Source organism: Stylophora pistillata, chromosome 4 (assembly GCF_964205215.1).
Source record: "Stylophora pistillata chromosome 4, jaStyPist1.2, whole genome shotgun sequence".
Classification (NCBI taxonomy): Eukaryota; Metazoa; Cnidaria; class Anthozoa; order Scleractinia; family Pocilloporidae; genus Stylophora; species Stylophora pistillata.
Window position 1 is genome coordinate 12,327,204 of NC_142522.1, and position 70,539 is coordinate 12,397,742.

At 39.4% G+C, this 70,539-nt stretch overlaps 5 protein-coding genes and 1 long non-coding RNA gene across 12 annotated transcripts in view; 3 read left to right on the forward strand and 3 right to left on the reverse strand.

The window, feature by feature from the left end:
* Window positions 1–4,571: 4,571 nt before the first annotated feature.
* LOC111334079 (uncharacterized) lies at window positions 4,572–13,230 on the reverse strand. 2 transcript variants are annotated; one of them, XR_016000112.1, is made up of 3 exons: window positions 12,892–13,230; window positions 7,902–7,972; window positions 4,572–7,383 (listed from the first exon to the last, which is right to left on the reverse strand). It is a non-coding gene; the product is annotated as an uncharacterized LOC111334079 (long non-coding RNA). The 2 variants fall into 2 exon arrangements; XR_002695203.2 differs by having other exon boundaries at window positions 7,902–8,238; window positions 12,892–13,226.
* Window positions 13,231–13,682: 452 nt separating this feature from the next.
* Window positions 13,683–19,637, forward strand: LOC111334077 (uncharacterized). Of its 4 annotated transcripts, none has more exons than XM_022939770.2 (2): window positions 13,683–13,819; window positions 18,986–19,637. In XM_022939770.2, the coding sequence occupies exon 2, from the start codon at window positions 18,986–18,988 to the stop codon at window positions 19,358–19,360; it is 375 nt and encodes a 124-aa protein (XP_022795505.2). In that variant the 5' UTR covers window positions 13,683–13,819; the 3' UTR covers window positions 19,361–19,637. The 4 variants fall into 4 exon arrangements, with proteins under 4 accessions (XP_022795505.2, XP_088613407.1, XP_088613405.1 ...); XM_088757281.1 differs by lacking the exon at window positions 13,683–13,819 and adding an exon at window positions 15,060–15,084; XM_088757279.1 differs by lacking the exon at window positions 13,683–13,819 and adding an exon at window positions 17,266–17,424.
* A 13,341-nt stretch (window positions 19,638–32,978) lies between these two features.
* LOC148732507 (uncharacterized) lies at window positions 32,979–35,263 on the reverse strand. The gene is made up of 2 exons (XM_088759088.1): window positions 35,005–35,263; window positions 32,979–34,865 (listed from the first exon to the last, which is right to left on the reverse strand). The coding sequence occupies exons 1-2, from the start codon at window positions 35,176–35,178 to the stop codon at window positions 33,789–33,791; spliced, it is 1,251 nt and encodes a 416-aa protein (XP_088615214.1). The 5' UTR covers window positions 35,179–35,263; the 3' UTR covers window positions 32,979–33,788.
* A 10,076-nt stretch (window positions 35,264–45,339) lies between these two features.
* LOC111334073 (uncharacterized) lies at window positions 45,340–47,961 on the forward strand. The gene is made up of 2 exons (XM_088758631.1): window positions 45,340–45,537; window positions 46,784–47,961. The coding sequence occupies exon 2, from the start codon at window positions 46,795–46,797 to the stop codon at window positions 47,176–47,178; it is 384 nt and encodes a 127-aa protein (XP_088614757.1). The 5' UTR covers window positions 45,340–45,537; window positions 46,784–46,794; the 3' UTR covers window positions 47,179–47,961.
* A 3,182-nt stretch (window positions 47,962–51,143) lies between these two features.
* Window positions 51,144–58,013, forward strand: LOC111334069 (uncharacterized). Of its 2 annotated transcripts, none has more exons than XM_022939762.2 (6): window positions 51,144–51,476; window positions 53,871–54,315; window positions 54,758–55,013; window positions 55,649–55,761; window positions 56,066–56,235; window positions 56,940–58,013. In XM_022939762.2, the coding sequence occupies exons 2-6, from the start codon at window positions 53,896–53,898 to the stop codon at window positions 57,601–57,603; spliced, it is 1,623 nt and encodes a 540-aa protein (XP_022795497.2). In that variant the 5' UTR covers window positions 51,144–51,476; window positions 53,871–53,895; the 3' UTR covers window positions 57,604–58,013. The 2 variants fall into 2 exon arrangements, with proteins under 2 accessions (XP_022795497.2, XP_022795496.2); XM_022939761.2 differs by lacking the exon at window positions 51,144–51,476 and adding an exon at window positions 51,847–52,019.
* A 591-nt stretch (window positions 58,014–58,604) lies between these two features.
* The window catches only part of LOC111334089 (ubiquitin-like modifier-activating enzyme 6), a 27,789-nt gene continuing 15,854 nt past the window's right edge, over window positions 58,605–70,539 (reverse strand). For both annotated transcript variants that reach the window (XM_088758632.1, XM_088758633.1), the window contains exons 19-37: window positions 70,303–70,351; window positions 69,732–69,761; window positions 68,842–68,947; window positions 68,582–68,648; window positions 67,517–67,555; window positions 67,313–67,402; window positions 66,259–66,339; window positions 65,281–65,409; window positions 64,883–64,934; window positions 64,739–64,802; window positions 64,044–64,113; window positions 62,966–63,037; window positions 62,712–62,835; window positions 62,054–62,133; window positions 61,194–61,307; window positions 60,977–61,104; window positions 60,338–60,425; window positions 59,678–59,772; window positions 58,605–59,072 (exon numbers count right to left, since the gene is read on the reverse strand). In XM_088758632.1, coding sequence (XP_088614758.1) covers window positions 58,955–59,072; window positions 59,678–59,772; window positions 60,338–60,425; window positions 60,977–61,104; window positions 61,194–61,307; window positions 62,054–62,133; window positions 62,712–62,835; window positions 62,966–63,037; window positions 64,044–64,113; window positions 64,739–64,802; window positions 64,883–64,934; window positions 65,281–65,409; window positions 66,259–66,339; window positions 67,313–67,402; window positions 67,517–67,555; window positions 68,582–68,648; window positions 68,842–68,947; window positions 69,732–69,761; window positions 70,303–70,351 — 1,596 coding nt within the window. In that variant the 3' untranslated portion in view covers window positions 58,605–58,954. The remainder of the gene's footprint in view (window positions 59,073–59,677; window positions 59,773–60,337; window positions 60,426–60,976; window positions 61,105–61,193; window positions 61,308–62,053; window positions 62,134–62,711; window positions 62,836–62,965; window positions 63,038–64,043; window positions 64,114–64,738; window positions 64,803–64,882; window positions 64,935–65,280; window positions 65,410–66,258; window positions 66,340–67,312; window positions 67,403–67,516; window positions 67,556–68,581; window positions 68,649–68,841; window positions 68,948–69,731; window positions 69,762–70,302; window positions 70,352–70,539) is intronic.

Sequence of the window (70,539 nt, forward strand, 5' to 3'; positions counted from 1 at the left end):
CAAGCTATCCATTTCTTTCATAGATTCGTTCACGATGAGCATCTTTGAACTGATCAAATTAAAAATGGATTTGTTCGGTGTTCTACCACTGTTAACCCTCCAACTCCCACAAGTGATTAACATGTAACTTCTCTCTTCAACATCCATACATAATCCAGCAAACAGGCAAGGAGAATACTCAAACGTATCAGGTGGGAGTTTTTGTCCTCATCTAACATCAAACTCCTGTAGCTAATTGACAAGGAAACGTGTAGCAGATAGAGGGGAGAATCAAAAACCACATCTTGGAAGTTAAAGTGTTTAGAAAAGCCATTTGATGCAGGGGTACAGAGATTTAGATTAAGATGGCAGTAAATACTTCACAGTTCTTGTCTTCATTAAATAAGTACATCCAACACATCAAGTCGGATCTCAAAATTTGTTTTGAGCTTCCAAACTTTTCCATTCAAATATTTGCTAACGATGCCTTTTATACTTAAATCTCTTTAATGATGCTATAAGCACCTCCAATGATATGGCATTGGTTAAAGGACGAGTTTTTCTTTGTGTCAACTTTAACAGCAGTTTTCTCAAAACTGCCTTTTCGTTGTAGTTGCTATCTGCCCCCCACCTTTTTTTTTACCTCAATTTATGACGAATTGTTGTGAAAATTGGTATGGGCTATCATTTTAATGTATGCTGTGATCCTATGGAGCAAAATTTGATTTAGTTAAACAATTGAGGAGGTATTAGATCAACATCCTTATAAGGAAGTGTTTGGTTGCCATGGTAGCACCAAAGACCCAATCCTTAGTCCGCTCCATAGGATCATGGCTTAATCCATGGTAGTTATGCCTGAGAAGTTATAACCATTTTCCATATTTTCTGTAGGAAAAAAGTATGGCGGTGGGGGGGGGGGGGGGGGCAGACAGCAACCCCCATTTTACCATTTTATGATGTGAAATTCAGAAGTTAATAATTAACTAAGGTTTGAGTATTTCATCTCGATTTCAAATTCCAGAAGAGGCCTTTCCAAAGGGATGTCCTGATCAAAATTTCATACTGTTCTTTAAGATTGTTAAAGAGTTAAGTTTCTTTAGCCCAATGGATAGTGCGCTGGACTGTTGTGCGGAAGGTCGAGGGTTCGAGCCCGGGCCGGGCCAACACTCAAGGTCTTAAAATAATTGAGAAGAATTTGCTACCTTTCAATAACATCAAGAAATGGTTAGATATTCTAGTCTTCTCAGATAGGGACGAATAAATGGAGGTCCCGTCTCCTGCAGGGTTGGGGTAGGAGATGTTAATTTCCCACACACGAGATTACTGTGTGATGGATGTCCTCCCCTGGGGTGGGATGGGTGGGAAGGTGAGATCGATATGGACTGAAGCGGCTGCCAAAGGCGCCTGAGAAAATGCCGACGTCTGTTCTCAACCTTAACAACATCTCATTGTAACAAACCTGTAATTCAGTTCTCTGCAAAAAGGTTTGGATAAACATCATATTAGTATCATATTAATTTAAAGATGTTTACTACATTTGTCTGAAATCTGAAGTGAACTAACATGAAAACAAAATTCTCCTTAAAATTTGTTCACAAGAATAGAATCTTTAATTTTTGTGATCAAATGGTACTTTTCTTTTTCTTAACCAAAAGAGCTGGCTAAACTCCTAACGTATCCGACTAAAGAACTAAAAAACGCTTCGAAAGTCAAGAATGAATTCCGCCAACAAATCGAGATGTACTAGTATCGCTCTGATTTTCGCTACTGCTTAAATAGCGCTATCTACTGCGAGGATCGTGCATCATATATATCTAATACCGCAGTTCAAAAGATATGAACTTCATGTATTTTCATTGTATCTGATTTATCACTTTCACGGGTTTATTACGAATCAACTTAACAGCCTGCTCCCAGTTGGCTTGTTAGCTCAATTGGTAGAGCGCTGCAGTAGTATCGCAGAGGTCAGTGGTTCGAATCCCGTACAGGCCTGGTTTTTTTCAGGTCTGATTTTCGCTATTGCTTAAATAGCGCTATCTACTGCGAGGATCGTGCATCATATGTATCTAATACCGTAGTTCAAAATATATGAACTTCATATATTTTCATTGTACCAAATCGAGATGTATCAAATTTGGGGCATGTTATTTCAATTTGCTTTCAGCCTCGAGAGCTCAGACATTTGATAATCAGGCTCTACGATGTTTATAGAATCTCATCAAAAACCGGTCATTTCTCAGTTAATGATAAAAGCACTTCGAGATACAAACATCACCATTTAGAGCATGTTCAATTTGGTTTTCGTCTCAAGAGCTCAGATATTATTCATGACAAGGTTCCAAGATTTTTATTGAATCACGATAATAAAAACATTTTACTCGAGTTGAGGATGAACTTAAACAAAATTAGTGGAATTTATTGAATCTTGTTGATAAAGAATTACTGTGAAGGTGTAGTCTGATCGTCCGGGTGAGTGTAGTCCTGAGAAGGACTGTTGTCGGTGGTAGTGACTGACGTTTCGACAACCTGTGCGGAAGTCATCATCAGAGTCAAGTGAATAATTGTTGTCAGTAGATTGTTCTTATTCCAGTTCGTGTGAAATGATCGGTTGGTTTTGCCGTGATGTTATTGGCTGTAAGACTCAAGTGACGTAAGTCGGTCGTGATTGGTCTGACACCGCAAACCCTACGACTAAAGCAACCATACCGTACATAAAAGGCATGTCTGAAAACATCTCGCGCATCTTATTACCCTTCAATATCCGCGTCGCCCACAAACCCATCACCACACTACGTCAGTTACTAACCAACGTTAAAGACAAAGACGAACCGAGGAACAGACAGGGAACGATTTATAAGATCAATTGTTCCGACTGCCAAGCCTTCTACATCGGTGAGACTGGCAGAAACCTCGCAACAAGATTGACTGAACACAGACGGGCGACGAGGAAAGGTGATGTCAGCAATCACATTGCTGAACACCATCGACTTACCAACCACAACATTGACTGGGACTCTGCGCAAAACCTAACCTACAGCACTGACTATTTTCAACGACTGACTCTGGAAAGCTGGTTTGCTAACTTAGAACAGACTCCCCTAAACAGATGTCAACAACTACCCGCTCCATACAAACGACTCATTCACGACATAAACATCACAAACGACCGAAAAAGAACGACCTAACTTCACCGACAGATCGAAACAGACCAATCACGACCGACTTACGTCACTTGAGTCTTACAGCCAATAACATCACGGCAAAACCAACCGATCATTTCACACGAACTGGAATAAGAACATTCTACTGACAACAATCATTCACTTGACTCTGATGATGACTTCCGCACAGGTTGTCGAAACGTCAGTCACTACCACCGACAACAGTCCTTCTCAGGACTACACTCACCCGGACGATCAGACTACACCTTCACATGTTATCCCCGGGTTCAAACCATTTACTGCTTACTGCAAAGAATTACTGTATTTTGCAGTTGATGAAAAACTTTAGAAGTAATTTGAGTGACGAAAACCAACTTTTGAACATGCTGTTCAATTTTGTTGCGGGCTTAAGAGCCTCGAACATCTCTAATGAAGAAAAACCGAGGGCACAGTTATTGAATTAACCTTCATGATTGCCGGGCTGACGGGGCCATGTTATGAGCTATTAATCTTGCTCCGAGCTCATAGGCTAGCTCCAAAATATATGGTTAATGAATTCGCCGGCGAAGTGAATATTCCTGTGAGCGAGCCGTGGATCATTGACTGAAAAACATGGGTTTGCTTCAGAGCTTACAACTAACGAATTAACAAAACTGATAAATATTCCAACTCCATAGCCATTGAAAATGCCACTAAATTCGGTTTTTTATTCTACAAATGTGTAACATGGTTTGTTTACATGTTGTGATAAAATTCTCGACAAGCGAAAGTTAATTGCTTTCCGGTCGTCTTCAAACCAACTAAAACCTTGTTGGTAGCAAGAGCTATTTTTTTGCGAGCGTTTTTATGAAAACAATTATTCTATTTAGGTTTGCCGAATTATAATAACCGACTCGGTGCCGGATGTTACTAAAATTAGTAACGGGGAACGGGGAACGTGGAACGGGGAACGGTGAACGGCGAACGGGTGTACAGCGGTAACCCACCAGAGAATTCAAAATGGCTGAGTAAACGATGTTTACAAACAATGATTTTATCGCTAGGTCGCCGCTTGCAGCGAAATTAGGCGACTCGCTTTTATTTAACTATTGCCCAGGCGAAGCCACGAAGCCTAGTATTCCGAGGCGAGAATTTGAAGTCAACGTTTCTGCAATGGCTGCCACCATTTTTTCTGACGTCTCTCTTTGTTTTTCCTTCCTGAAATCTGCATCTTTTGGCAGAGTTTGGGTACGTTGGTTGTTTGCATTGCCCAACAGCATTTTTTGCAGATAAGTAGCAAGGAGGTAATATCTTAGATTAACAGAAATGAGCTGGGAAACGTAATAACCAGCCTAGTTATTAAAATTACTACATGCAGATATCTGCATAATAACATCAGGAACATATCTTTGTATCGACCCATAAACTTCCATGTAAACAATAGAGAAATCAAACATTGACAGAACTTTTAATAACATTTAATTTAACAGGAAAACATCAGTTATGTCTTCAAGAATGTAGGTGTATGAATTCACATTCATGCTAATGCTTACAATAATATTTACACTGCATTTATCATATTCAAGAGAAAGCGATTCCCATAATGGGCGTGAAAGTCATTCGGCTGTTTGCTTTACAACATTATTGATATTGCTAGGTTGTAACGGTGAAGATATTAGAGGTAAACTTCATTACCTTGAAGTACAATTACTCTATGAATATAAGAATAAATGCCGCGAGCTTGTAGTTCTGAGTTTATTGTTCAAATGTTGTGCATGAATTGAAAAATACTCACCTCTCCGAGGATTTGATTTCTATGCAACCTGCAAAGTGTGCCAGACAAAAACTAAATTCATGAGGCACTCAACATTTCAAAGTAAATCCGTCAATAAAACCTACACTTAGCGTCCATGCTTTTTGCTCCGACGATTGCGTTCGAAGAGCACGTGCTCAAAACTAGTTGCCAGACCCTTTTAGTTCCCTTTACTCCACCATTTTGAATTCTCAGGCGGGTTACCGCTGTACACCCGCTCCCTGTTTCCCGTACCTCGTTTTAGTAACATCCCTCGGTGCCACACACCTCACTGATTATTTATTGTCAAAATGAAATAATATATCAATTGACGATAAACATTAATTGCAGTTTAAGTGACAAACAGCATTTCATGGAACATACTTTTCCAATCTGTTGTTGGTACTAAGAGCTCACTCACGCATTTTTTTAAATAAATCTTTAAAATTTTTATTGAGGTCACAAAAAATCTTTAAAATTTTTATTAAGGTCAAGTCAACAAAAAAAAGATATGTCAGTTGATGATAAATTCAAGCAGCAATTCTAGAAACAAAATTCAATTTTGGAGCATATTGTCAGGTTTTAGTCTCTTGAACTTAAACAATGTTAGTACTTGGGCTCGAAGATCCAAACTGAATCACTTGTCTAATTTGATGTTAACGGCAAGAAGAACTTGCGGAGTATACTCTTTTAATTTGGATCACGATTCATAACAATTAGGCTCAGGCTAAGGGATTAGCCATTTAAATTGAAAAGAAGAGATTCGTATATGTTAAGACATAAGAGAATTAAACTTGTCAGAGATCTCGAAACATTCTGGAAAAAAAATCAACAAATGATAATTGTGGAAGCATACTTAAAATTGTTTTTGTTTATCTCAAGGGATGAGACATTAAGCAATTGAGCTCCAAAAACTTTAGCGAAGGAGGTAATAATGAAAGAAATTATCAGACTCAACTTATCAGAGATCTAAAACAAAATTCTGTAACTTACTTTGAGTAACTTAAATTGTTTTTAGCCTGAACATCCGAGACATTCAGGCTCCAGGTTGATCGAAACTCGTTATCAAATGAATGCCTTCTTGAACATCTCATGGTCATCATCCTGGCATGTTATACAACAGCAAAATGATGCCTTAAAAGAAAATCTCCTCGCCTAGTATCTGCTGTAAGTGCCCATCAGTTTACCCTTGAATAAAGATTGCCTTGCTGAAGTAAAACATCCCGAAAAAATTACAAATTATCTTCTAATATCTTGGCCAAGGGTAGTATTACATCCACTTGAAGGTTACAAAAGTACTAATCGTCGTGCGAAACCAGCCTAGATTCAGACAATCATTTTGATGCGAGCAGGAATTTAAAAGCAATTTCCGGGAAATTCATGCTAAGACATGCTAGGCCGCAGACTTGTACCTTGTAAAATGTCTGCACTTTAGCAGTAAGAAATCTTTTTACAAAGATCTAGGAAAAATTGGATGCTCAGTATCATTCTTATCATTATTCTCTACTCTTATAACTTAAAGATAATTTGATAAGCTAAACCGTTCCTATGGTTGCTTGAAAGGTCAGATGGATTGTCATAACATGCATTCGGACTACAGGGTAATTCTTTGACACTTGTGAGACAGATAAAAAGATTCATTGTAAAATTAATTAATCAAACGAAAAGTGCAGAAACAAGTGAAAGCCACCTCAATCAGAAAGAGATCAAAGAAATCTGACTGTGAAAAAGATCGATTCTTTTCTTAATTTGCAGTTTTTCTCCATTATTGACCGAGCTAGTTTCGAATTGAAAACATTTGGTAAATCCAGGTTAAATTGTTCAACACAAACGATTAGGCCTACGATCAGCGTCAAGATTAGTCGACACATTTTGTCGGAAGAGTTCTATTTATGCGAAGAATGACATTCTTGTTTCTACCACACTATAAATCATTAACAGCCCTCCCCCCCCCCCCCCCCCTTCTCCATTCAATATAATCTGAATACGTTCATACTTATGTGCTTTTCATTCTTAGTAATAAAGTTCATCGTCTGGATCGAAAAACTTACGTAGAGCCGACATTTTCTGCTGACAAATTCAATGTCCTTTGGTCTTATTGAACAAAGGCATTAGGAAATTTCATTGTAATAATTAACGAAGCATTCGAAAACGAATTGTGTATTTAATTGGGAATAACCTAGCTAAATTTGACCATTGGCCTTTTAGCTTAGGACTACACGGGTATTTGACAAGCTTACTGTTGTTATGCTAATTTAAAAGCAATGTTTGCCACTAAGAGATATGGAGCGATAGAATTGCTTCATTTCAAAACTAAAGTTTGTTTTTATTTCAACAAACTTTTAGGCATAGATGGGTAAATGCATTAAAATCTATAAACCAGCCTAGTATTGGGTGTTATCCTTTTTTTTTCCTCTCCAGTTCACTTCGTGATTTCCAAGCTGTTTCATCTTGTGCTTGGCGTTGTCCTAACTGAAAAAAGGAGAGACGGTGTGAGTATATGCGTACCCTTTGACTTTTACATTGTTATTTGACAAGCTAAACAACGCCAACAATTATAAAGTGCTTCTTTGAAATTCGTATTATAACACCAGCATAAACAGACCAGTAATCCTCTTCTCCTTTGGCCGGCGATGTCGGAGGGTAACGGGAAGCGTTTAAAACACATACACTTTAGGTCAACGCACTATGATCACATAAACTAGTTGAAAAAAATGTATAGGAATGAAAAGAGAAATATATATATATATATTGGCGATAAGTACACAAACAATAAAGTGTGAACTTCTCGTGTTGCCACTAAAGTTACGTTCAAGAAGAACTGTCATGGCGGCGGCTGCCGCTGAGGATTTGTTCTCATTGTGCTATCTGCATTACGCTCTTCCTTCTTACATTTGACTCTGTGAATTGATTTTACAAGACTCACAACGAGAAAGATTAACACTGCATTACTATCCATGCATGCATATATCTTTCTATAGGTTATTTACCTGAAGAAATGTAAAAGCATGAATTCTCGACATGGTATCTGAAGCACTTGATCCAGTACCGGAAACACTCGCTGAAATGGACAGAACAGACAATATCCAGATGGTAGTGAAGAAATAACGTGTTTTCCGACTCTGCAGAAGCTAAAAGAGACTTTCAAATTTCTTCTTGTTCTTGAGCTCTCTCCACGTGCAAGAGTAGGCGCAAATATGAATATTACTTGTGAAATTTAGTTGTAATTCAAATGAGTTGTCCGACTTCAAGAGGCGGGTTCAAAATAATCGACAACAAGTTCTTCAGTCTAATCCAGACTTGATCCATTCAATTACTGTACAGTTACTGTATAAAACAAAGTAGGATGCCTCGCTTTAGACATATTTTCAACTTAAGTAAATGAGTTCAATAGAGAGTTACAAATAATGTTGTAATTTTAGAAACATAAACTCGAACGTAACTTCATTTGAACTTAAACATCTTGCATTTTTGAGTTTTTAAACCATAAAACCTGGGCTGTATGCTTCTGGTCATTGACTATTGGTTAACCAGAACTCCGCGGTATATCGATCTGTTTTTCTTTTCCATGGGCATCTCGAGTCGATAAGGTGCTGCTTTTTTTGCAATCTGAACAAGATCAGCTTCGAAGAAATACGTTGCAGTCGAAGGAAGGTGGCATAGGGTTCATAGGTGACGCGTGATTTAGGCCAAAATTGATATGTGATGCGTGAATTTGGTAGAGAGGCGAGCGTGACTCGCGAATTTTTCTTTCATTTCGCGAAAAACTTAAGATTTCCCTGAAACTTAGTGCATAAGAAGAGAGATTTGAAGTTTTCCCTTTTACATACGTGACGCGTGAATTTTTCTAAAATTTGTGCGGGGAAACTGGATCAGGGCCCCCCTTTGCTACCCTCACAAAGGAGGGTATATTTCCAAGGTCTATTCGTGTTCACTAGCCTAGTGAGGGAGAGAGGGGGGGGAGCCAAACTTTAACATGGTTAAATCTTAGATATTGACAAAGACTCGAAAGAGATTCTATACCTTCACCGCACTTTAACTTAGCCAGATACAAACAGAATTTAAAAGAAGAAACTGAGTCATTGAGTTGAAGAAATGATGGTCAGTTTATAGGTCTTTACTCTTTCCGTGTGGATTCACAGCTGTACGGGGTGAAGTGAAATGACCATCAAAAAAGCAAATAAACAAACAGCAGAAGCGACAAGGAAATTCTCTTGAATACAACTAGTCGTCGATATTTCATGAGGTTCGTGAGTTTCTAGGTGTTCACCATATATTTTGTCAATCATAGTTTCGTTAAAGGACTAGTTTGCCCGCTTTGAAATTTTCGCAGGTCGATTTGTGTTGTTGGATCGGAAATATTTCACTTTCGTAAGTTTTATCGTTTCAAATTCATTTGTTGTGGAGTGGTATGATCGATATTTAGTCAAACACGCATACAAATGATTAAGTTAAGCAATATCTTAGTGCTTTGGTGAAAGGCAAGAAATGATCATTACCATTGCTGTCTACCTCCGAACCGTTTTGACAGCAATTTCAAAACATTTGCTTCTACCATGAATATAAGACATATTTTTTGTGAGTACTCCATATCAGACGTGTTATATTTCTACACCAGAGATGTATGTATGAGCCTTGTGTTGGGCAGTTTCAGCCACAACCCTTAGATTATATGACTGATAGTTTTCCACTTAGATTTGGTGAGATTGAGAAGGATAATTTCCAAGATAAATGCGATTTTATGTCTGCCTCTTTCTCATTGCTTAAGCTTGTCTGCTGACATTCCATTGTCTTAGGACTGAGATAATTCAGTTCTGATGAAACCTATTTGATCTGTAATCATGAGTGTCCTTGTGGATTCTCTTTCCCCGATAGCCTCAGTTATCCATCCAGCTATACCTCACTACCTCAATAAGATTTACTTCTTCCATTAGCAATAAAAACCATCCCACTACTTAAGATATTGAGATCCGAAACCCTCTGGCCTAAATTTTGATTAATTCACTACACACGACTTCCATTCGGATCAAGATATTATAAATAGTCTGAAGAGAAATTCGTTCTCCTTTTTAAACTGCAATATCTCGAGCTTGCGAGCCAACTTTTCTCATCTGCTTGATATGTCTGCTGAATTATATTTCCGGCCCAATATCTAACATAAGACCAGATAAGGGTAATTGAGACGGAGCTAAAGAATGGCCAAGAACCCCGGCTTCCTTAATATATATATTTCAGGTTGCAGTTTTTTGTCCAAACCAGTTGGCTTCCGATATTAAGAATTGTCTTGGATATTCTCATCATACAGATCTCTCCACACAGGTAAAAATGACAATGAATCTTTATGGATTGTAATGCAAAGTGATTCAGTCCACAATACAATCTATGGCGGAGTATTTTTTTACAGACACCTTCACGGCAATTAAAATACCTTTCTATAAAATCGTATTCATCGTGAAAGCAAATAATGTTTTCTATTGAAAGATTGAACCACCTCAAGTTTGAATCACATCCTAATACAGACAGTTTCCTAAATAAGGTAGTTTTGATTTTATCAATTGAGTTTCGAGGATTAGCCTTCGTCGGAACGAATGGCGAAGGGCTAATGATCGAACGTCAGCTTTGAAACTATTTACGGTGGCTAATTTACATTATCAACTCAGTTGATAAAACCAAAATTACCTTATTATACTCTCCAACGACGTAGCACCAGAATTTCTTTAGAAAGTTACCCCACTTTATTCAATTTCCTACATAATAATACATAAAACATAATCAAATTTTGCAGCCAAACAAAAAAACAGATCACCCAAAAACTCTCAAGACAACATTTTAATCTATTTAATTTCCTTGAGCACTTTCCTTTCATCAGTGGAATTTATATGTGACAATCTATCTGACCATCTACCAAATTTTCTCATGGTCAGTAGTTTATCCTCTGCACCAACCAACCTCAACGTATTCAAACGTGACTATTCAAATTTAGATAAAAAAGCCTTGATTACTAACATACAATCAGTGCAATCAAAAAAATTTACTGCTATGGAACCAGAACAGCCAGTAATTATCGAACACGTTTGGATTGTACAAATCTCAATGAGAAATTTACAATCCTCTATCAAGGTTCTAAGATTTGAAACTCTCTTCCTGTATCAGTCACTCGTTCGTCAAGTTTTCTTAGTTTTAAGACGAAAATGTAAGAGTTTTTACTTAAATAATCATTGAATTGGTCAAGCCGCTCTTTCGCAGCATTTTAAAATGTTGTATGTGATGTGGTTTTTCTCATAAGCCAGGAAGTTTCCTGAGGTCTCCTCGCCCCATAGTTATAATGCTGTTAAGTTATGTTATTTTTTTTTTGTTTTGTTTTTTTTTTGCTAAAAACGGCAAATAAACGGGGTTATGGCTGGTTCTGACCCACGCAGTATGTTTGATAATTTCCGCGGTAAGATATCTGAGGTTATTGATCTACTTGTACCTATCACGCGATTTCTAACCAAGAATCAAAACGTTGCAATTAACCATGGAAGTTAACATATGGAATCAAGACCTCTATTAGAACAGAGAGTGGTTTATTTAAGAAGTTCTTAGAGAAGAAATCTACCTACTACCACGCAAGAAAAACATTTCGCTCGTTCGCTGCGCTTACTCGTAAGATGTTGTCCGTGCCACTCGAACATAGAATTCATATCGATTCGTATCTTCTCGCCACCGTGCAATGTCTGATTAAAATATGTTACACATATCATACATGTGTTTTTCATACATATAACATATGTATAATATGTAATGAACTTCTCCGGTCCCTATAAATGAGTTATTTTGAACTATAGAACAGGTTGTTTCGAATTGGTCTGAACATCGAGGCTACTGCTGTGTCAGTGTAGAGAACAATGGAAAACCGTTTTGCTTCAATTTGGCGATATTTTCGAGCTGGCGATCCAGGGTTTGAATTAACAGAGACTGTATTTAACTTACACAACCGGAGAACAGCATGTACCGAGCAGATTTACGTACAAGATTCCGGGCAGAATAATTGAACAAAAATAAAACGAGATCATTACAAAGTCGAGAAAGAGAGGCGGGCAGAAAATGCTCAGTTATCAGCAAAGCAAATCACCAAGACTTACGCTACTCCACGCTTAAAAATAATTCAAAAATTAGATGTAGACTTTGTTCCGGGTGAATAAGCCATTTGAAATTTGAACAAGTCAATTGAAGTGGAAAGTAGAGAAGGCATTCAAAATATATCATCCCGCGCATTGTTTTTAAATCAGGAAAGGTAATGAAGTATCTTTTTGATTGAATTCGTTCTTCGGTTTTTTAAAGCTGAACTGTGTATTTTTTCTTGTTATCCAGGCCCTAAGAGTTTGTTTCGTAAGTCTCTCAGTGCAGTTCTCTACTTAAGCACTAACTCAATAGCCCATAATCGGCGAAACGTTGATTTAGGAAGGTAAAATTAAATTTTGACACCGGGCACTGGCATGAATGGGCCGAGCCCAGTAGATCTTGTCGCCGTGACAGTCGAGAATTTGGAAAGCTTGAAAAATCCGCAAAACTTTCTTGTTTTTGAATCGGTTTGAAAGCTTTACATTTCTCGGAATCCGAAATTTTCCCTCTGACTAGAAAGGATAAGTTTTGTATCTGTGACCGTTGTCGTTTGCTTGAGTGTTAAACGTCATTGGTTCCATCCATTGTACGTGAACTCGGGAAAGCTTGCGCCGATTCTAAATAAGTTGAAGATTTAGTTTCCAAGATTGACGATTTTTTGTTTTGAAGGCTTACGAACCGATTCTAAATAAGTTTAAGATTTAGTGTCCAAGATTGAAGATTTCAGTACTGGGTAGTTTTGTTCCATAGGGCATCAAGATCAATTTCACGATTATGCAAAAATATTCGAGAGTACATTCGGCACTAAAAGATAATTCTTGACCGGCAAGCTTGAATTTGAATCACAGCTCGTGTAATACAACTAGATAGTCGCACCTTTAACTTTCCAAATATCATGACACAGCCCCTCAAAACCTGCTTGCATTCATCCACGTCTGTACTTTGGGGGTTCACCAAACCATGATTGCTCTTCGCCCCGACCAGAGTTAACTCAAGTTTGCCCTGAGTAAACTTTTGAAAATTGAGACGCTAAATGTTTTATGCAGACTTAAAACAAAAAAACTACTTTATGATGTTTTCTTTTTTTGTTTTTTACTTTTTTTTCGGTTTTACGTTCAAATCGGCTGCTTGAGGCAAACAATTTTGCAAGGTGAACCGATGAAATTAGTTATTGTTCCCCTGTTAGTTGAACGCTGCGGGCGTTGGTTGAGTGGAGATAACGCAAAAAAGCGTGGGTAGGGATGACAAAAGGAGCAAAGTGTTATTCCATGCGAGCAAACTTCGCTAGAGGTCTCTGACTGACAACCGCGCCAGACGAGAAACAAAGTTTAAGTCTTATCCTTTTCCGGTATCATTAGAAGAATTCATTTTTTTAAAAAAAAAAATAATGACCTGTTCTTCGCAAAGTGGGCCTTTCCCTTCGTGGACGTATGGTATCGAACTCGAGATAAGCCTGATCTTACTAGTGTATCTAGAGCTGCGGATCTTTTATGTTCAAATTTCTGAGGCTTGTTCAGTGTAATGCCAAAAGGGGAACCCTCAATTGGGCCACCAAGAAGCAAAATACCTTGTTATTACATAACTTGTAAAAGATACCATTAACCCCAGGTTCAAAGATTACCCATCAAAATGTCAAATGACTCATTCGCTCTCTCTTTCCTACTTTCCCTGTTTCCTGAACTGTTTCAGTTCAGGAAACGGGAGCAACACGCGAAGAAACACTTTTTGTGAGAGCGAACCCACTGCAAAGTCGCAAGAAAAACTTGCATGTTCTTTTTGAACACGTTTTGGACAGAACCCAAAGGTATGAACTTGTATCAGCTGGAAAAGTTTCGACCGATACCACGTGTTGTTTGTACTGTGCAATGTTTCAGAAGTCCAAAAGTCGCCATGGCTTAGGGAGGTTTTTAGAGATTTGACGCCAATCAAACAGATAATTGCGGGCAAAATAATCTAGTAGTGGGCGTTATAATTATATAAAGCGATTTTGGTCCTGACTTAAAGGATGCTCTGTTGGTTTATTATATAAGATGATTTAAAGAAAACAGAAGGAAATATAAATATGACTTAGGATCTTACATCGCCGCTGAAAAATTCCAAAGAACTTTGTACCCTGAAGTAGTCTAAACACTTCTTTTTCCGCTATCCGCATTACTAAAAAGTATATGTTTGAGGCCACTTGAATGCCGGATTGTTTTGGTTTAATTTATCAGGAATGTCATCAACAAAAGTGGAACCAAGATATTATTTTTTTTTTATATTTCGGTCAGTTATTTCTCAAGCGCAGAACATTTGGAAAGAAGCAGGTTTTATTTCGCTGATGCCAACCATGCTAGCTTAAGATCTTGCCGAGTCAAATGAAAGATAGAAGTTTCCCAAGTTTTTGCGGTCCCTCTTCTATTTTTCAGGGGATTCCAGACTTCACATGCAGTAAAAACATTTCAGAACTATCGGTTATTGACGTGTTATAGTTATAAACTTCTACCTCCGATTTGGCAGTTAATTTATAAGAAAAATACAGGGACATTGAAGCTTTTTTTCCCTGAGAATTAATATCGTTATCTGCTGACCGCAGGTCCAAGCGACTGCGTTTTTATGAGCGATAGCGATGGAAAGAGAAAATCTTAAATGGGATGATTGATGATTGAGCTGAAAGGTATTAGAATTAATTAATGAGTTATTGCCCTGACAATGGGATGTGCATTTATCAAGGAATAAAACGGAGGTTTAAGCTGTAGTTAGCTTAACGTTGATAAAGCCTCTGTGTCCAATTTGCAACAAAACAGTTTAAAAAACTAACCATCGATTGGAATAAAAGTGACGTTGAAACGGTAAGCGCCTAAGCTAATTTCCTGTTGTTTACACGTGCTAGAATGAGCTGGCACGATTTTTTATTTTGCATAAGAACATTGTATGTTAAAGTACGTGACTGAGGGATAGAAGGAGAGAAAGAGAGAAATAATCAGCCTATAAATAGAAGAAATTAAGGTGAATAATGAGAAAATCGTGAAGGAGACTCAGGAAGCCTTGTCAACAGAGAACTAAAAGGTCAAGAAGTTGGTTTAAGAGGTGAACGTTTTTAAATGGTTTATTTTGAAGCGATAATGGTGCTAAAGACGCTATCCTGTATTTAACAATAAATGATCATGCAATATTTCTCCTGCAACATGCATGCCAAAGTCAAGATAAGACTAAAAAATTGCGCAGCCTAACTTCTAAAATACCTATTTAATACCGGGAATTTTGTTTACTGGCATGCTGCCATGTTTGTCTCTTGGTCTCTTGCACTCAATCAAAAAAAATGAAGTCCAGATTCATTTGTGACTGAATGCGTTAAAAAGCGAAGTAACTCTAGCGAATCATTTTTTATTGCCAGTATCTAAGGCAAGGGAGTTGATGTGTGAACTTTAGGACGAACTTCATTTTTTCCGTTCAGGTGTAATGTAATAAGACTCTAGAAATGCGTTTAAGAGTCATACTGGCGTCCTTAATTTTATCATTATCTTTTAAGTTTTCCGGTTAGTTTTGAGGGGGAAGTTTTAAGATATATGAGAACGTACCGGGGTAAATTTTGGACATTTTTTTTTCTAAGAATTTAATTTTATTACCGCATAAAATATGGAATTTCTCAGAGGCGCTTAAATATGCCCGAAGAAACGAATCAGCAATTAGCGCCGGCAACAAAATGTGATACTATCTTTTGTTTTGCCTATGGTTCAAGGATGCGCAACATTTGGAAATAAATTAAGTTAGTCTATTTACAGTTTTTCGTTGATAAAAATGAAAGCTTTGGTAGATGTTGACGTAAGCGAGGGATAGTATCGCGTCAACGCCGGCTCTAAGACACCTCCAACTCAATGTCATTATTACCAGGAAATTTTATATCCTTTCAAAAACAAAGTTAAATTTGCATTTTTTTAGTTCAGAGAACAACAATCAGGTGGGTTTCTTTGCACAAACATTCGCATAAGATTTTTCCTTAAGAGGGAAAATGTTTTGATATCCAGAGCTGTTGATCTATTCGACAAGATTTGGTCGTCTTTACAGTCCAAGAGCCAATTATATGGACGACAGGTGTCTAGACGAGAAGATAGGCAGATGTCTTGAAAAATAACCCGAAACAAAAAAATGCAGTATCTGTGGAAGTGAAATGCCCACTATTTCGAGCTCCGAATCGCTCCCATCAATGTCGAACACGATTATGATCTAGAGAGGTTTTTGAGGAAGGTTTCGTCAACAGAAATGCACGACACCAAGTTCTACCTCTAAAAGTATCACGTTCTAGAGATTTCTCAGTTGACCAACCGCATGTGGTTAAAAGATAGATTTCAAAAGCTTCCGTATACAAAGTGCTAACATGGTGGAAAAAATACGATAGTGAGAGTTCTGCAAACATCGATAAAATGAACTGAGTCAGAGTTTGGAGGCTAGTTGAAGAGAAGGTCTTGTGTTTTCACTCTAATCCTTTAAAAGACAAGTTAAAAACAATTCTCTTCTGCACTTCTGTGGCAGGCATAAAATCAAGGAACTTAAAAACTTTATACGATGGTGTCGAAATTTTCTCCTTTCCCGTTCGTCAATGTCAAACAAAACAATTAACATTTGTGTTGATTAAATTACGTAAAATCGATTTTATTCAACACTTACTCCGTAAGTGACGATTTGATTGGGTTTCATCAATTATCAAAGGGCCCTTTGATATTTGTTGCATGACATTTATAAAGCAGTAGAAAATCCGCTTCCTTCAACACCAGTGGTCACGAATATTTATGGTAAATTCCATTTTCGTGCAAGAGTACACCCAGCTTATTTTTTATATCCATAAGAAGCTGTTTATCTGACTGACTTTAAATACCACAATTTCTTACTCTGCAGCAGACAAACAAGGAATTTGTGATGTTTGTGTTAGCTTCCAGACATTAGTTGTTGTTGTTTTGAAACCAGTCGCCCAATAAAGTTCTGTGTTTCGGATAATACAAAATGAGAGAAAATAGTATCCATCTTCCGAAAATTATCATCTCTTCAGCAAAATTGTGTGTTTAAGCAAATCGATTTTCTAAATCGTTTTCCTGAAAAGTTCCGGCAATTTAATGCCTTGAGAAAAGCAAGTTAATAGTGATAAGCAAATACTCCAAAGGCTGTTTACATATGACACAAATTTTTCCTGCATCCCTTTAAAGCAGGATGCTAAAGTGCAGAAACAATAACACTTAACTTTATCTGCGTGTATCTATTCCGGAAATCGTTTTGTTTTGCAATCTTTGTCCCATGACTATTTAGGGGAGGTACGTTCGACATCTAAAGTTATTAACCAGGAATAACTAAACGTGCAGGCAAGTTTGAGCATTTGACCTCGAGAAAACGCCGGTAAATCTGTTCGTCTGCCCTCAAAGACCAAAACAATTCAAGGTAAGAGATAGAAAACTGTAAGTGTTTCAACTCGATTCCAATTAACACGATTTGATTCATGTCAAACTAAAAAAAATATTGTCATTGTCTGACGGAGAAATTTAAAATTAACTGCGGAAAAGTGTCTATCACTTAAGTATGTCTTTTGTGTTAGCCTTGTACTTGATGTAATTTTTTAGTGAGTTTTTCATTTCAATTTTAGAGCTTAAGTATTTGTACAGAGGAACTTGAAATTATTTAACATTTCGTGTGTGAAATTCGTCTTCAATTTGAAGTGGCAGTTTAAGTCGACAATTGTTTGTACACTTGAAATATACGCGGACAAGCTCAGAGCTCAGCAGGATCAAATGCATTTGGTTTAGGTTGTTATTAAATGTTTCGTTACTGTAATAGCTTGGACTTCCCTTTAGTAGAACTGAAAGCAAAAGCAACAGTAATTTTCCTTAATTGACCAAGCTCGCTCAATTTTTATCTGAGCAAGATTTTTTTTTATGAGGGCGCTGCGCTCTTGGGAAATCCCAAAATTTGAATTTCAAAATACATTAAGAAACTTAAGCTTCAAGGCTTTTAGGATAATTTACGTAAGATATAGAACATACAGCTGCAGAATATCAGCTTACGAATTCTGCGACGTGGAACTAAAATTTCAACCAATTGGGTTTCGCTTATGCCATATCTTCCCATTTTGAGAACAATGCTACCCGAGAAACGTCAGCTTTTGTAATCGTTAAGGTGGCCAATTTACCATTTCAACTTTGTTGATATATCCAAATTATTACCTGAGAAACTAATTGGCAAATGACAGAGATGCCGCATATATTTGATTAGTTTGTCCTCTTGCTGATGAAAAGAACTTAAAGTAGGTATCTACGTGATCTAATAACCCACTAGTGCTGACAGTGCAGGTAGAAATTATCGAGAGACTAATGCTTTTGCTCCGAATTTCAAATAATCAAAGCACGTGCCTTTTAACTGGATTCGACTGATTGGAACGTGCTGTTTTCAAGACGAATGTTATCTACATGCTTTCAAATTTTGACAAACAACTAAAGTTATAGTCCTGTTGAGGCACTTGATAGCTGATCATCAGACCAAGGAAAACTTATAAATAGCAAATGACGTCATGTTCTTTCTCAGAGGAGATCACCCCGGGAGTAGAGGGGTTTTTTAGAAGGTACACATTTTCCCGACACGCAGAAAGAGTAAATCTGGAATCAGAGGACATGGCTGTCAATTTTGCTGCAAGAACTACAAGCTTTACCTATCTACTAGGAAGAGTTTGCCCCATAGGTTGTGAGTTTCATTCGAAAGGCATATTTTAGGAATAATCTACTTTAAGGACCTCAGCTACGGCTAGAAGAAAATTTGCAAAACAACGAAAAAAGACACGCGAAAGCAGAACAAAACATTTGAAGCGGACCTGACTAAAGAGCACTGCTTGTTTGTGTGATATCATAGTTTATCAACAACGGCTTCAATTTACAAAAAATATTGTCGTCAGAAGAATGAAAACAACAGTTTGAGTTTTTTGCTTATATCGACTTTCTCTATTTTCTTGCAGATGAACACCATTCAAATGGCAGGAGTTGTTTTCTACATTATGCTCAGCATTACTTTAAGCAGTAGCAGTCCATTGGAGAGAATAAAACGTTCCCTACAAGCCGCAGCTGGTTACTGTCCCCCCGGCGTATGGACATGCCTCACAGAAGAGCGCGACCATAAGAGGATTGAAGAACCTAACCAAGAGGACTCTTCTGTTGGAGCTGACAGAGTCGCTAGGTTCGCTCGCGCCTGCCCTCCTGGAGTGTGGACCTGCATTCATGCAGGAAGGCTTCGTGCAGAGAAAAGAAATATAAAGTTGGAAAAAATGTCGAAGCAGCGAAGGAGAGTCCAGAGATCGGTTAAGAATTGTCCCCCCGGAATCTGGATGTGTTAAGCCAACCGTCTACAATCCGCCTGAAAGTCTTCAAGATTATTTTGACGAAACGTAGAATGCGACGAAAAGGACCTTGTTGTAGTTTTGCTCATTAACTTAACAATATTAGCTTTCCAATTTAAAATTATTATCATATATTTAAACCTATTTTAAAGCACACCTCTGCTAAAGGGTTAAAGAACTGAGTTTTATTTAAAGCGTGTATTCAGTGTTATTACTTGTCTAGTTTGTTAAGCCCATAGGGCGAATTACCGGATTAAAAACATGGCATAATAAGTTTGGTGGTCTTTGTCTTTAATCGGAAAATAACATTATGGTGGGAATTCCATTGTGTGACATTGCATTAGCCTTCCGGTCACGCAACACTAAATTCGAGACAACCCTACATTAGGCTTCCTCGCTTGTGTACTTCTAAAAGGTGATTGGAAAACGTGGGCATTCTTTTATATTTTCATGAAAAGTGAAAGCTTTACAGAAAGCTGAAAACAACCGTGAACCTTAAATAGCTTTCCTCAAATGTCTGCCATACATGTCTAAAAAACCATGAAGATTGTTTCGAAAATCCCCACTCTTAAAAAATTCTCCATTTTCACCACCAGTCATTCCTTGGTGAGCGTTTGGAAATACTAATTTTTGGCGTAGATTTGTCTCCCTCCCTCTCAAGGCAAATTGATCTTACATTTGAAAATTCATGCCATCCAACGTATGGAAAAAGCTACCCACGGCTAGTGTAGCGGATTTCTGTAACGTTAGGCTTTAGAACACACGAATCAGTGAACAGTTAGGCCCGGTTCAGACGCGGAACTCTTCATGAACCGAGCTCAATTCAAATTTGAATCGACCCAATTTAACAAAAGTACGCCTGTTTATTAAGAGGCCGTTCTTTTCGGCCGTTCCAAATATATTTCCAGTAAAACCAGTCAGACTGCTTGCAAAATACATTATCATAGTTTATGCATTAGGATCGGCACATGAAAAGTACGGCGTCTGAATCAAAGCCGTTCCAAAGGCATTCCAAAGGAGAAGTTCTCGGCCAAGCCAGGCGGGGAGAACGGGTAAGCCGTTCCAGATTGAAATAACACGGTTCCAAATTGATTCAGGCGCCGATCTTTTCATGTATTTAACTCAAGGAGGGGGGCATTGGGGCCTCTGGGAAACCGCGAAACCGGAGAAAAAAACCTCCGAAACCGAAAAACCGACGAAAAAAGGCAGCAAAACCGAAAACCGCATGCAAACCTGACAAAGCCGCTACATTTTCACCTTTAAAGGGGTCGAAAAGGAAAAACCGGAAACCGCATCAGAGTTTTCGTGAAAACCGAATGCAAAAACACGTAAAATCCGCTAGCCGCTCTGAACATCAAAACCGAAAAACCGAACCTTTTTGGCCCAATAACCGAAAAACCGATCCAAAAAACACTCAAAACCGCAAACCCGAAAATCCCAAAGCCCCCCTCCTCAAGGAATTAGGTTCGGCTCATGAAAAGATCAGCGTCTGAACCTAGACTGCTTTGCAGCTATTTCCGGTGTCGTCACGCTACCAGAAATGGCTGCAAAGCAGTCTACATACTGAACCGGGCCTAATTCAGTAACAATCTAGTCATATATAATCCCATTTTCCTTAACTTTTGAACTGTGAACTGTGAAGTTGGGCTTAAAAATGCATTTTACGATCGAAAACCCATCTATCCAGCGAATAAATCGCTAACTTGTACAGTTAAATCTATGAAATCTTCTCCACTGTCCACGTTCTCAGTATCAGAGGGTCTTACTCGTCACACTATGTCCCATTGCTATTTTGAAAACTCGATAAATATTCACTTTTCTTTGGAAAAAGAGGGCCAGGATGACACAGAAATTCTGTGAGGCCTTTTCTCCTTCCCTCGCTCACTTCATCACCTAGCTAGATACGACCCCGTTTACTTTCCTCACGCACTGTCTAACGTCTGCATTTCTCGTTGTGATCACGCACACGGCCGCGGGGAAGGCAGGGGGAGATACTCTTTTCAAAAAGTCACCAAGGGTTTAACCTGGAACCCCCTGGATCTCGGCTATATCCTCGTTTACTTTACTTCCAATATATCATTTTTCATTTTATCAAAATGTATACAACGAAAGCACAGTTGAATAGCATCATTACTCCGATAAATATTATCGATCAAACATTTTCTCGTATCGACTCCAGCCCTGTCCCCCTGGCCCCACTGACTCAACCTTGACCTTCAAAGGATCCACTTCAGTCGCGACTTATACCCTTTGATGACCCCTCACACACGACCCCTACCTCTTACAAGGCATAAGCTTGTTTTTAATTTTTTACAACTATTATTGTTGTTAGCTTTCTTGGATATGCTTAACTCCTAATGTTCACTTATTCCAGGGAGATGACCCATTCCATGTCAATTTATTTAAATGGTCTCTAATCTTTTTCTAGCTTTGCAATTGTTTCTGAAATCGACGATTCCAAAAATTCGCGAACAGCACAACATCTGCTAAGTTGCAATGATGTAACAGGTATAAGTAGATAGACGAAAATAATACAATTTTGTCACTTAGTCACCATTCCTCGCCCAGTCGCTACTCAAGAGAGGATAATAAGTGTAGTTTTTGCTAGGATGGAAATGACCACATGCTCGCACGTGTTCGGTAACGAACTTTTCACCTATCTTGGACCTACTGAACTCCTGTCAAAAGATGCGCAACAGGAGCATAAAAACTGCTTTTATTTCCATTATTCTATTTTTGACTTGTAACTAAATTGAGGGAAGAGTGTAATTTCCGCTTGAAGGGGTTTATGAAGAGGTCATGCATAAAGTTATAGCAATTTGCAAACGCTTTCGTACTCGATACGTGATGTTGCCATTCTTCTAAATGTCACTTATTATTTCCGCTTTTTTGGTCGAAGTTCTTTTAAGGTCGGCACACACGAGGGGACTAGTCCCTGCGACTAGTCCCAGCGACCAGTTTCATGCGACTAGTCCCTTCGCGTGAACTACACATTTCTGTGGTCGCAGGGACCAAAATTTGGTCCCTGCGACTGGTCGCACGAATTCAAACTTGTTTGAATTCGTGCGACCAGTCGCAGGGACTTGTCGCATGAAACAAATGTTTGTCCCCTCGTGTGAACTGTTTGTGCGACCAGTCCCTGCGACTAAACGGTAAATAAGCCAATCACAGGTCAGTATGATGCGTGACTTCCGGTATTTGTAAACATTGCAGTCTCTATGAATTTTCCCTGAATTCTAGATTTCTACAACTGAAGAATAAAACACTATTTCTAGTTTTGTAAACATATACAGATGTCTTGGAGCCGTTTTGATGGAATTTTTACCCTATTTGACTCTGTGTCTGTTAAAAATAAATAAAAAAAACGAAACGTAAAAACATGAATAATTCGACTGAATAAGTGTAGTTCGTTTGCGTTGATGTTTAATAGTGCTACAATGAAAAGTTGCCAAATTTTCATTGTTTTCGTGTAACGCCCCAGACTAAGAAACATCTTTTGCCTCTTAATTTTCCTATGTTCTTGTGCAATTGAGTGCCCTCGTGTGGACACCTTAAGGGACTAGTCCCTGCTACCGGTCCCCTCGTGTAGACCCTTCAAAGACTTGTCGCCGGGACTAGTCGCACGGACTAGTCGCAGGGACTAGTCCCCTCGTGTGTGCCGACCTTTAGTATTTGAAGTTACCATCGTTTGTTGGGCAAGTATCACGTCAGGTTACCGCTGGGACCTTGGGTTACATATGTTTTTCCCCACAAAGAAACATTAAATTGATTCTTGCTCTGACATGAAAGCGTGAAAGCGTGAAAGCCTGAAAGCGTGAAAACGTGAAAGCGTGAAAGCGTGAAAGCATAAAAGCATGAAATTTTACTAATAAAGCGCTCGTGTGTAAATCCTTCCACAAAGATATGAAACAAACTTAAATAAAAAATACTTCTTAGTTTCATAGTCATTTGAAAATTAAATGCAAGTTGGTAAGTCTACCCCACTGCCTTGTTATAGCCGTAGATTTTTATTGTTACTGTAATTACTAATACTATTATTATTATTATTGCTACTATCTTAAGTTTTCTAGTTAGTAAGTTAGTCTTTTCATAATGGGTTGACTAGCACGCATGGTTCGTCAGTTCCTTTCTAGTTTACCCCCCTGCTTTGTTATGGACCTAAGATAAATACCTCGTATAAATTGGTGATGTGTATGACGTCACCACCATAACCCTCAAGTAAGATAAAAAGACGTCATTTTCAAGTAATGTAAGTTATGAAAGTTTGAAACAACAGATTGCGGAAGAATATACTAAAAAACCATTCATAAAAATTCCAGATGACACGTCATTGAATTTTGTCAGATTGAAGCATAGGGCAAACCGTATGAAGAGTTATACAACAGATGTTGTAGAGCGGAAAGTGAGACAAATTACCATTAAGCATCTTTGTGGGGCTATTTGAAAGGCGCAACTGTGGAACAGCGGGGATTGTTGGTTTCCGTTAGAAAAAAGCAGTTCACAGAAGGGATACCAAACCTTGTGTGCAGTGAATTACCAATCACTGACACATTGGATCAGATCAAACACCCACGAGGAAGAGCTTGAAGCAAATACGAGGAAAAAAGGGTCTACGCCTTCTTTACATGGTAAGACTCAAGAGAAGATTTAAAATAGGAGTTAATACTTGTTTTTTTTTTTTTTCTCTGAAGGATTTCGATATTTAAGTAATATGAGAATATTCAAAGGCGTAATTTTTTTTCATCTTAGATCGTGTTACGAAATGTCACCATCAACTTAATTTCCTTTCCTTAAGATACTTTTCTGAACAATTGCAAAATAACACTCTAAAAGGGTTTCAATGAAGCGGATGGCTACTTCGAGGTGAAAATACTTGTATAAGCAAGTTCACATGATCATGTTCTAGCCATTAAAAGGGACTTGGATGATTACGAGAAGGGCTCTTTTATCTGATCAACATTTTGTGATTGGCGCTTAAGGCTTGACGTAACATTAAATTGTAGCAATCATAGCTATTTTTGTTGTTGTTGTTTTGTTTTGTTTTTCGGACGTGTCGGTAAAACCAGTAATGACTGGCTGAACTACTAATAATGACGCTGGTGCTGCGAAATGATGAGGCTGGTGATGCGCGGGCTTCTTCTTTCTTCGGTTCAAGCATGACGAAGGCGCCAGACGTGTTCCCGTTGTCTCCTTACAAATTGGTTTTTTACTCGGTAATTTTATCGGTACTATTTGTCGTTGATACTCATAATCAAGGTAACCAAGAAAGCTTTATCCATCAAAGAACGTTTTATCTTGCTACAAGAGACGATTCTTTGGTCCACGAATTAACTACATCAGCGGCCATGTTGCTACCTTCAACTGCTTTAGCCTGCTTAAATGTGGAGACATATGTCCAAACCCGGGACCTTCATTGGCCTGTTACTCCTGCAGTAAAACTATACACAAAAAACAACGTTCCTACCGATGTCATGTCTGCTCTAACAACTTCCACATGATGTGCATCGACGGTAAAGCCGCCGGCCTACAACAAGATACGACGCCATGATTCTTCCATTCCGATGGTCTTGACAATGGACGAATGTCAACTCTGCTCTCTCTACCATCTACCGTTCTCTAATTGCGACAACTCTTCCAATGTCAACTCTGCTCTCTCTCTACCATCTACCGTTCTCTAATTGCGACAACTCTTCCAATGTCAACTCTGCTCTCTCTCTACCATCTACCGTTCTCTAATTGCGACAACTCTTCCAATGTCAACTCTGCTCTCTCTCTACCATCTACCGTTCTCTAATTGCGACAACTCTTCCATTTTCAACTCTTCGTGGTTTTCTTGGTCGACTGCAAGTAGTTCCTTCAACCCTACAGACTGGTATTACGATAATATTCTATCATTAATTATTATAAAATTATAATAAATTATAATAAATAATAATTATAATAAATTATAATAAATTATAAAATTATTATAAATTAATTATTACGATAATATTCTATCATACTACAAATCCAACCTCAAAGTTGCTCCACAGCCTTGTAGGTAAGCTGGACGAGATAAAAAAAAAAATCTTTTGAATTTGGATCTTATGGACTTTTTTTTCTCTTCGCAGAAACCAAGTTATGTTCTTCGATATATAATTCACTATTACATCATCCTAATTACAAAATTTATCGAAGGGACAGGAAATAAGCTAGCTGCTAGTGGTCTCTTGGCGTATGTTCGTGATAACGATAACTTTACAGTCATCCGGAGAAATAAATTTGAACCAGAGAACATCGAAACGATATGCTTGGAAATTAAAGAAAGTAATAACTTCTGGTTTAATATATCCGCAGTTTATCGTTCGCCCAACAAAACCAAACCTGCAGAATTTCTACAAAATCTCACATTACATTGAATGAATTAATAGACTTAGACATGAGGTGTTGTTACTGGGGGTTTTAATTTTGATCAACTTCAGCCTAATCCTGGATTTTCCGACTTATGTGCACAGTTTTGTCTTATCAACACTATAACTCTACCCACGAGGGTTAGTAGTACATCATCTACCTTACTGGATTGAATTCTCACAAATCAAGTGAACAGATTTGCATACAGTGGATCACGACCTAATTTTTACTATCAGAAAGCGCAAACTACCAAGACCCACGCCACGATTTATCACCTATCGACGTATGAAAAACTTCAATCAACAACTCTTCCTCGAGGAGTCAAATAAGTCTCCTCTCGACGAAATTGCGTGTGATGACCGAAAATCAATTTATGAAATATATCTCCAGTGGTCAAGCATTTTTAGCGGCATCGTGGATTTTCACACTCCACTGAAACAGAAACGCGTGAGAGGCGACCAACTCCCTTGGGTGACGCCTGACTAAGTCAAAGAGATTCAATACCGGAATAAACTCTACAAGAAATATCGTAATAACAACTCCACCGAAAACTATGAAAAGTTCCGTGTCCAAAGAAATAAAGTCCGCGCTTTGAAATGTCGACTCATGAGGGAATATCTCAACGATACTACCACCAACACAAAGCCTTCTGACTTTTGGAAGAAGTTAAAGCCTTTACTCCCAAGTAAGAAAAATCCAAGTCAGAACACTGTATTGATAGACTCAACCTAGACAATAACCAACCAAACTGATGTCGCTAATGCTCTCAATGATTATTTCACCGATCTTGTTTCTGAGAATATACCAAGTCAAGAGGAGGGCTTTTTCGCTAACCACCCCAGCGTAATCACGATCAGGTCCAATAATACTGGTGAGGAGGAGTTCAACTTCACTCACGTCACTGTCGATTCAATCTGTAAACTGTTAGTAGCACTTAACTCCAGAAAGTCCACTGGTCCCGATGGTCTATCTCCCAGGATTCTCAAGATTTCTTCTTCAGCAATCAACTAATCTCTCCTCTCACTACCATCATTAACAGGATAATTACTAATGGCTGCTGGCCTTCTGAGTGGAAACGCTCAAATGTTATCCTTGTTTTTAAGAAGGATGACAGAAGTGATAAAGCCAACTATCGGCCAATATCTTTATTGCCTGCAATATCAAAGATCGCCGAACGTGTCATCTACGACCAGTTGTCAGTGAGTGGATTAAAGTCAAGCTTTGTGACTCACTTTCTGGATAACTAAAAGGTCATTCCTGCAGCACAGCACTTATTAAAACGAATGAGGATTGGCGCTCTTCCCTTGATCAAAAACAATGTGTGGCTGCTATTACCATTGATCTCAGCAAAGCCTTTGATTCTATCTGCCATGGATTACTTACTGCCAAGTTGCGTGCATATGGTCTGGATGACAACTCTGTTAAACTTATTAACTCTTATCTACACTGTCGTCTTCGAAGAGTAAAGCTAAATGGAAACTTCTCTAATTGGCGAACTGTTAAAAGCAGGGTCCCACAAGAGAGCCTGTTGGGCCCTCTTTTCTTCAACACTTTTATTAATGACATCAACTTTTTCTGCGATAACTCATCCCTTAGACTCTATGCTGACGATACTACCTTGTACGCCAATAACTCATCTCTCAACCTCCTGGAAATTAAGATCAACCAAGACCTCGTCTCAATTTCAGACTGGCTTACGCTAAACTACCTGACAGTTAATTCTACAAAAACTAAGGCTATTATCCTTGGCAGCTGTGACACCTTTCCTATTTTTATACTCAAGAACGAAGCCATTGAACAGAAAGAATGCTTGGAACTACTTGGCTTCACTATTGACAGTACCTTGTCTATGAATCTTCATATCAAGAACACTCTTAACAGAGTGTACGTTAAACTTTCAGCTATCCAACGAATAAAGAATTTGATCTCCATTGAAACCGCGGCAAAGCTTTACAAGACCTTCGTATTACCACATTTTGAATATTGTAGCCCGTTATTACTTGGAATTACTAATGGACTTCACGATAAGCTTGAGAAAGCCAATAGTTTTGGCCTCAGATCTATCTTCAAGCTACCCCACGACAGTGCATATAAAGATGCCTTAAAAACGGCCAACCTTCAGACTCTTGAACACCGACGTTTATGCCACTTCTTCTCTCTGGCTTATCAAGCCTTAGTTTCTGGGAGAGGTCCTAAGTACATAAGAGCCCTCTTTCAAGTCCATCTTAGCCGCTATAATTTAAGAGGAGGCAACCTCAGACTAGCTCAGCCAATATCGAACAGTAAATGGACTCACAAATCATTTACCTATCTGGTTACTCGTATGTGGAACAATTGTTGTGAGGTAAATTGGAAGTTGCTATTTTGACTTTTTCAGTTTAGCTTTTTGTTTTGTTAAGCCTTGCCTTTTGCGCCGGCCTACGTGTTGTTTTGGTAGATTTATAGTTTTGGTCTTTTATTTTTAGTATGTACTTGAACTAGGCTCAGTTCGCGGATTTCCTTATTACCGGTGTTAGACATTTTAATCGCTTGTTATGGTTGAGAGTAATTGGTTTCATAGATGGTCGTGTTTGGGTTGGTAAAGCTGACCTTGGGTTTTATCCACACTGAAATTCCTGTTTGTGTGCGCGATTCTTGTGCGCAGCTCGACCGTTGGCGTTTAATTGGTTCCTTGGTGCTCGCCAAGTACTTCAGAGCGAGCCACCCAATTTCCCCCTGTTTTGCAAAAGGAACAGATACACTATGGAAACTCCCACAGTCAGCTAACCCAAACATGTCTGCGATTTTTGTATTTAATACGTGGGCACTCCTCGCTAAGAAGAGAAGAGTCCAGAGTCTTGATACCTCCCGTTAATCCGGCCGAGCAAGTTGTAAAACCCCCAACAAATTTGGTGGAGGACCCGAATTTGGAAGAGGATTCGGATTTTGTTCAGCCGTCAAGAAATCATCGCGACTGTGAGTGGAACTTTGTTTCCGTTTGTATGCCTTTCCATTGCAAGCTAGTTTAATTTTGTAAATCTTGGTATTTTCTTTTCAACGGTGATTGAGTTTGCATATAGTGTGATTTATGTTTAATATTCAAGTTGATTAGCTTGTGAGTTGATTATGTCTGTTATGAGTCAATTTCAAAGTTGAATTTGTTTTTTCGTTGTGTGTTTGTTACGTTTTTCCCCTTCACTAGTACCGTCTTTGATCGTGTCGCTTTCATTTCGGGAAATCTGGCTCATATCGTACTTTTTCAGTATTCATCCTGATTACTAGACAGCGCGCGCGAACCCAAGCTGGGGAAGCCTTTCGCCAGGAAAATTTAGCGTCGAATTCAGGTTTGAATGAGTGGCCGGCCCCTCCCTCCTCCACCCGTCCAGTAATCTAGGGAACCGTTCTTCCGTTCACTTTTAAGATCAATTAGTAGATCGCCGAGGGCCGACACTAAATCCCAAACGTTAAGTGGGATTCCTACTCCCAGCGAATGTTCTCTAGTTTCCTCTTGTCCTGGTAACCAAAGTTCTGACACTGAAGAAGACCTTACTTATGAAAACACAGAGAACAGAGAACATCTTTCCGGTCGTGGAAGTAGAAGCGAAGATTCTGTTGAAGCTCCTGATAACTCGTCTCTTGATATTCGACGTAATTCTTTAGAGCTAGATCAGTCGTCTCGTGCACCAGCTTGTGACAGAAATGGAAGATCAAGTTAATCAGTTACATCAAGCAGTTAAGCGAATGCAAACTTCCGTTAACTCACAAGGCAGAGGTATCGGTGTAAAATCATCGGTAACGTTTCCAGTTTTTAAGGGCGATGAGTTCGAGGATGCCCATGAGTTCATTAGGAACTATAAAAGAGCCGGTAGACTAAATGGTTGAGACGACGATAATCTAGCATTAGGGCTTCCCCTGTATTTGAAGGGGCACGCTAGCGCCTGGTTTAAGACTTTACCTATGGTCGACGAGATGTCTTTTGAAGAGTTATCTGAGCAATTAATTAGGCATTTTGCCTCCGGAGCTAGTGAATGGCGTGTGAGACAGGCGCTAGGGCAACGACGGCAACTAGAGAAAGAATCAGTGGCGGATTATTCTTATAGCCTTCGAACACATTGTGCGAGAATAAATCTGCCTAGATCTGAGTGGACACACTATTTTGTACAAGGTCTCATTCCAGAAATTCGTGAATATGTTTTTTTGCAACAACCCGAAAATTTGGAAGCGGCAGAGAATTTCGCTAAGTTAAAAGAATCGGTATTGGCAGGGTCAAATGAACGCGCAGATTTTAACCCTCAGGAGTTATCGGCGCAAATTCTAGAAGAGCTCTCAAATGCAATCAACCCTAAGGATAAGTCAATTAGTGCTGTAGGTCCAGCTCTAGGTCAAAACCCTTACGTGAACAAGTCCAAGATGAAGCAAATTATTAGAGACGAGTTTCGAGAGTTGATGGGAAGCAACATTAATGCTAGACCCAGCCAAGGAGTTCCCAGTCTCGCTTTGGCGATGCCGTTTGCTACAATTGTGGTCGAAAAGGACATACTTATCGTTTTTGTCGCTCAAAACCTGCTCCTGGAAATTTTCGTCGAGGAGGTAGTAGACAAAATTTTTTATCAGAATAGAGGTAAGGGTGCTTCTGATTGGCAACCTAAGCAGCAGAGAAACTGAGAAGCGCCCCTGTCTCGTTAGAAAATGAACCCGGTGATGGGAGCCTCAAAAACTATACAAAAGGCTTCAAAAGTTGTAGACCAAAATTTATTGGGAGGATCATGCGATACTGATAAACTTGCTTTCAGTAAAAGCCAGACCTGCCGATGTTTCAGTAGATGAGAGAATGAATTCAGCGCAACATGTTATGATTGTTGATGATAGTTATCAAACTTCGCCAGAACATTCATCTAGTCGCCCTCCTCAGAGTAGTAGACTAGGAAAACAAAGCAATTGTTTGGAGAGTAGCATCGTCGTTATTTTATCCGTTGTTTTCTCTATCATTATTACACTACTTGAGTTGTTTGAAGTAGTCATAACAAGTACTGTGAATGTACTTAAACGACCTCCGGTGTCTAGTAAAAGATACGCGACTTTATTTTCAGGCGCCAGCTCACCGAATTTTTCTGCTTTCTCTGTTCAGGATAAATCTTCTAAGTGTTTGTGTGAGGTCTTGAAGGAAGAACCTCAAAGTTTTAAAAGTGCTGTTGTGGAAGAAAACTAAATAATTTGAATATATCAACAAAGTTAAAATGGTAAATTGGCCACCGTTACGGTTATAAAAGCTGACGTTTCGAGCGTTAGCCCTTCGTTGGAGCGAATAGAGGAATTTTGGGTTGTGTGTGCTTTTATAGGCAGAAAATGGAGCTACGTGATTGATGGGAACATGGCAACGAGAAAAACACGAATAAATTAGTGGAATGAAAAGCGTTCGTTGATACCTGTGGGATTTAGACTGCCGGTTTGAAAGATGAGCTTTTGTTCAAGAGTGTTGCGGCTTTCCGTGCTACCTAAGTGTAAGGAAAGACCGCAGATTGCCATATGTTGCTTAGAATGATTTGGTAAATTAAAATGTCTAGCGACTGGTTTCGATGTGTCCTTGTCATTCCTATCTACGGCGCGAAGGTGTTCTCGGAATCGGTCACCTAGTCTTCTGCCTGTTTCGCCGATGTATATCCTTTTGCACTAAGTGCAAGTTATGCAATAGATTACATTGGCGGAGGTGCACGTAAAGTGATCGGTGATCTTAATGGATCGTTTTGGTCCTGATATTTTCTCAGTGTTGTGAATGAAAGGACACGTTTTGCATCGCGCACGAGCGCATTTAAAAGTGCCTGGTAACTCATTAGTCTAAAAAGAACTTCTGACCAAAAAATTTCATATGTTTTTGTCGCGTTTGAATGAAATGAGCGGAGGCTGCGAAAAGATAGTGCTTGTCTCAGGATCGTTTTGAAGTAATTTAAAGTTTTTAGGAATGATGGATTTGACTGAGTGGTTGTGAGGGTGAAACGTGAGAGTGAATGGAATGCGGTCGGAATCTTCCTTTTGCGACGTTTGTAGTGCTGAATGTCGATCAATAAGTTGGGCGCGGTGGTAACCCGCTTGAACGACAGAATCAGGGTAACCACGTTTATCGAAAAACTGGCACATGACTCTGATTTGTGGTGGAAATCAGAGTCATCACTACATAAACGACGAAGTCTTAGAAATTAAAAAAAAGGAATGGAATTCTTAACGTGAGATGGATGCGAAGACGAATACAAGAAGAATTATGCGAGTCTGTAGGTTTGTAATACACACTAGAGCATAAACCGTTGCCTTCAATTGAAACTTTGATGTCTGAAAAGGATAAAGAATTGTCAGAAATTTCCCACGTACATTTCAGAGCCGGGTGAAAAGAATTGACCGCGGTTATGAATTGAATGAGCTCCTCTCTGGTAGAGGAGGTGGCGCCGATACAGTCGTCGATGTAACGACCGTAGAGTTCAGGTTTGGAGCCGTTGTATTGGCTGTAAAATTGGTGTTCGACAAAGCCTACAAAAAGATTGGCATAGCTAGGTCCCATTTTGGTACCCATGGCTACAACATTGGTTTGTTTGAAAAAGTTGTCCCTGAATGAAAAACAATTGAGTGTGAGCACTAATTCGGCTAAGAGTAGTAGTGTTTCAGATTTAGTTTCCTTAACAGCACGTTGATCAAAAAAAATGTTTAAGGGCCAGAAGACCTTCACTATTAGGAATGACTATGTAAAGAGACGTAATATCCATGGCGAAAAGAAGTTTGTTTTGGCCAAGGAAATTAAAGTCGCGAAAAATTTGAAGAGCGTGTTGGCTGTCTTTAATATATGATGGTAAAGTTTTGACGATGGCAGCCATAATTTTGTCTAGATAGCTGGAGATAAGTTCGATAGGGCAACTGCAAGCCGAGACAATGGGCCAACCCGGGTTGTTTGGTTTGTGAATTTTAGGCAAAAAGTAAATACAAGAAGTTCTATGAGTGCGGGTTATGATGGGATTTTTTGCTGTGGCCGGCAATTCTTGTTTAGTTATGAGTTGGTTGATCGTATTCTTGACGGTGGTTTGATTGCTGGCAGTGAGGTCTATGTCGACCTTTTGATAAAAAGAGGTGTGGAAGAAAACAGCCTAGTTTTTGAGCAAGCGATGTCTTTGTTGATGATATGTTGAGTTGTGACGATATTGTTATTTCGGAGGTCATGTCACACAGTCACGTGTTAAGCAAAATAAGGTAACGGATAACTAAATTATAGTACAATGAGTTTTTAATATTATTTTTGTATTACTAGAAGCCCTACTGTAACAGATCAAATGGTATTGACATAGCTTTGGTCAAAAATATGATGTGGTCAGTTTTACATTGTTCTGATATTCATCTCCTTTATGTTCATTAATACAAACTACTATGTGTTCTGTGAAAATAGATTATAATGAAAACCAGTGACATTCTTAAATTGTCATTTCAACTAAATCCAGGTCAGGGGCATGTGACCAGTATGGAATTCTTTCGTCCAGTAGTTCCAAGTGTGAAAGTCGTGCTGGCTTAAAGGTTTTACTTTTGTGTCTGTGAAGCTGGGAGCCTGAGTCCAGGTGTATAAAACTAAAGCCACACTTCAATTAGCTTAAGGGATGGTGAGAGGTAGTCAGAAAAAATAACCTGTGCTGCATGGATTTTGTTTTGGCTCTCTCCCCTTCCCTTTGCATTGCTATGCAAGCCTACTTAAGTGTGGCATAAGTTTTATGTACCTGGGCCCTGTTGAGTAACCAGGATAAGTGTTACCAGCTACCAGTAGACATTGGTTGCAAAAAAAAAAATTGTTTAAGCTTGCTTTCAGGAAGAATGTAGTTTATTATTAAGTTACTATGCTAAATGGAAAAATGTGGGTTCTTTATCTTGTGTCTCTATCTGAGTGTAGAATATGTAATGTTATATTAAGAAATTAATGTATGAAATTTAAAAAAATACCTTTTAACATTAGCTACTGCCTATTTACATTAGCTCCCACTCCCCCCCCCCCCCCCCACTCTGATTATGTCCAGCATCTGTGCACCACTTTTCAAAGTTCTCCCTCGGTAATCTTTGGGAATAGTTGATGAAAGTAAAAATCACTCAAGATAGTAATATTGTGCTCCCAAGATTCATCTCGTTCAATCTTGATAACTACACTATCCTTTGTGGTCCATACAACGAAGTAGCAGAATTTGCGCTTTGTCAGGAACATCTGGCCTTGACACTGATGCCAGTAAACATGTGTGGTAGACAGCGTATAATTCCCTTCCTTCTCCTCCAAGTAAAAGTCTTTGTGCCCACAAGCTTCCTTGATTGTCGCATTTCGATGTGTGTAGGGGCACTTACACTCAATCACCGAGTCGTCTCCCACAAGTCCATCAGGGGAAGCACCCAGAACTCCCGACTCGTGTAGCCAAAGGCCGGTCTGTACAGGTGTAAAGTTTGTGATGTTGGTGAAGGATTTCAGGGCCTCAGTCTCATTGTCCTGTCCCCATGCAATTGCTTTAACTCCACTCAAGTTGTATTCCCCAAGTAGTCGCTTGATAAGAGACGGTGTAACTCTTTTTGCCTGGAGGACGGAGCCAAAATTACTGGCAGTCAGGCGGCCTCTACGAGCTTGGTGCCATGCAGGGCTGTTTCGCTGGCCAGCCGTGAGGGTGCTCACAACATTTATGGTTCTCTCCTCTACTTTGGCATTCTCAATCAAGTACTCTAATTGTTTTTCCTTCGTAGATGCCATAAGGAAACCTTCTGAGTAAATGATATCCTCAATCGTCTTGATCGGGAGAGGGGTAGCAGGTTGTGGTTCGGGACTCAAGATCCAGCAGGTCCCTGTAAATTTGCCATAGCGCTTTAGTTCGCTGTACAGCCACATCCGATCTTCTCGGCTAGGATCGCGCGCCAAAGGGCTGTAATCCTTCTTCTTCGGTGGCGCTGGAAACATCTGGCTTGCAGACTGTACGCTTTCTGCCTTTCGCTTTCGTTTCCATTGGCATTCCAGGTCCGTCCTGCTAAGGTTATTGATGCCATAAATAAATATGGCTGCCGCGTGACTGCACTTGAACTCGCCGCAAGGACACTCGCATTCTGTGTTTTTTATTTCAAGGTTTTCATCGAGATAAATCTGATAAAAAGATAATTCGAAACAGACACGTAAGTTGCAATATATATTCCGCAATATAAACATTAAATTGGAGGTGAAATCGGGGTTGGGAGTTCTTCGAATTGAACATACGTGTTGTGATCCCAAATTGGCAACTTACTGTGACTTTGTAGTCCTTATTTTTCATGCTTGCTTGGACTTCACCTTTGATGACTCCCCTGGAATAAATAAAGCTTTGGACATGGTCGGATTTGAAGTGGTTTTCTCCGCGATCAAGCGATTTCCGCTCTCCAGAAAAGAAAGAAACGAGTGAGCATATCGATAAAGACGCCATGTTTGAAGTATGAGTTTAAACTGTTTAGACCAGAAAAAAATGCTGTCATGGCAACGTGACGTCACACTTTAGGACTCTATTAGACTTCATGTAACAACTACTCGCCTTTAAATAATGATAATGTAGAAAATTGTGAACAGGGGTCGACGAGTTCATCCGTCTCGAGGAGTTTAGATGATTTTCGCAGTGGAACTGGAACAGAGATGACATGCAATGCTTCTCTATCTGCGGATTCTTTTGTGAAGCCGGACTCAAGTCGCGCTGATAATTTCGTCAGGAGGACGAAGTCGATAATATTGTGTTTCTTTTGTGCCTGGAAGTTCTCTCCTACCTGTTAGTATAAAGGGTCATGATTTTCATTGTTTAATTCTGGCGCTGCTATTACAACAGTAAGTGCTAAAGCGTGGCGGCAGTATTTGCGTCACGCCTACCCTAATCTTAGTATGCCTGACTCAGAAAATGTGACTACAGTCAATGGTTCTCGTTTGATTACTATAGGAAAGAGTTAGACTTCGATGGAATTTGTTATTGATCCTTGTGTGTTTACTTTCGAAGTATGTGTGACAGAAGATCTGTCTTATGATGTTATTCTTGGTAGAGATTTCCTCCAGCGATTTTGTTTCAAAGTTGATTTTAAGAACGGATTAGTCAGTTTTCCCTCTGAACCCAGTCCTTTTCCTTTTGAGGGTGTTCCAATTGACAGTGACTATGATTTAGTTGATAAAGCCTTCGTTTCATCAGTTCACGCCTCTCGTACCTTCATAATCCTCCTACTAAACTCAGGCAACTTGACTCCATAAACAACTTTAAAAAAGCTACAGCTAAAACCAATCTTACTAGTGGCACATTGTGCAAATGTAACATATGTGAAGAATAGAGTTAGCTCTACCGTTCTTTATATATCTTAGTTTATTTTATAACCCAATTGTCTTAGTTTATATTTATTACCAAAAATAAATAAACTAAATAAACTAGCTAACACAATGACTGGTAACCCAGGAGTTTACATTGTGGGCTTTATTAAAAAGAATTATAAAAACTAGATTATCAAGACCAGCATGCACATAAATATATTCAAAACGTTCTAGAGATAGTAAAATGTTCACGATCTAAATTACTTTGTAAAAAATTGTTCCCTAAAAGTTTTTTAATGTTGCTTTCATCTGTGATAGTTTTAAATTTGTCGTCCAGACGGTTCCATAAGTAAGTGGCACTCGCATGAAATGTTCGAAAGCCTGCGTTGGAGCGACATTTCGGCACGACCAGATGATCATGAAAAGAAGCTCGCGTATTATAAAAATGAATGTTTTTTACATAAGTTCTAGAGCTTGTAAAATAATGCGGACACACTCCGTTCACAATTTTGAACATCATGCACAATTTCTTCATGCGTATTACTCCATCAATTGGCATCCACTGTAGTTTCTTGAACATTTGAACCGAGTTATCGTAGAAACTAGCATCTAATATTAACCTACTACAACGTTTCTGCACTCTAAGTATTCTCAGCAGTTGATCGTTAGGGGCGTTACCCCAAACCGAACAGCAATATTCAAAGACAGGCTTAATAAGCGCATTAAATAACAATTTCTGCAGTGCAGGTCGAGGTAGCCATTCGCTCTTTTTAGCAGATAAATTCTAGAGTTCAGCTTCCCTACTAAATATTCGATGTGGTTGTGCCAGCTAATGTGCTTGTCGATCTTAACGCCTACAGTAAGGGTTTTTCATCCTTGGCTTCTTCTATGCGGTTGCCATTTAAGTCAAGATCTAAGGTTGGGTTGTTAGCGTATTTCAATTTCTGTCGTGTAGCTATTAGTAGGTGTTTCGTCTTCTTTGTGTTAGGTACCATTTTGTTTGACTTGAACCAATTACTAGCATTGTTTAAGCTGACTTGCAAATTCTATTGGATATGACCAATGGAGTGATCGGAAGTCCATAGTGTTGTATCATCAGCATATATTTCGACGTCAGAAGTTGGTAGGCAAAGAGGTAAGTCGTTAATATAAAGTGAAAAAAGGACGGGACCCAAAGTTGATCCTTGTGGAACGCCTTGTAACAGCGTGAGAGGGTTAGATAGTGATCCAGAAATAGCGCATGTTTGAGTTCGATCGCATAAATACGATTTGAACCATCTCAAGGTTGTTTCACTAGCGTGGTATTTAGCGATTTTAGATAGTAAAATGTCGTGACTCACTAAGTCAAAGGCTTTGCTCAGATCCAAGAATATCGACCCAACAAACTTGCTTTTATCCATAGCCTTTAGCCAGTTGTCTGTGAGGTTCAACAGGGCAGTTTCGCATGAATGATTTGGGCGATAGGCAGACTTTTTGCTGTATAGAAGGTTATTGTCGCACAGGTATTTTAGGTAGCATGACACAACAATGTCTTTCAAGAGGTTTGGAAATAACTGGCAGGACTGAGATAGGTCTATAGTTGTTTCTGTCATGAGGTGAGTCTTTCTTATAGACAGGAGTTAGCCTTGCTTTTTTGAATTTATCCGAAAAAACGGCTTTACTTAAGCTTAAATTGTAGATATTAAATAAACCATTAGATATCGCCGTAGTGCCAGTTTTAGAATTTTAATTCCAATCCCATCCAGGCCTGTGGCTTTGTTTCCTCCTATGCGCTTTGTATATTCTTCAACTTGTCGAGTGGTCATGAGGGGAATATCAAACTACGTGTAAACATCTATGCGAGCATTAATAAAGTGTGAAACAGCAAGTACCTGTTCGTTGACTGGGACCTGAGCCGGGTTTGCAGCCCGCTGTATGTATTATCTAATTATCTTACGGACTTTTTTTTTTATTTTTTATTTTGCCAGTTCTTCAAGTTAAGCATCCTTTTTTAGTATATTAATCACGAGTAATTATACTTTACTAGTTACTAGAAACCATGTTACCACATTATGTATTCTTTTTTAAGGAAGTATATTATATTAATTAATTTATATTCTCGTTATATTAATATACAGTATCTGTATACTTTTAGTTAATTGTAGACGTAGAATTTTATATATTCGAATGTATTTAGTACGAGTCCCTGGGTCATTGTACATCTCGAGTTGAAATAAATTTATCTATCGATCTACGAAAACGGTTTGACTTACAGGCAACTCATTAGCGCGTCACCCTTATTTCGTTATCAACATGAAAATTTGCAGATTGAGGTCATTTTCTGCTACAAAGAAGTAAGAGCAGAAGAACACTGTTAAAGAGCGTAGTCTGATAGAACAAATCGTCCCGCTGAAAACACTCGTCAACCTCTAGTTACGCAAATTGTTTTATTCGGGCTTTCCGAAGGAAACGCCTGAGGTATAAATTCGGCTTCATTTTTTTTCGCGTTCAGTCACAAAACGCACTTCCACTACAGCGCATGCGTGAAGTCCAAGTGCATGCGTAGAATGAACCCTAGAGCGCATGGTTTACCCTTAAACGTCTCAGAAGAAAGGGCAGGAAACTGATGGAATTTGGTTATGAGCGTATTCGTCCAAGCATACGTACCTGAGTCCTCTTGGCTACGTCGTTATGTGAAGGTTAGAAGAGTTACAAAGAATGTTTGTAAGCTCAATACGAAGAGGGTAAGATTAAAATAAAGTTACACAACATGAGAAGTATTTGCTGAATTGTTCTGTGAGGGTATATCAAAGGATAATTAAATTGAAGTATGGAACAGGTCGGTATTTATCAAGGTTTTCTTGTAATAGACCCATGTGTCTCTGTAAGAATCAGACACACGTATCAAACTATTGTAAATTTCAACTGAGTTCAGATATGAAGAAAAACTTGTCCTACTCCATTGTACATTGACATTAGCAAAACAATAACGGCACCATTTAGCCAAGCTAATGAGTTAGTATTTGGACACAATTCAGGACAACAATGTGTTGTAATGAGTTTATGTTCTTTGATTTACAATAACAAACAAGGAATCAATTAAATGTGTTCGAGACTGACTTTGAACTTGAATACAGTGAAAGTTACACTGGTACTATTCATCAAGAAGCTACAATAGAAGGTCTAGAAGGATATGAGTACTGTACTGTTACGTAATGTAATAAGATACCGAGCACGTGTATGTCTTGTGGCATATCTTCCCGGTGTGTAACCGCGCCTAGGTGAACGTTCTGGTTTTGTAAAATGTAATAAATGAGAACTTAACATGTACCTCCTTAGACCTTTCAATCACTCATATCCAAAAGTCTCAACAATTTTGTCTTGACAATAGGATGTAATGCAGTTGCTATCTAGTGTAAAGGCAACGTGATGGGCTTACGGATATCGTATATAATGCCCTACAGTACAGAATAGGCACCACAAACAGGTCTTCAAGGAAACATTCCATTGTTCTTGTTGAAAACACACTCAATTAGCTCTACGAATGGCTGGGAGTTACACGGGAATATGCGAATTCATTTCTTTACAAAGCACTTGCGTGACAATAGCAACATGCGATCGCGAATGCAAAGAAGAAACTGTTTTAAATCGTGAAGTTTTTTCAACGGGATCATGCAAATTATATATGAAAAAGCCCAGGAAGGCCTGAAGATTTTCAAACTTCCTAAGGAAATCTTGAACATTGTGTTACTTTTTAATCAGAGACGAATTTATAGCGTGACCTAGAGTTTCACTGACTTTGTTTTTGCAAAAGTGAAATATATGTGGATTTTTTGCAAGGTATTTTACTGCAAATGACAGAATATAGCTGATGAATGGTGTCTTTAACTTCCACTGCCTAAGTAAATTGACTAGATAGCTGAGATTTTGAGAAAAAAAAAAGCCTAAAGCCCAGTTTGTGGTGCCTATTCTGTACTGTAGGGCATTATATACGATATCCGTAAGCCGGGCTCCCTGTGGATAAACTCGATTGGGTTCTGTCCTCGTGTACCGGTTCACAAGAGCCGTTACAAAAGACCGAACAATACACAACAGCTAACCAATGACTCCTAAACAAAGAAAGAACAATGGTAATTCCCTTGTGAACCGGTACACCAGGCCAGAACCCTCGATTGCTAACACTTATTTTCTCATGTTACCCGTAGTTTTTTAGGTGCTTTCATGTCGTTTTAAATTGTTTCGAGCTATTTTCAGGTAATTTCAGATGGTTTCCTTGGGGGTTTCAGATGGTTTCAGGTGGTTTCATCGGTGGTTTCAGATGGTTTCAGATGGTTTCGGGTGGTTTCAGATGGTTTCAGGTGATTTCAGGTGATTCCAACTTTTAGTAATACGTAACTACTCGAATTCATGGCAAGCTCGCTGGGTGTCACGAAAACTCAGACCCCGAAAACTCAGACCCCTCGAAGTGCTCTCCAAACTTCCGAAGTGCTCCATAATTCGATAGTGCATAGCGTAAAGCATGAACCAATTGTTTTATAACATAACCGGTGGAATAATGCAACAAATCCGACGCGAAAGACGGACAACAATATCAAGAGTGATTCTTCAGTGAAGCGTATCGTGACGGCGCTGATAGCGAGTCTTCTTTCCCGTTGTTTTTCTCTTTTTGCCTCATTTAAGAACTCTAGCCCAACGGTCGCAAAATTGTCTTCGTCTTGGGACTGGTGGGCCGAGTCTCTGTTTGTATCCATTATTATCGCGAAATATTTAAGGATGTTAACAGAGCGACAGCAAGGATCTGTGCGACGAAATACAAAAAAGTAAACAAACGTCCCTTTCGGCTCGTCAAAATCACGCAACATTTTAATACTTTGGTGTTGGAGCGAGCGATTTGATCCAGTTAATTGTGAATGAAAAGCTCAAAATGAATGGGAAAAATGGAGGAAATCTAAGCTAAATGAAGTCTTGTGTCACTCTAAAATGTCTTAATACTCAACGATTGGACGATTTTGCGAAACGTGCAAATTGTGGCCTTGTTTTTGCTGCTTCAGTTGGATCAAGACCCAAAAGGTCAAAATACATGCGGCATTACCAGGAGTGATCATGAGTAGAGTTTATCTCTTGGATTTTCGAGGGGTCTGAGTTTTGAGGGTCTGAGGTTTGAGGTCTGAGTTTTCGTGACACCCCAAGCTCGCTTGCACTCAGGTAAAATGCTCATGGATTTTGCCGACTTATGTCAATGAAGTGCCGTATGCGAGGGCTAAAGACATTGATTTCTCATCGGCTAAGAAGCTCAAAGAAAAGCTCGACCAAAAACTCGAGGATCTACAACAGCCGCAAGCCTCGAACCATACAACAACTTCTAGTTCCTCCTGTTCTTCCCCTTGATTTGTAATGATCTTCGGTATAGCGCATTAGATCATATATCTAATGAATTTTGCGCTACAGAAATAATAAAATTATTAAATTATTATACGAAAAAATCCTTAGCCTTTATGCTTTCCACTTTTGCTCGAACAGCCAACAACAATGCTTAAAACCATCCCTTCTTTCTGAAATGGACTCTTCGTTAGGTACGGTTTGTTTACGCTCGAGGGACACCAAGATGGCGGATAGTAACCGTTGCTAACCTATTCAATTTACTTTGGAATGGCTTTCATTTTTTCGAAATATTTTTCAAACAAACATTATCTTTGTATACTTCCGTTTGCAAGCTAAAATTTGGTTAGAAGTAAAAATGTAATTTGAGATTATCGTTAACCTGCCAAGAGCGCAGGGTGCCTTTTCACTCATCAGCTTCTTTTCTAAAAATAACCGACACAACAATTATGGGAAACTGTGGCGGGTTCTGGAATAGCGACAACATGCTTTCTGCTAAGTCAACAACCCCAAAATTATAGAGTCCTGCCCAAAAATGAAAACTAAATGAAATTTTTGTTCCCTTCTCATCAACTGACAATGCCACAAAAGTGCAAATGTGTGGATCTTTGGCCTGTGTGGTAGGTGTGATGCTTAAAAAGGACGGCAGAAAAATACAATAATGGTGCATAAATTTCGTGGCCTCGCCTCTATTTACTCCCGAACCCGCCTACTACGCGGAATCCACGACGGTTTCTTTTTGCTATGTCAACAACACGAAAACTATAGAGTTAGTTTGTCGCGTTCGAATACCAAATCTATGATACGTTTTTTTTTTTGTTTAAAAATGTGGATCTTTTGGCTTGAAGAGATCAATCAGCTTAGCCGTAAAAGGGATGACTGCGATAACAATGACTGTATAAATTTGAGCTTTCATATCATAGTTCCGCCTCCACTTTCTCCCCCAACCCCGCCTACTACGCGGGATCCGAGACGGAATCTTTTTGCGGCGCTTTTGATCAGGAACATTTAGTCGTTTACAAACAGGTTTGCGCATGCTCAAAGTGTCAAGAGGAATAAGAGATGTGAATTAGAGAGGGCTGCGTAATTATAATTACTTGAATTCGATCCTAAAAACATCGCTAGATTCTTGTGGTGTTGTCAAGTTGTTGAGAGAGTCCCTTTAATTATTTCTGGCGAAATTTCACTTGAGGCCGTCGCGTGGTTACTGGATAAACATGTCCTCTATACCTCACAGAAGATGTTGCTCTTCCATCATATTATGGAACCCCTAGATGTTTCTGAAGAGGTTTCCGAGACGCTCTGTTACGGATTCTAATCGGTTTTCTTTTGTTAATTTGTAAATGATATCGTGTGATACCCTCAACGTCGTCGGATATTTCCGAACAGGAAAAACCTGACAAAAATTTCCTCGTTTTCTCAGAAAATGTATGGGATCCCTCACGTAAACGTGTCGTGCGAATCGTTCAAACTAGGAATTGTAAACTTTGTTAAAACATAAGCAACCAAACGATTACGACAATTTTTTAGCGCGCTTTGAGATTGGGTGTCTGTGTAAAGCAATTCTCTGGGCAGCTGGTTTTCTTTCTCACGAAACGCCTTTTAACCTTTTAAACAGCGCGCTTAGGTATGTCTTTCAAAGAGACGTCCGCGAATTAAAGTGAAACCCTACCTTGTACCTCAGATCGTTTCAGTGTTAGGAATAAATCAGGCACCTTTCCTCCTTCTAATTTCACCAAAATTTCCCTTATTGTTGTTGTTGTTGTTTTATCTTTTTAACAGGATTCTTTCCAAATTCAACTATCATGAATTCCAAGCCCTTATTGTCAAATATGATTGCTATTGTACTTGACTTCGATTGACTCCTAGTCCCATATAAGTAAAGCAATCCTCTCACTCCTTAACCCTTTAAACCGACTTCGGAATGCGATCGAAGACAGAAATTCTCCTTACCGTATCAATACAATACCAAGCAGACAAGCGATGAGAATAAAGAAAAATGTCAATTACGGGATTTTTAGTTCAACCAATGTTAAATTCTCCAAATCACCATCAAAAGAATTGTATGACGAACAGTGAGAGGAGAGTTACCAATGAAAACTGAATTTAAAGTGAAAGGGTTAACGAACAAGCGTGTGATAATTGAGATATTTGAGAGAGTGAGAATGTTCGTAAATCTGCTCTCGTCTAAGTTTCGCCAGTGTACGTGACAGCACCGTATGACTGTGAGGAAACATCCTGCCGAACAAACGTAACTTTTTTTATTTTTGTGTTTTTAGTTTTTTTTTTTTTTTTTTTTCTAAGCGAACGGGGAAAACGTGAAGCGATTATAAGGAGCCTGCAAGGGACGTGCAAGAGAGAATTTGACTCCGCTTGCCAAAAAAACGCTTGCTTTACCAGCTAGAAGGACATGACAGCGGCCTCATTCAAACTGTTTCTTTAGTTCTCCGTGTAGCGCGAGATCAACTAACGGCTGCGAACTGAAGGAGGCTGAGAGGGAGAGCTGGGCCCAGTTGTTCGAAGACCGATTAGCGCTAACCCAGGGTTAAATTTTAATCCAGGTTTCTATATGTCTCTGTTCAAAAGCCGTTTTAAGATAATTTTCCCAATTCTTCTTAGAGCATTCAATCACCAAATTGTAAACAAATGGAATTAAAGTGAAATTAATTTTAAAGCTTTCAGATCTTCGATTAAATTTATTAACTCACCTTTGAACAACCTGGCCCAACTGAACTCTAAGAAGGAACTGAAAAAAAGCAAGATCGCTATCGTAATGCGACAATGTATGTGTAACACGCAGCCCTGTAAAATTTCTCTTAATCGAATGCTGTTTTAGCTATGCGATCCGAAGTGAATAGCGGTGAAAAGCTTTTTCATCTTCTTTTAACGCCGAGGTTTAGCCCTTACAATGTGCCAGTGTTGGGGAATATATCGAGCGACTGTGCAGCATTTTCAAAAGGACTTCGATAAATTTGAAGCTGTTATTTCAATTTTCATTGGCTTAAATCAGTTCTGGTCAACAAGGACTAAAGAGGTCTTGAACAAACCTCATGGAATAAGTTCATGTTTTGCACTTTCAAGGCGTAGCATTATGTCATAATTGAAACCGTTTCATTCGAGCGGCATCTCGCTTTGAGGGTCAAATGTGTAGGTGTGTTGGTATCCTAATGAGAGGAGAAAGATTATTGGAGGACTACGGTAAAAGACATCAGAATATCTCGGTATTCTTTCAATAGTATCCAAGTTAGAGATTTGAAAGACTACTTTTTTTGCCTCAAGTGAAGCGTCTTTCAGTGATGCCAAAATGAGTCACAAAGTTAAAGGAGCTATTCCAAGTTTTATATATCACGAAAACCTTAGCTAAAATATTATACACTGTGACTTTCATTTAGAGTCCGGGTTTATTTTCTCCAGTATAACTAATGCTTCTTCCTTTTGGTCTCTTTGCCTCTTTCGTGTTTGTCTAATTGATATTAAACGGTTTCTGTCTTTAAAGGTTGAAAATTTTCAACGATTTTAATAATCACCCCAGAAGTCGTGAGGTCGCTCCTTTACAAAGTCACGGTGGTAACTCGGACGCCTTCCAAGTCAGCGCTCGTCACTTTCTTCAACCATTTCCCACTACACGAACAAGCCATCTAAACACGTGCCAATCCGCCCCTTCATGTGACTTAAAATTGATCTCCGCCTTGATGAATGAGCATACAAAGAAAATTGAACCCAAGTAATAAACAGCATCCTAATTTCTAATAAAGATCACTCGTTTATCCACAACCTCTTTTGTTCCAGTATTCACTGAAGTTCCTCTTTGTATATATACGTGCTTCTTGAGGTAGACATTGCGTCAAAAGCCAGACAAAAATCACAACTGTTATCGCAGCTACTGTATCTATTTCAAGGGAATTGTTTTAATAGAAGATCTCACAGTGGGGCATCATTCCTCATAAAAAAAAATTGTTAAAAGCTGTACAGTGTAGGATTTCAGTCAATAGTGCAGGCAGACGTTGCAATTTAGTTGCATGATAAAGGCTGCATCCCGACTGAAGTTTCATCAGTTGACAGGGTTGAGCCAGAAAAGGGAGTTCGTTTGAGCTTCGCGAAACTCTTCTCAAATAAAGCAGGAATTTAGCACGTGGCGGTAAAAAAGGTACGTTCACGAAATACTTGCTATTGCAGGGTGATGTTTTCCATTTTAAAGTTAGTACTCCTTGGTTAAAACTACTTCAGTTAAAGGCTTTCGTAGAAAAAAAAAAAGGAGAGAGGAGAGAGAGAGAGAGAGAGAGAGAGAGAGAGAGAGAGTAGAGAGAAGCGGAGAGGAAGAGAGAGAGATAAAAGCTTGTTCTTTATCTGTACCATTGCGAGTGAAATCTCTTGTGTAAGTGCAGATCTTTAGGAGCCTGTCAAACTGTTAAATTCGGTAGCCTGAGATAATTTTTGTTATACGCATATCAAGCCTTGGAAGAAATCGAATTATGTTGGAATTCCTGTGACAAAGAGTAATGAGTATTGAAAAAAGACCAAAAAACGAACGAGAAGTCATTGATATAGTATGGAGTTTGTATTTATTTACTCCAACAGAAACTAAGTTGGTGATCTGTTGGTTTCAATCGGTCTCCTTAGGAATAGAGAAAAGACAAGTGAAAATTTTCAGCATATTTTTTCTTCCTAACGCGTAGTCGTTTTCGCACCTTTGATAGAGGTGTAATTATTTATCATCAAGGATTTGAATACAGCATCAAAAGATTTCGTTTTCGATTACTTCTTCGATTCTGTATTGAACAAAACGCATCACATCGCGTGAAAATTTGATTAGAAAATTAAAGCGAAGAAAGAATGAAATAATGCAATTTCCTGTCATATTTTTAGTTCTCAATTAGCCCCTTCATTCAATTTTTTTTTTTTCTGTTTTCAACCTACTCACCACAAATAAGTCTTCCATGCCTTTCTATAACATTTAAGCCGTCTTATGGTCAAGAGCTTCCTAAAATATTTTTCTAGAATTATATGCCCGATATTTCATGCATTTGCACCATGGTTTAAGGTTTCGCAATCTCTTCCTAGTTTTCTTGCCCCCTCATTATCATATGACTAACACACGCTGAAATAAAAGATCTTTTTTCTCGGTGGAACTTCAACCGAGGAGCCCATGGGATATACGTTCACAGTCGGCCACATCAGGGCAGTTTCCCTGAGACCTAAAAAATTCACTGACTGTTCTGCACAAAAAAGCCTCTATGAACCAATGATTCTCATAAAGGTCAAATGTGAAGTATAAAATGTCATTTTCCACTCACGTCACAAGGCTGAGGGAAGAGCAGGGCGATGAAAACATCAAACATCTTGTTTCCTATCTTTTGCAAAATGAAAACTAATTAAAATTTTTTTCCCTTTAGATCATCTAAGAATGGATACGTTTCTTTTCAACGCCATTATGACCATCCTCTTAGCAGCAAGGCTCGGACATAGTTTTCCTATCTTATATCAGAAAGTTCCATCCACCTATGATGATAAAGAATGTCCTCCCGGATTCTTGCCTTGCGTTTCAGAAAACGAAGAGAAGGTTTCTAATCAGGTCGGTGGGACTCATTCGGGCGCACTCGCCACCAATGCAACAAGTGCGAGTTTAGTCGAGGTGTCTACTCCAACAGCATTACCCTCCAAAGCAACTGGACAGCAAAAGACACCCAAGGTCCCTTCTGGAGGAAATATGGAGGAAACAGGGGACTCAAAGACCAAGAGCCTGCAGCATGGTAGCCACGAATGTCCTCCAGGAATCTGGGTTTGTTGAGCTACGTGTGCAGTCATAGGACCTTTCCAACCAACCTTTTTGTAATCAGATGTTGCGGAATTTAAAGCGTGTTATGTGTTAGAGCAGGAAATCGAAGGACTTTATGTTATTTTGTTGCGTGTTGGTGGAAGTTTCTTTTGTCAAGTGCGAATTTTCGCGGCGAGAAGGTTTAGCTTTAGAATCTTTTCTTGAAAAGGGACACTTGCTCGTAAATATGTAGTGTTATGTGGTATTGCGCGTATTTATAACTTCAATTTCTGTTCTGAGTTCTGCTTTCATTGAGTCACAGAAGTTGTGTTCGCGTGCAAACTTTTGGCATTTTTATTGGCGACATTCGTAGTGCGGCAATTAATAGTAGCTGGCAGTAGTATTTATTTTATTTATTTTTCGCAATCTTTCATGGCTATTATAGTTGCGATTACGTTTCAACCAACTCCATTGCTGATTGGCATGTTTAACATACAATAGAGACGAGAGTTGAGAATTTCAGGGGGGGATAGGCGATATAGATTTACAGATCTTTAAGTAAAATGTAGGAGTGCAAGTTGCAAGGGGCGCTCGAGAAAATAGGCGCGCGAGCAATACTTAGTAGGAGAAACATTTATGGAGTGTCGTACATTTGGTATTTCTTCCAATAACAAAACAGGTTTAGTTTAGCGAAATAAAGTGACAATTGTCGAAGCACAGAGAAATTCAAAATCGAGAATTCGTAGTCGTAAGACGGGGACTTGATCGCTGTAGTTATCTTCGGTAGTCTCTTAATAAATTTTCGATAAAAAATCATCTCCTCATTCTTCACTGATTTTGTAGCAAGTCCACAAGAGGACGAGTCGAGTTGATTATCGACGATTGCAGTGGCGCACGATGTCAATCGGAAACATTTCTTTATCTCTAACAGAAGCTGCTTGTCGAAGTACATCCCTTGCAATTCCATTCCAGGGGCAGACGGAAAACTGTCAAAATAAAACGCTCATCTCTTTTGGCCTGTGAATGCGAATGTAGAATCCCACAAAGAAGGCCACCCTCAAAGTCTATTTTGGTTTTATCCGGAAATTCCGACAATTTTCCACCAGATTAACCTGACTTAGACTGTTTCATCTGGTTTCCAAGGGAAATTCTGGTAATTTTTGTGTTCAGCGAGGCAAAAACATTAGGACTCAGTTTCAATATCGGTGGTCAAAATACGGAAATTAGTTTGATTCGAGATGTATTTAATCAACTCTTTGGCTTACAGTTAATTTTTAATAGGCACACAAATAAACTAAGTAAACATGGGTTGATTCTAAGTTTCGGCAAAGGTGAGTAAAGTTTCCAAGGCCTAGATAGACTTTGAAGTCACCAAAATTCCAAAACTCGGCAGTGAATACAGTTAAAATATAAAATATTGTTTGGGAGAGGTAACCCTTACAAGGTATAGCCTCAAATTTACCGAGTGGAAAGCTGGACAATTATGTAAGCGCTGTGCTGGCAAAACCTCTCCATTGCATGTCTTTCTTAGCACAGAAAACTGGCATTAAAGAAAATCAGTCGAAAAAAAAAAAAAAAGAAGCAAGAGACAAGACATCCCATTTGAGGTCTAAAATCACAACAAGTTTTATAAGTAGATTTAACTCAACAATAACGGCATAATTAACAACTACAGGTCTCTCACCAAGACCTTCCAGGGCCAAGCGGTTACAATTTCACGGTAGGATCTGGGTACGAGAGCCAAGCAGACACTTGATTGACTTCTTTGAACGAAAGATGGAAACCAGTTGACCTCTACTCATATTTCTTGGTTCTATTGAAATTTTTAGAGCAGAGCATTTTTTTTTTTAAATTGATCTGTCGCTGTTCCTTGAATAACTATTGTGGTGCACCTTAGAACACGCAATGAGCAAGTCACGCGATGCTGAATGGAGATTTATTTCTTAAAACTTTTTATCTAAAACATTATTGTGAACAAAAAGCATTTTCTGTTCAACCCATAGCATGCAATCAGTAAATTGCACGAATTAAACAGGATAGCGTGATTTTCTCGTAGAGATTTATTTGTAATCCTCTAAAGACATCATTTATAATCGGCTACGAAAGGAAATCTATTGCCGGAAGGATATCTGGGAAGATAAATATCAAGAAGCTGCGTCTGCAGCCAATCTGGTGGTTGGCTGCAAAACCAATTTTGCTGATTGTTTAGTGTCCACGGAGAAACATATATAGACCTTGCGTCAAGAGAAGGTGGCAATAAAAAGGGAATGATCTAAATGTTCAGTGGCTTTCCTTTCGAGGTTGTAAACTTTTATCTATTTATTTAAAAAAAAATTTGAAGAGGGAGCCCAGCTCGCCATAGCGGTTTTCAGTGAGGCCACAATATTTAAATGAATCAACGGCTAGTTGATCACATTTACCTTTTAAGGATACTTTTCTTTCCCTTTTCAATACCTCGATTCCGAAAAATCCAGTCCTTGTATGTACATCTAACTTGTAAAATAAGTAAACTGTAATAAATATGCTTACTGGATGTTATAGGATTGACAAGAGGAGGTCGCCGCAACTCTGACGATAACTCCTTGATGTCGTTGTATAATGGAAGGTAGCTTTTTGGTCAGAGATTTTTTTTTTTTTTTTTTTTTTTTTTTAAGACCTCAGCTGCACATAGGCATTTATGGATTGTGCTAGCATAATTTTTGGCATAATTCGAGCAAACTGGCATAATTTCTGCCAAGTAGCAATGCTAGCATAATTTGCGCATTTTGATTATCAGATCATTTTTGATGCCATTATTTGATAATTTTTTGTCTCTAGTCCCAAGCACTTGGTGACCTTAATCGATATTTAAAGTTTTAGTTAAACTAGTAGCATTTGTAGTTCACTGTGAAGCACTGAGCCGGGTCTAACCTGAACCACATGTTTATTTTAAATTCATTGTGGATTTGTTGCGTTTCTTTCCTGTAGACGAACGGCTTCTAGTTAAAAAATATATATTTTGGATATTTTGGACTTATTTGCATTTTTTCAAAGAGCATAATTTAAAAAAACGGTGGCATAATTTGGAAAAAAGAGCATAATGTTAGCATAATTTGGCCAAAAAAGAAAAGCAATGCTACTAGCATAATATGCCACTCTTACCAGCATAATCTATAAATGCCTAGCTTCACACCCCCACCCAAGCGTTTTTTAAGTGATATCCCATTCCCACCCCTCAGGAGTCGCACTCATAGAAAGCGATGACGGGAATCCTCAGAGGTATATCCCTCAGAGACAATTCGGTTTGATTCAGTTCCTAGCGTACTCATATTGAACATAAACGATAACAAAACCGGTCTAATTGCGGGGTTACAGAGGCCACCTGACGTACCCCTATGATATGAAAACACTTTCAGTCACTTCCGAGCGTTCCTTCGCCGCGCTGCATAAGTTGACGGTAGTCCACTAATTCCTGACCATAATAGCCAGTGCCGTGTGACCGGTAAACAAGCGTAAGGGAAGGGGGCCGGGGGTAGTTCTTACGGGGGTCGAGGGACGGTTTGTTGGGTTCCCCACGATTGCACTTTCACTTTCAGTTTCAGGTCTCTCCCAGACTCCGAGCAGTCCCTCCTTTTCTGCGGAAGTCGAAAAAAAAAAAAAAAAAAGAAAAAACCAGCTCGAAAAAACAAAAAAAAGTAAAAATTGATGTTAAGGAGCCTCGCTGACTCTAGGAGTGTGCCTCGCTAAGGAGAGGACGCTCAACTCCCGAGGGTATCCTGTAGATAGAGATTGCAGAATTAGTCGCCTACCCATTACTGAAAATGTTGTTCAAGAAAAAAACAAAAGGTAAGCCTATAGTTTATAGTTCGGCTAATACAAGTTTCCTTTAGAAAAAAAAAAAAAAAAAAATTATCGTACATCATTGACAAAGGTGATAACGATCATTAAGTACAATGTAAAATTCGAAAACTCGTCAATGATTGGCGGATTAGAGTCGGCTTTTTTTCAAGAAACTCCGCGGGGCCAGAGGCCACAGACGGAGATTAGTTTATGGACTTCCTTTGTCTTCGATATTTTCAAAATGAATTCATTTATGCAAATGCATCTTTTGTTGATACTATGCATTAGTTATCACAGACAAAATCCTATGAGTGTTTAGCTGTATGTATGTCAAAGAGAAGACATATCTGAAAACAGAACTACCTGGAAGAGTTATGGAAAGTGAAAATCTGTGAGTAAAATCGCCCGCATACCAGTAAACATTTCCTGATTCACCAAACAAGGCGGTTAAACTAACGGAATTCCGCCGGCACTCGCTGCCCCCATCTGTGAGCTGAAGGTCTTATTTGGAAGTAAGTTGCTGCTTATCTTACTCTTGACTGGTGATGTTGGATGCGTTGGACAGTTTATCGTGTATTCATTGTTTTCATCTTCACCCCCTTCGATATGTTTTGTTTTCTCGAGTGAGAGCATGAAATACTATTATAGCTCAACAAGCAGAGCGTGGCGAGCAGAAATAAAATCGCCATGATTCAGCATATTGACAAGTTAACACAGCCTTGATCTCTTCAAGTTCCCGGTGATTTTCAACCGAAACGTGATAATCATGGCATATTATTTTGTATGAAGGCAATCTTATCGGAAATGTATGTTGACATGACCATTTAGGAATGGTGTTTGGGTTTGCGATTGACGTTTCGTGTCAATTAGTAACCACGTACGTCATACAAATTCACTTTCCGAATGACTTCAAAAACGTTTCTGTTCTTGAAGCGAAAGCAGTGGAAACCAGTTCGTCGATAATCGTTGTAATCAACATCAAGAAGCAGAAATTGTTTTGATGTTCTAAGGGAACCGGTCCAACACCGACCTCAAAATGCAGCGTCCAGCGAGAGGTAACACAATGTTTAGAGGTGCCAGTTTGAACATGAAATTCGCCAGCGAAATTTACATAACTTATACACGAAATGTATTAGTTGTCTATGAAATAAGTTGTTTCAAAGAAATCGGCTTTTTCTCACGGAAGCCTCTAATTCGTTAGTTTGCGAAGTGACTTTTGAAGACAAACATAAAAATTATATTCCTAGCGTCGAAACTTTGGAAGCAATATCGATCTAAACTCCGGTTCACTGAAGATTGACAGCGTTAATCTTTTTGTCGAGTTGATTTCATCTAAATCTTAACCTTTCTGGCAAAAGTTTGATGGCCGATTAAAACGAACTATAAATCGAATGCGATTTGATTTTTGTCCTCTACAAATCAAGTAAATAATTTTCCCATCTACAGTTAATGACCACACGGCCCGCATCTGTATTATTGCTCATTTAACTTATGATTTGCTTTTTAATCTGTTTCCTCTCTAATATAAAGAGGTATAATTCTAAAAACTAATTCGTCAGTGACTTGTAAATTATCTGAAGAAACTTGTTCATCTCTATTTACTTTGTTACATGTCCATTGTTGGCAGTCGTGATGAGCTAGCAGAGATTTGCATTTGTTGTTGTTTCGATGCATAAATCACTTGCGCGAGTCGAAAGAACCTTTTTGTCACGGGAAAAAATTTATTTATATTACAGAAACATGGTAAGACAGCTTTAAAATTTGAAATGGTAAGGTAACGTCTTAATGGCGAGAAATGGAAGCTGTAAGGATGTTCTCTAAACAAACAGACACATCGTCTAGTATCTTTCCGGTGTCGCAGTGATATGTGTAACCCCGTGATATGTGTATCCCCGTGATATGTGTATCCCCGCACACATATCACTAGTGATATGTGTACCCCCACCCCCCTCCCCTCCAAAAAATAAATAATGACGGCTAACTTGTATTAATGGACAATTTTTTAATAATTTTTTTTAATATAGACTAGTGAGTAGCACTTCTGCGAACAGTAGTTGTAAAACTGTTTTTATTTTCCGACGCGGTTCGTCTAACTGTCGTAGACTTCTTCAGGGAGTTTTTTGGGGGCCACGGTTTTAGCTAAAACCATGGCCCCCAAATATTTTTCTCACCTTGCCTTACACGTTTTAAATTTTTCACAACTTCGCCTGTTCCTGTTCGTAAGTCCGGCCAAGCCTCTACGGTCATCAGCCCCCGTTACTTTGGCTTACAAATACAGGCGTTTAGTTATACTTGTAAAACTCCCTGAAGAAGTCTACGACAGTTAGACAAGACGCGTCGGAAAATAAAAACAGTTTTACAACTACTGTTCGCAGAAGTGCTGCTCACTAGTCTATATTTAAGAACATTTAAAACATTTTTTAGAAAATTTCAAATACTGGACAACCCAGTTTTCGGTTGCCCTGATAAGGACTTGGTTGTCTGGGGCCGTACAGATTTCAAAACAAACAAAAAAAACAACAACAACATAGAAGCCCCTTTTAAAGATGAATTCAAAAGGCTTTGATGTAAATAAAATATAAACCACAAAATCTGTCCCTCGTAGCCGATATGTTTTCCTTGAAGACTTTGGAGGCCCGGGTACAAAGCTTCAGTGTTTGGTGTACCCCTACTGGGGGTACACATATCACTGATGAAATGTGTGCGGGGATACACACATCACGGGGGTACACACATCACTGCGACACCGGCTTGAAGTGCCTGCGCTTTGGAGGGGGGGGGGAGGGGGAGGGGGCAATGAGGGTAAAATTGTCACAGGGTCTTCACAACTGCAAGTCCTGTCGGGAACGATTCCACGAAGTGTATTCAATTTACCGTTGGTAATGTCTGTTTATATCCTTTTACAGGAAGTAGAATAGCACTTCTGCAGCCATGTTTCGATCCCTGTTCAGTAAAAGAGGAAAAGGGAACATTTCTCCTCCAATAGAAACACAGCGTACTACGGAAAACTTTGATATGCCATCTACCAGAACGTTCCAGGTCTTAAGACCCGTTCTTCTCGTGTCTGTCTTGACGGGATATGCGCATCAAAAGTATCGTGTTCTAGGAGTTCTTGGTGGGTTCCTTTGGCTCATTATGCTCCTCGCCCATGCAACATTGGACTTTCTTGCTGCCCGTCAAGTTTATACGTACGGATGGGCTTCAGTGTCTTTGAGTCTTTGTTTAGTGTGTTTTATATGCACAATTTTTACCAACAAAAAAATGTTACCTTGGCTTGAAAAGGGATTGTCGCTGCTAGAGGAAGATAGGAGATTTCCGAAAACGATGGAAAAATGCCAGCAAGTTTTTAAGGTAAGAAATTGTTCATGTAGAGCGATGGACTTCGGGGCTGATCAATGGCCCAACCTCGTCCTCGAAGTTTATTCTTGCCATAAATTTGAGAGAAAAAGCTCCCTGCGATAGCCCCCTCGTATGAGCCCTGTTAGAGTGACTAATTTTGCCATCTACTCATTATGGGAAATTTAGCTTTGGGTACGAAAGTCAACAGGGCGCGATCTTTTTGTTTCATTCCGGCAAGGGTTTTTTTCCGAGCTGCTCAGTCAATCGCAGTCTACTAAAGTACTCAATTTCCAAGAGGTTGGAAAATTAGACACGTGAAATTGTTGAAACCCTCTATCACCACTTCCTGCCGACTCCCTATCATCTGAGGACCTTTTGTCATTTCGGGTGTGGCTATTCAACTTAGACAGTAACAAATGCAACGGCCTGACATTCTGTGTAATTTTTCTCACAGTGGATACCGCTGTTTACCCTGGTATTTGGATTGTTCTGTGGAGCTGGCATTTACGTCTGCCTTCATTTTGACGAGACGCTGGACGTCAAGATAAACCTCGACAGAGCGAGCTCAGAGTTCCCAGATTACGCGCTCGTCGTTCTGAAAGTGGTTCGATTCTTGGCAGCTTGTTACGTCATGTTCGCTTTAGCGCTGTTTTGGACCGTCACAGTGTGTGTCATGCACATAACTGGTTACTCTATGACTGAGTTTCATGGTGGGTAACACTTGGTTTTTCCTCTTTATTACACTGCCCATCCATGCTAAACACTATTTCTCGCGCAATCTCAAACCCAAAGCGCTTCCCTATTGCGCTGGCGTCCGCAATCCGAGGATGTCAACGTAATTGTGACGCACGTACATAAAGGACCAGTCATTACCGCGTGGGGGGTGGGGAGAGGATGTTTTGGGATCTCATGTTTTCAGGGGGAAACGAAGGGAGATCAGACATCGCCAGCAGAGTAAAAAAATCTACTACCAACGAGGTGGGGGGGGGGAGGGGGGGTTTGAAAGGGATCTTACAGAGCCTTATGAGGAGATCTCGTGACTTATGTCGTGACACAACCAAATTCTCCCCCCCCCCCTCTCAATATATGACGACCGGTACTTAGGTGGCGGAATTTACTTTGCAACTGAATCTAGCCGGAGTAGTGATTTGTTATCCTCTCGTGAGCAAATGTAGTGACATTTTTTCCTATCTAAATTAAAAATTAACTTTACCTCTGAACCTAAACATAGAACAACTTTAGCTCTCTATCCCTGATGGTGTTATCCGCTGTTGTACCAAGGAAGCACTTTATCTTCTTGGCGTTTTTGACCTGCAGTAACAACCAGATCTCCTTTTATCCTTAGAGGAGATAACCAAGCACTTGATCGATAAGGAATCACCAATCACATTCAGACAAGGAGTAGTATCGTTCTCTGATAGGGGAAGATTTGTGAGAAAGTCTGCGTCTGCGTGCAGGGTAAGATGTAAGACACGTGATTAATGGAGATTTGTCTTCTCTTGGACACAGAGTGCATTTCGATTGGGTGTCGTAAAACCAATACTAGAGTTGTCTCACTTACAATCAGACCGAAAATAAAATATATCACAAGAACCTATTGAGAAATCCAAGTATAAACTAGTAACCTAGAAATCAACCAAGGCCTAAAAGATGCTTTGCTGGGATTAGTTTGATGTGTTATTTTTGTTTGTGCTTATAGGGAAATTTAAGTATTTTTTAGCGACTAAAGAATAATTTGTCCACTTTCTCTCTTGCCCCGCAGGTTACGCTTGCTGTTCTTTTAGTGTACAGCATCGCATCCCTTGCAGTGAATGCATTTCTCTTTTTGTACAAGCAGAGGCACATAGTATTCGCGTTTTATGCGTTGCTTCCTAGTATCGTCGCTGTCTACCCTCTGTGCATGGCTGCCTGGGTCACAAAACAATATTCATGGTATGAAAAACAGTTCGTAAAAACTTTAGCGATATACAACCACCGTACACACTTAGCAGTGGAGGGTTGGAGAAAGAAAGAAATTTCTACAAAGGAAAGGGAAGGGAGGGGAGGGGAGGGAGGGGAGGGGAGGGGAGGGAGGGAGGGAGGGGAGGGAGGGAGGGGAGGGGAGGGAGGGAGGGGAGGGAGGGGGTAACGGAAAAGAGTAAGACAACACAGGAGTGGAAGACGTCCTAACCTACCCTCCCCTTTTGTAGAAATAGTTCAAAGTTTTAACACCAACTTAATCTCCCTTACAAGACGTCTTCATAAGTAAGGATCATTGCTGTAAGATGTCTGAAAAACAAGCAAAGTGTTTGGTGAGAGTGAAGGAGGTTGAACTTAATAATATTGTTTAACAAGGCGTAACGAAGTCAAGGCAAAATTCGTAAATCAATTTTTGCAACGTTCAATTTAACACATCGACAGTGGTTTAGCTTGGTCTGTATTCTTATCGACGATACTCGTCATCACAATGGACAAAATATTGAAACGATTCTTTCAGTGCGTGACCATTGGGTGACACGTTGACGAGAGCAAGCGTCTTTACTTTTATCGACAACGGCAAATTGGCCAATCAAATTGCGACATTACTGCCAATTGAATTTACGAGGGATATGGTTAGGATTTAATTTGAATTGATTTTTGTTGGGATGTTTTTCTAGGTATCTTGCGGTGGTGGTAAAAGCCTGGGCCGAAAGACCCGAAAGCAGTTCCGAAGAGGAACAAAACGAGCGTGACGTTCCGAGACAAAAAGAAAAGCTGGGTCCAAAGCGAGGGCGAAGTCTGTGGAGAAGAGTAAACAGCGCAAGGAAAGGCGCTCGCAAAGAAAACCTTCTCCCACTAAAGAAGGCGAATTCTAACCCTCTGAGTGGTGAAGTCAAGTCTGGTGTGGAAGAGATATCAACTAAACGGAGCTACAACGGAGAATCTCTCCTTCGTCCGCAGGTCACCGTAAGTGATCCGGAACTCTCCGAGGAAGACCGGTTACAAAATAATAGCTGTTCAGACGACGACCAGCTTAAACCGAAGGAACCCGACGGCAGTGAAACTCCGAAGAGATCCCGACGCGAAGTTCTGGATATGGTTCTTCGAGGAGCTGCAAGAGCTGTCGGAAAACTTAAACATAACGCGAAGAAACCCAAGTTTAATTTTGAGAAATACATTTCTTACCTTCAGAACGTCCTACCCAATATTGGATTTGACATTATGGGAATCATCGTGACCTGGAATATGGTGTCCGCCATTATATTTCTCGAGGTGTCCGTACTCGCTCTTTTTGTTCAAGAATCGATTTTCGGCAATTCCAAGGCGACAGTTACATTGTAGTGATACAGATGTGCTTCAGATAGATTGAAAAATTTATGCTCTGAACGATTTGAACCATTGAACGATTGCTGTCACATCACGATGTTTGTGCTTAAATACTCCAACAACATTCGTTAAGTAAATTTGGGATTCAATCGTTGGATCTGATAAGGTGTGTTTGATTGCCCACCGACTTGAGATTTTGGCAGTACACCGACTGATATCTGCGTTAGATAGAAAGGTATAAATTATGGTTGTGATTATCACTAGTTAACGGGGCCTCAGGCCAAATCGTGATGACGTTGTAAATTTACTTTCGTTGCTATCGTAGTCGAGCAGATTTGAACCGTGCGAATTCAAGTCATTTTATCAGGCATCGCATTTGTATCTACATGCACATACCTTGTAAGAATAAAGTTTTTAAAACCCAACAGCTTCTAGTTTCAATATAAATACACTGTTACGAGATATGTTAGTCGATAAATTGATACAGTCAACTGTGTGCTGTAATCATGCGAGAGAAGATAGTCACTCACTGATAACTGGTCAGTTACGATCCTTCAGTCAAGCAAAGTCGTTTTGCTTATTCATTAGTTTAAGTCGTTGCTATGGTGCTAGTAGATATGGCCAGAAGTCTGTTGTGAGTTTATAAACCAGCTAAATCTATACTAAACGTAAATAATGTATGACGTACAAAAAAACAACAAATGTTCGTTTGTTCATTCGTTGTCCTTCAGACAGGGAGCAATTTTCGGACGAAACTGTGGTGCTGCGTCGGTGGGAGTATTATAATTCGGTTTTATCAACGGAGTTGATAATGTAATTTGCCCACCGTAGAGAATTTGTAAGGCTCACCTCTCCAGCGTGAGCCCTTCGTCGTCGCTTTGACGAAAGGCTAACGCAAGAAACTTCCAACTTAGAAACTCTCTACGCTGGCTAAATTACATATCAACTCAGTTGACGAAACCAAGTTATCTTATAACAATGGAGAGGAATTGAATGAGACAATCATACAATACCACAAAGATACAAAACAGGATTTAAGGATGTAAGAGAAAAAGTTTTTGACATTACGAGAAATCTTTCATCTACCTGTCAGTAACATGGCGTTATATAATACTTAAATTCTTCACATTCTAAAATCATTTATTGAAATATCGTGCCTCTATATCAGTCCACAGATATTAACCGAATGAGTAACAAAATTCAAATCCGGACACGAGTGCTTCAATTCCTCCTGTCAAAAATTTGAAACTGGTAATATCACTTGAAATATATTGTGACTAATTGAAAAGGTTCAGTAGTGGACTTTCCAATCCGCTCCAGGGTTATTGTGTCAGGTTTCCAAATGTTGAATTCTAAGGGCCCTGTTTTAGGGACCAAAATAGTACCTCACAGGGGGCCCGGGTAGATCATCATCGCCGTCACCCTCAAACGAAACCGTGAGGTCCACGTATGCTTTGTTGGGTGCCTTTATCAATTTGGTCATTCTGTTTAGGAAAAACGCATTAAGAAAGTTGACAACTCAAAGCAAAAAGGAAAAATCAGTTAGTGTCCCTGAACTGGAGATTTGAAGACACACAGGACCCTTCAGTTGATGGAAGTCCTTCTAAGACCACGGTTAGAGACCATCAAAATATCTAAAGATTTCTCAGGAACTAACTTATTTGAAGAAATTTTTTCCACTGTTGAGACCAGTCATTAACTATCGCCGGCTGGGAGGAGAAGATGGGGGGGGGGGGGTTGGATTTTAGGAAATCACAGGGGGGGGGGGACGGAGGAATGGAATCAGTCGTCACCAACAGAGTGTAAAGGAGAGACTACAGAAAATGGACAACCACTAACTGCCAATGAGGGAGGGAGGGGGGGACATTAGAAAACCCTCAGATGTTGATTCAAATTTAACTTCGGGAGAAAACCAAACGGCTCCAAAAAAGTGCATGAATATTAGAACTCACAGGAACTCAATTCATGTTAGGTAGGTGGGAGGATATCAGAGGGGCGATGCTCTTCCTACTTCTAACGCGGTCAGCATACAATGACAGCAGAAAAAAATTAAGTAAAAAATCAAACAAGTGCCAAGTTTAATACTTACTTTTGTTCTAGTCGTTTAGAGTGTCCCGGTAACAACGGCACATAAACAATCTTTACGCCGTGTACAACAATGGACACAACGAATCCGTACTTATCCTAAAGAGAAAAAAAAATTACAGACAAAGTTTCATAAGGATGTATTTGAATTTGTAAGAGTGTATCGCCAATACATTCAAAACACAGATAATGCTTTAATCTCAAACACTTTGCAGTCCTATTGAGAAATTCCGAAGGGATGTGGGCAACGGATATAACAGCGTACAGTTTGATCCCCTCTTTATCAAGTAAAAAGGATTAAAAAACATGACAGCTTTGCATACCTCCAAATGCTGAAAAGACGCTAGTGCATTAGAGAGCTTTTTAATTGAGTGTCGTAAAACCAGAACCGATGTAGTCACAACAGCCAATCATATCACCAGGAGTCAATGAGAACTCGACGTTAAAACCAGCAAACTGCCTGAAGCGCGGGAAAAACGCGGGTGATCAAGTCGTGATTGGTTTTAGTTTTGAATCTGATTGGTTGAGAAAGTGGCGGAACCACTGGAGTTTTCTGAACCAATCACATAACAAAGTGAAGCAAAAGCAAAGCAATCCTGGAACCACTAAAGACGCTGTTTTATCTCTTGGACTGCCTATGTTCGTAAATTTTCACCGCGCCTACCTTGAAATATTTCACGAAGTCTTTAAGTTTGAACTCTTGTGTCCCTTGGACCACCCACTTGTCCCAGTTTGAAAACGACAAACCTTCCCTTAAAAAAAAAAAAAAAAAAAAGAACATGTATCAGAAAAGTGATGAAAATCTGCCAAATGATCCTCCTCTAAACACCGCGCAAAGAAGCCCAAGGAGGAAGAATTGTAGTCTTAACATGACCTTCTAAGAGGAAATACAATGATACGTTGCGGTTTGTAAGTCTTGGAAACTTAAGCCTTATTTTTTTTCCAGAAATTAATTTACACTCCTTGTTAATAACAATCTTCCTAAACTACCCTTGTCCCTTGCGGTTGTTTGTTTGTTTGTTTGTTTTTTTTAACTTGTTTGGTTATTTTCAACGTCAGCCAGCTGTTACTGCGTGGTTATTTTTTATTTTACCAATCAACACCCCAACATCAGTTTGCATACTCTCCACACGTTTCCAATAGTACATATAGGAAGAATTTGTTCAACGAACAAGAGCTTATTTTGAAAACGAGCATGCTAATAATTCTCAAATCTACACATTTGATTCAGCAGTGATACTGGAAGGGACAAAACAGATGCTGGATACTATTTTAGTGCTGTAGCTCCTTTAAGACAACTAACCTGATGACCGTGACCTCTGGGGGGCCTGGTTGCGAGAAAATGACATAAGGAAGTGCAAGGTTCATGAAGCAGTTTTTGAAGTCTTCGGCGGGACTCTTCATAACAACCTTGACGAGCTCGATAGTGACCTGGAACCGAAACAAAAGTATATTAAAGTCCTCTCCGTTATCTACATTACTCGTTACATATCTACAGCTTACGCTGCCTTTCAACTTACCAAGCCAGCTACGGCAGCAGTAGTGGTAGCTATAGCAGGAACTATTTTGCCAGCAATCTTCTTGGTTTTCAACCTGTCAGCAGTTTCTATGCTATACATGGTAGCGCGAAGGTTCTGCAATATAAGTAATAGGGAAGATTGTTAGTCATTTATATGTGCACGATCCTTCGCAGTAAAGCACTATTTAAGCAATAGTGAAAATCAGACCTGAAAAAAATTCAGGCCTGTACGGGATTCGAACCACTGACCTCTGCGATACTAGTGCAGCGCTCGCAGAGGTCAGTGGTTCGAATCCCGTACAGGCCTGAATTTTTTTCAGGTCTGATTTTCACTATTGCTTAAATAGTGCTTTACTGCGAAGGATCGTGCACATATACGTTTCATAACCGCAGTTCATATATATGTATTTCATATGTTTGTTGATTGTTAGTCATTACAAACCAAGACACGCAAACATGATAAAAAGCATGAGTCGAAATTTATCTGATTGAACTCAGTATTTATGTGTTTAGGCGTGTAATGTCATGTCTACCAAGCACATATGCTGCTTAGATGGACTCCAAGATATCTAGATTTACAGTCAGTTCAGGTCCACCAACCACATATACTGCTCAGATGGACTCCAAGATATCTAGATTTACAGTTAGTTCAGGTCTACCAACCACATATACTACTCAGATGGACTCCAAGATATCTAGATTTACAGTCAGTTCAGGTCAAAAACCAGTCTCAATGAACGGAATAAAACACCAATAGGTTAAATACAAGCCACGGTAATCATGGAGTCGTCTTTTCTTCAGGATCCGTCATTGACTGAAGAAAAACGAAAGGTGTAGATAAAATATTAAAAACGAACTAACCGAAGCTGACGTGATAAAGTCAATGTGACCGTTCGAATCATCGTCTTTTTCAAATTCTTGAGGAAACATTGGCAGCACATCTCGACAAAAAAAAGAAGAAAAATTAATACCGCGAATGATAGTGGCAACAACGAAATGCACATCTAATAAGAGGTATCGTGATATATACAACTTTAATCACCAAATCTTGGCGGATTAAGAGAAAGGATTAAGCCAAGAGGCCCACTTCAATATAGACCTTACTTCTGCGAAAAGTTCGCTCGACTTATTTTTGGACATAAGTTACCAGGTCTCCTGGGAATGTTACATGTATCTCGTGAGTTGCTGGAGTGCTTTAGGGCAAAGCGAATAGAAGCCTTCAGAGATGCCCTCTTGTATAAAATTCGCAATGCAGGATTGACGACTACTGGACCCAACAAAGATCTCAGAGATCGGGAGTGATTTACTCATAACTTCGTCAGTGCTACCTACGAAATGAAGCCTTCATGGAAATTGGAACCTCCTTAGCTTGATACAATTATCGAACTTAAAGAAAAACAAAAACAGCAAACAAGAGAACAACAGATAAACAAACAAGGCGGAAAATGATTCCCGTTTTCTCCACACCCAACAAACGACGAGTTGGCATGGGTAAGGTAATAGGTATACCATTTCCTACCGTTGCTTGACTGAATTCCCTTTGCCATTATCTCTCTGATATCTGCTATTAATTTATCCGTGTCACTAGAAGACGCATTAGAAGACTCGCCTGGCTTCGATGCTGTTTCGTCTGTTTCAATTTCCTAAAGTATAAAATTTGGAATATTGTCATTGATCCCATCGTAAAAAATTACCCAACAAAGCCGGTTCCGTTGCTAACCTGAGAAAAGCGGACACGATTGAGAGTGATAATGATGACAAACATGGACTGACCTTTGAGCTTGGCCTAAATTCTGGAACTTTGACATCGCAGAGTACTTCAACAATACGAGTGTCACTTAAATCCTGTCACAAAAAGGAACAAATACTGAGAAGACTTGATTCCTCGTTAACAAGATTGTACGAACGTTTCTGTAAGGCTTCGCTTATGTAGAACCACCACAAACAGTTGTCATTATAACATAACCAAAGTAAAGCGCGCGCTCTGATTTGTCAATTGTGTCCACCATTTGCCTAAGGGTGTACGCTGCTACGCTGCAGACGAGAGCAAATGCAAAGACTAGTTTTCGCGCGCTTGTTTCTTCTGGTCACGTAAGATTTGTTGTATAAAAATGTTTAATGGTTTAATGATACTCTTTCTCGGCTATCGCCTCGCGCGACTCTAGCTTCTTGAGTGCTTAGCAAACCTCCCGCGTGCATCCATGACTCAAAAGTGTGCTGTGGAGTTTACCATTTGTTAATTCAAAATGTGTGTTGTGTGGGAGACGAGGCGCCCTAATAGCTAGTGCGCTTGACTCCGGGTCGAGAGGTCTGGGTTCGAGACCAGGCCAGGTCACTGTGTTATGTTCTTGGGCAAAACACCTTACTCTCACAGTGCTTCTCTCCACCCAGGAGTAGAAATGGGTACTTGTGAATTGTCAGGAAAGCCTGATAAAATTCTGGGGGGGAGGGGGAGGAAAGGGGGGGCCTCTTGCAATGGACCAGCATCCCATTCAGCGAGGAGTAGTAATACTCCTAGTCGCTTCATACTGAGGAAACCCGGATGAGCTCGGGCTGGGTGATCCACTTGACTTGAGTAGAAACTACTCAATATACACCGAATGCAAATATGGCGTTCAATTTGAATTTCCATTGTTCTGGACTGACTAGCCTCTCACACATGTAATAATCCTTTTGTGTTTCCACGTGAAGACGAGGCTAGTCAGTCCAGAACAATGGCAATTCAAATTGGACGCCATATTTGCATTTGGTGTACATGCACCGCACAGTACACGGGATGTTACAAGAAATCAAAGCGTAAATGAATAGATGAATGAATAAACGGATGAATGGACGAACAAAAAAGAATTACCTCTGGGGTGTACTTGATTCCGCATGTGTCTGCGTGTAGTTTACTGCTGCTTCTTACAAAAAGCATGTGCCTGGAGAATTTTAAACAAATAAACGAGGTCTACACTTAAAATTTCTACGCTTTTTAATAAAACGAGGACTATGGAATTGGAGATGCATCATTGAAAATGCGTTTTACGCTGATGTCAATCGTGTTAGGAACTTCTCGTTAAACATTGCACTATTTTAGAACGTAAAAGTATTGATTGTTGAATTTTGATCCATTTGTTTATTTCAGCCAAAAGGCGTCAGTTAAGATTATGACTGACGGCAGCACGGAACAAATTGACACCTTTTACCTCAAAACCAAATTATATCATAATTACGTGGTACCCCGGGTCTGTTTCTCGAAAGACCCATTGACTTTGCGCACGCGAAAACCTGATTTGTGTTTAGTCGTGTTTCATTCAAGATAGAGATTTTGACAGTCCTGAAATGCAAACGGTAAAATATCAGGAAACGAAACAAAAAAAAAAAAAGCTGGTTTTTAGAGCCAAGATCCTCACTAGAATTCCTTAGAGGCCTGTAAAGGTAAGGAACTTTCCAGAAACGGGCCCCAGGTCATTAAAATGCACACCACACCGAGACTAACGATCATTAATGACTTAACATCACGAAATGGAAACACAAACAAAATGCCTTTGATTTAAGACTCACAATTCATTCCTGGTGTCGAATTGTTGCGGGATTGGCGGTCTCTTCGGGCTCTGCCAGAAAAGGGCTGAGGGCGACAATAGAGAAATTCATCGTTAAAAACTAAATAAGAGTTAACAAACGTAGTGAGGCATAATTTCAACTTACAACCATCCTTGACTCTCGTGTCTAGTGGAAATGCATGGAGTAACTGTTTGGCCTGAGAAATAGATAATAAATAAATATGTACAATGAATTTTTAGAAGTGGAAACGCCACCAAATCATTGTGAGACCACGATGTTGTTTGCCGTTATCGTGATCAAAACATATGCCACAACAGCGGCAAATTAAGAAGAAACTTGAAATGACCATGTATCTGTAGACTCTTTGCTGGACAACTGGACACTTAGGGGCGCGATATTAAATGAAAAAGACTTCTCTACCATTTTCACACCAATTACACCCTTGTTCCCGCCTTTTCGTTGACCGATTACAACGACGGCAGTTGGTTTCCCGACACTGGGCACAAAGTTGCGCCATTTTCAGATTATGAGAACACACTTGCCTTGTGGTTGTAGTATTTCTCAAATTCTATTCTACTACGGGCAACGCAGTCCGCCCAATTGGCAGGTCGTTGTTTTAACATTTTTACAACTCGGTAAACACTTTCAGGTTCGTCTCCAGATTGAAGAGTCTAAGGAAGAAACAAAAACAACGCATAACCTTCATCGTTTATTTAAAGACCAGCTATTAAACCCTCAATGACACGCTCTTTCTTGTTTCATTTCAAAAAGTAGCTGCAAGCCGATTTTTCCATCTTGAATAATTTAGACCATACTTTTCAAGTTAGTATTTTGCAATCTAACCTCGTTTATTTGTCTGCACCTACATTCATTCATTCATTCGTTCATTTGAAGAATTTCGTATAGAGGAGCATTTTCTAGGCACCAATATTACGCTACTGGAAAGAAACATGACTGTTAGAGGTCTACTAATCCCGCGATCAATTCGACACCTTACAGAAATGCCGTGGGAAGTTTGAGTGCCTTATTTACAAGATGCCTATTATAAAGAAAACGCAACTATCTCTGAATACTCAAACAACTCCATTCCAGCCAAACTGTTCTCTTTATCACAGTGTCTTTATCAATTCTTTCCTTTGTTTCGACACCTTACAGAAATGCCGTGGGAAGTTTGAGTGCCTTATTTACAAGATGCCTATTATAAAGAAAACGCAACTATCTCTGAATACTCAAACAACTCCATTCCAGCCAAACTATTCTCTATCACAGTGTCTTTATCAATTCTTTCCTTTGTTTCGACACCTTAGAGAAATGCCGTGGGAAGTTTGAGTGCCTTATTTACAAGATGCCTATTATAAAGAAAACGCAACTATCTCTGAATACTCAAACAACTCCATTCCAGCCAAACTATTCTCTTTGTCACAGTGTCTTTATCAATTCTTTCCCTTGTTTTGACACCTTTTGTTATATTTATGTAATATTTAATTTTCAGGAAACTCGCCGAGAGGGAAGCCACTTACTTCCAATAGTTTTCTTAGCGATCCATTCCCGGACCAAAATGTCATGTACATCCCAGGCTTTTGAGAAAAACAGTTTTCGAACTGAAAGAATTAAACAGAAAAAAAAAAGGGAAATGCTGGACGGAAAGTATTCTGACTCTGAAATAAAAAGCATTATCGGGTAGACTGACTTCTCAGTTTATAAACACAATCACAATATTTTGATTTTTAATATCTATCGCATACAACTAAACTTGTAGTTTCGTGCATCGTAATAAACAATATTCCCACAAATCAATCTCTCAGGGACACAATTTACCTTACCCGTATTCTCCTTCGCAGCCGTTCTTTGGGATGTCACATAACGCTTCTTTGGGATGTCACATAACGCTTCACTCTCGAGGGGAGTGAGGTGGGGGAGGGAGTGGGGTGGGGGAGGGAGTGGGGTGGGGGAGGAAGCGTTGTGTGATTTCCCAAAGAACGGCTGCGAAAGAGAAAATACCTTAGTGTGAACAAAAGTATCTATGCGATCGCTGCGATGCCAAGTTATTTTAGTTAACGGAAATTTCTAAACTCAAAAAGCAATACTATTTTGATGTGTAATAATCGGAAACATTGGATGAAAAAAATTCTGAGGACAGCCAAAATTTGGCTATCAGAGGAATTTTTTTAGATCCAATTATTTCCAAAATTGCACAAGTATGTGGTACTCTTACTTATTAGTCATATAGCTAGTCAGTTGTGCTTAGGCATTGCTCAGTAAAGTTATCCTTCTTTGATTTTTTTTTAACTGTCCAATTTAGGATTAATTTGGAAAGTTGAAACTATCCAAATTAATCCTTAGTTGGAAGTTTCAAAAAAGTAAACAATAATAGCTATGCTGACAATTTCGGATTAACTACCAGCGATACAATTACGAAAGAATCGTCGCAATCATATGCGAAGAGCGGCATCGCAGGCACGCATGCGCAAACAGCAAGGAACGACTTATAGGAGCGCCCCGCAAAAAAACCACTCACACACGCTTGTCTATGCGCTATCCCTACACGCTTACAAAGAAATCTGTTAACTTTACCTTATCTCTGGCCCATTGTATGGTGTGTTCAATGACTGCTGGGAATGACTTGAGTGTACAATGGGGAACTTCCTCCTCTGGAGGATCTCGCTTTGAAGAGAAAGGAAAAGAAATCACTGAGAAATAAAACCTAGCAAACTTTTACGTTATTCTTTACAACCTACGCCGAGACTGACCAATAAGAAAGGAGAAGCAATGACATACCTGACTGGCATACGACTCCGTGAGATGAGGAACTATCACCTGTTGAAAAATATGCACCCACCTCCTGAGAAGGCTGATAGTTTCGAAAGAAACTGTTTGGGGCTGCGTCGGTGGGAGTAACGAAATAATTTGGATATATCAACAAAGTTGAAATGGTAAATTGGCCACCGTAATGATTACAAAAGCTGACGTTTCGAGCGTTAGCCCTTTTGTAACGTCAGCTTTTGTAATCATTACGGTGGCCAATTTACCATTTCAACTTTGTTGATATATCCAAATCACCTCCTGAGAAGATCGCTTTGTTAACCCTTTTACACTCACGATCTGATCGTTCATTCTCCACGCATTTCGTTGTAAACTAGCTACAAGAATTTGTTGTTAGACCAAGAAAACGACTTCTACCTGATAAGTTTTAGTACTCTTATCACCAGTTTGCTGGATAATGTAAGGATAGTATTAGGAGAAGTAACGTGTTGATCACTTTACGGGTTAGGTAGGTTGTTAAATAGGTTGCATGGATGTGTCTTTGTGTCGAACAGTAACACTGTCGGGTGAAAATATCGTCTACTTTACGAAAAAAGTAGAATGAAAACATGACCACAAATATCATCAATCGAATCAGTTTCATTCACAACTAAATTAAAAGACAGTTTTGTCAACAGAGATCATGAGGATCATAAAAAATTCCACTTTCAGTAACTTTAAACTACCCAATTGAAGATTGAAGGCAAATTGTATTCGTCGAGGACCTAAAATATCCCCAAACTGAAGCAGAATTGAGCGTGGCGATAATAAGTTTACGTCTTAAACACGGAAAAAACGTCTGACTCCACATCGGACGAGCAAAGTGCCTTGAACTTGAACTTTTGTAGTCACATAACCAAGACTTCAGTATTAAATGTTCAAAAGCGCAGTCACAATTAACTGTAAATTAAGTAGTTTGGGAATCAATAAAACGGTGAAAATAAAATTACGATTATTGCTGAAATCATTTGGCCTTTCTCATGAATAATGTCCTCGATCAAGAGCAAAAATGGAAAAACATACGCTGAATAAATTCTTTACCTGTACATGACCTTTGGGTCCCATTGTTCCCGACTCAAGAAGAGCTCTTTGGGTACTGACACAGCGACTGTAGCAAAAGAGAAATGTCGTTTTACACATTGAACTGTTCCCTAGCCTAGCTGAAAGCTGAAAGCGTGTCAAACTCGAAGAACTACCTCATCTCTTTCATTATCTATTGACAACCCTAGGGAGGGTATACGGTCAGATTTTTCTTCACAAACTTGTTCAGCTACAGTAAGTTAAGAATTAGTGAAGCTCACCAATCCATGTACCGCCTGGCCTCCACATTGTCCAATGCATTAACAACGAGGTCCTGAGATTCAAAGAACTGATCAGTGTACAACGTTTCTTCCGTTTCCGGACAAACTGCAACAAAAAAGACACGATATTGTTGCCAAGTGCAAGAAAATGTTTTCAAAGAGTTACCATGGTTGGCCACTTGCTTCACCCAGTTACTTATTCAAGTCCAGAAGAACGGAAAATTATCGTTAATTTGGGGCATGTATGTATTTACGAATATTTATAAAGGGTAGCCCAGTTTAGCAAATTGCTAGTTTAAATGGGGCCCTGTGAAACAATAACACCCACCCATCTCACCCCAGGAAAGAAAAACCATCACACAGTACCTCGTGCGTGGGAAATTAACGTCTCCTACCCCTAACCCTGCAGGAGACGGGGCCTACGGTTTATTCGTCCTTATCCGAGAAGACTAGAATATCTATCCATTTCTTGATATTATAGAAAGGTAGCAAATTCTCCTCATTTATTTTAAGACCATGAGTACTGGAGTCCGGCCTAGGCTAAAACCCTCGAACACAATCCGGCGCTCTAACCAATTGAGCAAGGTTTCATACTTTTAACCCTTTGTACCCCTACATCACTATGCGTATTCTTCTTACTGTTCTACATACATTTTCCTTAGTAATGACGAAGAGAATTTGTTTTACAATCAAGAGTTAAAATTATTTCTAATTGAAAGACAAAGATCTAACGACCATCGTGTAGCCTTCGTAGAAGTTCGGCTGTTTTCTGATTGGATCACAAGAATCAAGTATGTTTTTCTCTTACGAAAGCCGGTCGAGGATAGCAAGATTCGAAACCAGAAGAGGATTTTCCATATTGTCGTTATTAATCCAAACCTACGTATTACCTTTATGTTGCTGAGGGTCGACATGAACATCTGGAAAGAAAGCGAGACAACCAGATTGTAGGTGAGAAAGCAAGGAACATATACAAACGGACGCTTCATTTAAATAAATAAAGAGGGTAAGTTACTGAGGAAACTTTGGTGCTGCATCGATGTGGGATATTACGTCGGCTTGATTCAAATCATTGGCATATTCTCAGTTACGGTACAGAGTGGAACGGAGTAGCAAAGAAATCGCTCTCGCTACTGACCAATGATCACTAGGGTGATAAGGATTTAGAGCTGCATACAAGGTAATTTGGTTATATCAACTAAGTTGAAATTGTAAACTGGCCACCGTAAAGAATAAAAAAGCTGACGTTTCGAGCGTTAGCCCTTCGTCAGAGCGAAACGTCAGCTTTTTTATTCGTTACGGTGGCCAATTTACAATTTCAACTTAGTTGATATAGCCAAATTACCTTGTTACCCCCACCATCGCAGCACCACAGTTTCTTTAGAAACTTTCAGCCTTTATAGAGCTACACACAGGTTGTGAGAAGGAGTCATTACAGTAAATAACGTGGCGTTACATTACCTGGGTTTATCAAAGTAACCGATGAAGCAGCTGTAACTGATTTTGGTTTCTGCAAGGAAGAAAACATAGCAGCTGGTAAGCACAACATCGAAGGAAGGGGGGGGGGGGGGAGGAGGTTTCACGTTTAAAAAGCAGATCTCGTCTACATTTTTCTGAACGGCATTTGTGATTTATGTCAATCCTTATCACCGAAAGAATTATCTTTTCACAAACAACGTTTGATTTTCCACCATGGCA

Excerpts from the sequence above, each read along its gene's own strand:
- LOC111334073 (XM_088758631.1), top strand. The coding sequence starts at position 46,795 with ATGGATACGTTTCTTTTCAACGCCATTATGACCATCCTCTTAGCAGCA.
- LOC111334077 (XM_022939770.2), top strand. The coding sequence starts at position 18,986 with ATGAACACCATTCAAATGGCAGGAGTTGTTTTCTACATTATGCTCAGC.
- LOC148732507 (XM_088759088.1), bottom strand. The coding sequence starts at position 35,178 with ATGGCGTCTTTATCGATATGCTCACTCGTTTCTTTCTTTTCTGGAGAG. Across the intron at positions 34,866-35,004 it reads ATAAGGACTACAAAGTCACA|ATTTATCTCGATGAAAACCT; the intron begins GTAAGTTGCCAA and ends TCTTTTTATCAG.
- LOC111334069 (XM_022939762.2), top strand. The coding sequence starts at position 53,896 with ATGTTTCGATCCCTGTTCAGTAAAAGAGGAAAAGGGAACATTTCTCCT. Across the intron at positions 55,014-55,648 it reads CTCTATGACTGAGTTTCATG|AGGAGATAACCAAGCACTTG; the intron begins GTGGGTAACACT and ends TTTTATCCTTAG. Across the intron at positions 56,236-56,939 it reads GTCACAAAACAATATTCATG|GTATCTTGCGGTGGTGGTAA; the intron begins GTATGAAAAACA and ends ATGTTTTTCTAG.